The sequence below is a fragment of the Solanum dulcamara genome, chromosome 3 (assembly GCF_947179165.1).
Source record: "Solanum dulcamara chromosome 3, daSolDulc1.2, whole genome shotgun sequence".
Lineage (NCBI taxonomy): Eukaryota > Viridiplantae > Streptophyta > Magnoliopsida > Solanales > Solanaceae > Solanum > Solanum dulcamara.
The window spans coordinates 11,954,140-12,026,228 of record NC_077239.1 but is presented as its reverse complement, the minus strand read 5'-3'; the positions used below and the strand labels follow the sequence as shown (position 1 = coordinate 12,026,228).

General features: G+C 34.4%; 3 protein-coding genes across 8 annotated transcripts; 1 reads left to right on the top strand and 2 right to left on the bottom strand.

Annotated features, from left to right (window-relative positions):
• The first annotated feature begins 21,809 nt into the window (after positions 1–21,809).
• LOC129883458 (putative disease resistance protein RGA3) lies at positions 21,810–24,599 on the top strand. The gene has a single exon (XM_055958116.1). The coding sequence runs from the start codon at positions 21,810–21,812 to the stop codon at positions 24,597–24,599; it is 2,790 nt and encodes a 929-aa protein (XP_055814091.1).
• A 575-nt stretch (positions 24,600–25,174) lies between these two features.
• LOC129882407 (mRNA cap guanine-N7 methyltransferase 1-like) lies at positions 25,175–38,854 on the bottom strand. Of its 6 annotated transcripts, none has more exons than XM_055956683.1 (15): positions 38,614–38,854; positions 37,574–37,713; positions 37,433–37,501; positions 37,238–37,309; positions 30,912–31,013; positions 30,578–30,634; positions 29,770–29,908; positions 28,780–28,844; positions 28,639–28,689; positions 27,896–28,039; positions 27,157–27,210; positions 26,950–27,012; positions 26,394–26,517; positions 26,207–26,268; positions 25,175–25,607 (listed from the first exon to the last, which is right to left on the bottom strand). In XM_055956683.1, exons 1-15 carry the CDS (start codon positions 38,690–38,692, stop codon positions 25,509–25,511), a joined length of 1,320 nt encoding a protein of 439 aa, XP_055812658.1. In that variant the 5' UTR covers positions 38,693–38,854; the 3' UTR covers positions 25,175–25,508. The 6 variants fall into 6 exon arrangements, 5 of the variants coding, with proteins under 5 accessions (XP_055812658.1, XP_055812660.1, XP_055812659.1 ...); XM_055956685.1 differs by having other exon boundaries at positions 26,243–26,268; XM_055956684.1 differs by having other exon boundaries at positions 28,780–28,841.
• Positions 38,855–54,094: 15,240 nt separating this feature from the next.
• On the bottom strand, positions 54,095–62,812 carry LOC129883456 (uncharacterized). Its single transcript, XM_055958115.1, is given in 16 exon segments — positions 54,095–54,272; positions 54,371–54,560; positions 54,563–54,905; positions 55,065–55,106; positions 55,108–55,192; positions 55,287–55,525; positions 55,583–55,794; positions 55,897–55,959; positions 56,043–56,186; positions 57,827–58,040; positions 58,122–58,283; positions 58,397–58,523; positions 59,961–60,202; positions 61,312–61,482; positions 62,056–62,117; positions 62,512–62,812. Coding segments are annotated over 16 exon segments (2,775 nt in total).
• Positions 62,813–72,089: the final 9,277 nt, after the last annotated feature.

The following is a 72,089-nucleotide window of genomic DNA, read 5'->3' as shown; positions in this document are numbered from 1 at the left end:
TGAAAGTTGGAGCCAACAATCAAAAGTTGAAGAGAAAATAGTTCAATAATTGAATATTAGAGAGAAATTCCTCCAACAATTGAATGTTTGAAGAGAAAGTGCTTCAACAAATTAGAAGATAGTGACACGTGGAGATAACATATCATATGACCACTCAACTACATGAATAGTTCTCTTATAAAGTCAATCAACTATTAATATTTTACCTAAATATACGTTCAACCAAAATTATAGAAGTAAAGTATATATTTACCAATACCCTTTTATTTTAGATGCGCTTAAACTAATATTTAACATTAGATTAACAACTCTTGATAACATTTAAGTTCTGTTGGAGCAAAATATATTTTAATATTAAAAGATAATATTAATTTGTATGCGTTAGTGATAGAATGTGTCAATACATTTCTATGAAACTCTTATAACCTTTAACTCTTTATTTTTCCATTATTCTACCTCATTATGTCTTGTAACTTATGGAACCTTCAAGGCATAATTCCTCGATTCATTTGCCCATATTATTACTCACATTCTTCCTATTCAATACAAGAAAGAATTCTTCACCTATGAATAGTGATATTTCTTGCTTTGTGAAGTGTATGCAAAAAAGATGAGAAGTGTGAAAAAATATTGTAGTGTGTTATGAGATTTGTGTAGTGAAAGAGAGAGTTGAGACAAAGAAATTATTTTAAGTGTTCAACTAATTTCGTGTACAAAAGAGAGTAATTTTATATTTAAGGAAGATATTCTTTTGATGGAATTTTGCACTCTTCAACTAATTTGGAATTGACGTTGTTGGAATATTGTATTTCGGAGGAGAAAAAATCAAGAGTATTACTGCTGGATCGGTGTAGATTATGTCGCGTGGGCTTGAATCTCCTTAAAGAGAACAAGATATCTATGCCTCAACCTAAAATATTTTCTTATTCATTTTTATCATTTTATTTTCAACTGTAATATATTGTAATTGTGGTATATATACACCAATAATTTTTAAGTAGATTCAACTTTATTACGTTTTGAAAAAAGCACGGATATCAAGTTAGGAGATCTCAACATCATTCCGCTTCAACGTCGCTAGATCTCTTCAAGAGTTAGAAGAGAAGAGATGGACGGATAAAATATTTTTCTATTTTCTCAATTCAAGCGGAGAAGAAGTAAAAAAAAATTATTTTTACCTAATATTCTCATGAATACAGTGATATACTTTTCATGAGAAAAAATGATATATAAATTCTAGAGATAGTGGGGGTACATGAATGAGAAAAAAATTCATTAAGAAAAATGAATTTTTGCATCTTTGAGTAATTCTCTAAAAAGAGAAGTACGTGCATATATTTATTTTGGAATAAATTATGTGTTCCAACATGTTATCAAAGAAATGATTAAAAAAAATATTGACTAGTCATATTGACATGAAATATTTAGGTGAGGTAAATTTCATTCTTGTAATGAGAAATATCATAAATTATAGTGATACATTTTTTCTTGACAAGTCACATTATGTCCAAAAAAATTGTGAAATACAACTTTATTGATTGTATATGCAACTCCATTTTATTCAATTGTGTGAAAATAACAAAGGAATTTCCTAGCCTAACAAAAATATGAGATATGCAATTGATAACTTGATATTTCAGTTGCAGTAAAAGTACTTGGCAGGTACCAGCAAATCAGATGAATAAATTTGGTGCTATTTGTTGAAAATGAGAAAAAACAAATAATTGTTTGCTACAGTATCATGGAGGTTTAAGTAAAAAAATAAAGCTTCAACTAATAAAAAGGTGAATTAATTTTTTATATCAAAGCATTTTATTTTTGAGAAATTAATTTTTCTAGTTTTGATAAATTGTAATAAGACCAATATGATTGATCGAGTATAAAATTATTATTATTATGGTAAATTCAGACTCATGAGGAGAAAACACAATATTGTGAGATCATATTGATTAGTGGTAAACCACTAATATTAATTGTCAAAACTTGTGATAATTTGCAGATGAACTCTGATAACTCCATTACTGTTACATTGATTCAAGCTCTTCTAGTCACACTATTCTCACCTCATTTATAGACACATGTGCACTAACAATTTCAGTACTAACTTGTGCCAGCTTAGCACATTCTAACTAACTCGACTTCACTAACTAATTAACTTATTGATTAACCATACAAGTTGCTAACTACTAACACTAGTTAACACTCCCCCTCAAGATAATGGTTGAAAGATGTTAGTCATTCTAAACTTGCTTAGTAGAAGATTATGTTGTGCCTTTCCCAGACCTTTAGTAAGTAAATCAGCTGATTGATCCTTAGTGTTTATATGCTCGGTCTTCAATATTTCTTGACAAACTCTCTCTGACAAAGTGACAATCAATGTCTATGTGCTTTGTTCTTTCATGAAAAATTGGATTGGCCATAATTTTAATGGTTGCCTTTCTATCACATATCATACTTACTAGAAAATCTACACTGACTCTCAGTTCCTTGTATAGTCCTATTAACCAAGTTATCATAGCTGCACATGTAGCCATACTTCTGAATTCAGCTTCTGCTGAGCTCCTTGACACTGCCTCTTATTTCTTAGACTTCCAAGATGAGTCCTCCTCCAAACTTTACCAAATACCCTGTAACTGATCTCCTGGTTTCCAAGCATGCTCCCCAATCAGAGTCACGGTAAGCTCTAAGTTATGTAGTATATTCTGCTGGTATTACTAGTCCTAGACCAGGAGCTTCTTTAATATATCTGACTACTCTTAGTGATGTCTCCATATCAGATTGATTGGCACAATGCATAAACTAACTTAATACTTATACTAAGAACGCAAGATCAGGTCTTGTCATGGTAAGATAAAGAAGTCTTCCTACTAGTCTATGAAATTTGTAGGATTTGCTAGTTGATCATCAACTTCAGTATCTTTCTATTAACATGCTCATCATATTTAATAGATGTAAACTTTTGATTCACCTCTAGTGGTGTGCAAGCAGATTTAGCTTCCTCTAGTCCAGATTCAGAAATCAGCTCTAATGCATACTTCCATTGTGACATTAGTATGCCCTTGCTAGACCTTGAGAACTCAATTCCTAAGAAGAATTTTAGTTCTCCTAAATTATTCATCTCGAAGTTCTTTTGAATCTCTTGTCTAGTGTTACAAATTTCCTACAGATTGCTACCAGTAAGTCATCACATAAACTAATACCACCACAGTGTCACTACCAATTGTTTGTATGAATAGTGAGCAGTCATAGTGGCTTTGTTTGAATCCCATTTGTACTAGAACTTCAAACAACTTCATATTCCATTTCCTTGGTGCTTGTTGAAGGTCATATAGGGAATTGTGTAGTTTGCAGACCATTTGAGTCTACCCTGTTTGGCAAACCCACAAGAAATCTCCATATAAACTTTTTCTAGCAAGTCTTCATTGAGAAAGGCATTGTGGGCATCCATCTGATAAATGTACCAACCCCTAGATGCAACAAGGGCCACCACAGACCTGACTATAACCATCTTTTCCACATGACTAAAAATTTCACCATAGTCAAGGGCTTTTTTTTTTACTAAAGCCCTTGGCAACTAGCCTGGCTTTGTATCTTTCTACTTCTTCTAATGCCTGGTACTTGATCTTATAAATCCACTTACACCCAATGGGATGCCAGGTGGTAAGTCTACAATACTCAATGTTTGATTACTCTTTAAGGCAGCAATTTCTAACTCTATAGCCTTGATCCAAGTAGGATCAGCAGCTTTTTTTTTGAAATATATAGGTTCACAAAGGACTGAATAAGCTTGCAGCACCTGTCTATAGGAAAGAGACAAGTGATCATAAGTGAGACTATCAGTTAAGGGATAGGCACAGGTATGACTAGTTTTCTTAGTCATAAAATCCTGCAACCAAAGAGGTGGTCTAGTAGACCTATTGGATCTTATAGAAGGTGCATCAGAAGGTAAAGGAGGTGGAGATGGCACTACAAATAAAGGTGTAGAAGACATAATAGGAACCACTGTAGGAGACTTAGGATCAAGGGAGGGAATAATAGATGTGGAGGTTGATAACATTTTATTAGCTGGTAGGGCTAAGTCAATGACTGGAAACACAAGATCAGTTGAAGCTTTCATAGTTTTGAAGGGAAATACATTCTCCTCGAAGACTACATGTCTATTCACAAAGAAAGAATAAGCATGAATATCATATAAGACATAGACCTTTTGTTTGGAAGAATACCCCATAAACACTGCAGGTATAGCTCTGGTGGAAAACTTATCCAGTATCCTAGAACAAGTAGCATAACATAGAGATTCAAATACCTTGAGATGAGATAGAGAAGGAGGATGCAAATATAGTTTCTCAAATGGACATTTGAAACCAAGACCTCTGGAGGGTAGTTTATTTATGAGATATACAGAAGTAGAGACACACTCTTCCCAGTACTTAGGAGGTATAAAAGCCTGAAACCTAAGGGACTTGGCCACTGCCAAAATAGTTCTGTGTTTTCTTTCAGCCACCCTATTTTTTTGAAAAGTGTACACACAAGTGCTTTGCTGAACAATACCAAACTGACACAATAGATCTTGCAAGGCATGAGTAAAAAATTCACATCCATTATCAGTTCTCAAGGTTTTAATACTAGTAGAAAACACATTTCTTACTTTTGTCAAGATATTTTTTAGGACTACTATAGTGTCAGCCTTAGAAGGAATATAAAACAGCTAGGTATATCTGCTAAAATCATCCACAATAGTCACAAAAAATCTTTTTCCATTATGAGTAGGAAATCTGTAAGGCCCCCAAATATCACAATGCAACAATTCAAACATATTCTTTGACACATGTGTGCTGACAGTGAATGAAAGTTTTGTATGCTTGGCTAGAGGGCACACAGTACAATAGGAATGATCTTTACTTCTTAGAAAACTAAGAAAGTCATGTCTTCTTATTATATCTATAGGAGCATAACCTAGTCTTTTGTGCCAAAGATCAGCTGACTCTAAGGTAGAAATAGAATTACCAGAAATAGACTGAACATGACTACTACTATTGACCTGCTTTTTTGGAGCTTGTTCTGGTCCTCATTTGAGTATGTAGAGCCCAAGTTCTTTTTTATGTGGAAAAGACCCCGATTTTCTCAAAGATTAGAAATGTCACTTACCAATCCCTCTCACCTGACTAGTGTAGAGATCCTGAAAAATATAAAAGTCAGGAAAGAATCCTACCATGCACTGTAATTCTTTAGTGATCTTTGAAACTGATAGTAAGTTAATTTTGAAGTCAAGTAAGTATAAAACATTAGAGATATTTTGATTTCCCAGCACACAAGTACTACCAATATGAGATACTGAGACTGTTTTACCATTTGGTAAATACACCTTACTTCTTGCATTATCAGATGTTTCCTTGGCTTTATCTAGTATTTCAAACTTAGATGTAACATGATGAGTAGCACCTGTTTTTACCATTCACTCACCACCTTCATATTTACACAGAAAAGCTCTGAGAGAACTATTTGCACAACAACTACCTTTGCTGAAGGTTCTGATTCATTCACACCACTAGCTTTGGACAGCAACTGAAGAATTTGTTAGTACTTATCTTGAGTGAAGAAGGCTCCAGGATGTGGACTGGATGTTGATTTTCCTTGGATCTTATCCACCCTAAGTTCTTGTCCCATGCTTTGTGGAAGTTCAACATGATTTGCAAAGGTTCCTTGTATCCACAGTGTTCACATTGCAGGAATGACTTTCTAGCTTTGTAGTTTCCCCCAAAAGTGTTTGCATTGCCTCCATAATTTCCACTAGAACTTCTATGTTTACTAGAGCTACCACCTGAGTAGGAGCCAGTAAAATGACCTTTGGATGTAATTGCTCCATTGTTATAGTGAGTACTCTTGTGACTATACATTGTTGTACCTTTAATTACCTCTGAGCTAGAGGAACTAGCTAGATTTCTCTGACTTTTCTCTGACTCTCTTAATCAATTAAGAGAGCATAGACTTTGTTCAATGTAGGAATGGGACTCACCATGAGGATTTGACTTCTAGGAGAAGAATAGGACTCATTCAATTCCATTAAGAATTATAGTAATCTCTGATACTCAGAATGTTCACTGAACTTCTTCGACTTAGGATATAGACATCCAAGAAAAGGCATTAGTGCATCATATTCATCCCATAGGTCTCTTAGCCTAGAGAAATAGTTAGGAATTGACATTGTATCCTGAGTAAGAGAGTGAAATTCTCTATGTAGATGAAATATTTTGGATTCATTTATAGTATCGAACCTTTCCCTCAGATCGATTCAAACCTTACGTGCATCAGATGCATATACAATAGAGCTAAAAAGTCCAGGTTTAACTGTATTCATAATCTAAGACAACACCACTGCATTATATTTCTCCCATTGATCATGTAATTCTGATTCAAATTTTGACTTAGGAAACTTGTCATCTATGAACCCTAGATTAATTTGACCTATAAGTCCAATTCTAAAGGATTTACTCCATATAGCATAGTTCTCTAAACCTATTAATTACAAAGAGATTAAGGAGCTACCTGGAGTGTCTTTGGACTGTAGGAAAAGTGGATGATTGTGATCAATCACTGAAAATGCAGTTGTGTGCGTAGTGCCATTGCTGTTACCAGCTTCTTCAGTTGTAGTACTATTTGCCATTACATCGAGCTTACTTTTATTACACCTTAACTTGTGATGCTTCCTTGCAATTCACCTTTAACACTGAGTGAATCTGAGCATCTAGTAGTTTTTTTTATGAGAAATTACCTACGATCGTAGGCTCTGATACCATTATAACTCATTATTGTTATATTGACTCAAGCTCTTCTAGTCACACTATTCTCACCTCTTTTATATACACATGTGCACTAACAACTTTAGTAACTAACTTGTGCTAGCTCAACACATTCTAACTAACTCGACTTCACTAACTAATTAACTGATTGATTAACCATACAGCTTGCTAACTACTAACACTAGTTAACAAACTCATCAAAGCCTTGGCAAGATAAAGGTATGAAACACATCGAAGGAGATGAGATTGAACCTCATCAATACGAAGTCATATATGAGAAAATTCAATATGGGGACTAGAGATTCTATAACCAGGTTCAATGAAAAAAATAAATCATATGATGACTTGTTGTAAGATGCACAATTATATTATTCTCTTTCTATAATGTAAGTGCATTTATCTTGTAATAATTTGTGGAAGTTGAGTTTATAAACTCTTAATGAAAGTATGTATCTCGTATGAGTGGGGTGTCAAAATTATAGGAGCACCCTTGACAGATTTTACATATGTGAGTGTGAAAGTAGGTCATTTTCTATGAGAATGAGCTTGTTCTAAAGAACACTCGTGAAAATCAGGATATCACAAGACCGTAATGTGATGGCTATTAAACATTATGTTAACACCTTGATTATTGTGTGTAAACAGTGATACTTTATTTTTCCAAAGCAATCATAGTTTAAGTTTGAAATCACTACTGACTCTGGAGTAAATATTTCTATTTTACTAAGTGGAGATTCAATGCAGAGCACACCTTCATTATGCATAATAGTCTAGCTTTAATTAAATTAGTGAAGTGCTCTCTTATTTCAATATTAAAGTGAATGGGAAAATATTGGAGCAAAAACATTTTAGTATTAAAAAATAATATTAATTTGTATGGATTTGGTATAATGTGGCAATAAGTTCCTATAAAACTCATATAACCTCTAACCCTTTATTTTCTCATTATTCTACCTCATTATGCGTTGTAACTCACGTAATCTCCAAGTCATAATTTCTCCATTCATTTTTCGACATTATTACTCACATTCTTTTTATTCAATACACAAGAAAGAATTTCTCGCCTATAAATAGTGGTATTTCTTTCTTTGTGAAATGTATGCAAAAAAATAATAATGAGAAGTGTGGGAAAATATCATAGTGTGTAGTGAAATTAGTATAGTGAAAGAGGGAGTTGAGACAAAAAAATTATTCTAAGTCTTGAACTAATTCACTATACAAAAAATAGTAATTTTATATTGAAGAAAATTGTTCTTTTAGTGAAGCTTTGAACTTCTCAACTAATCCGGAGTTGTTTGAGTTGTACAACGTTGTTGGGCTATTGTATTCTGGAGGGGACAAGTTAAGAGTATTATTGTTGGATCGATATAGATTATGCCGCAGTGATATTGAATCTCCTTAAAAAGAGCAAAATATCCACGCCTCAACCTGGAATATTTTCTAATTCATTTTTATCATTTTATTTTCAACTGTAATTGTTGGATATTTTGTAATATATAGAGGTCTTAAATTGAACAAACGCATTTGTTCATAAAGGAACATAACTATTATGAAAGGTCATTTGTTCATTAAAGAAAATGACTTTTATGAAAATTAATCTCTTAAGTTCTATAAATATGAAGACTTTCTAGAAGTAGCCTAAGAAAAATCTGTAGATATAAACAAAGGGCTTTGTTGTATCCTGAAGGGATTTGTTCGTATTTTTCCTAATATGTATAGGGTAATATCTCTTTAAAGAAAGTAATTCTTCACGCCACAAAGCCATCTTCTTCTTCAATTGTACTTACTATTTTTTGTCTAACAATTTTAAAGAGATATAGTTATTTTGAAGAAGACTTTGCACGTTTTGAACTGCGAATTCAGGTAATCACTTATGATTGACATTGACTTTATTCAACTGCCAGATCTGATTCTTTTGGATCATGCAGATGCCATAACTTTTCACCAATGTTCTCTGCCACTTCATTAGAAAGTGGGTGATCTGAATTGAGGTGGAATTGTTGTTTCACTAATCCTGTGAACATGGAAAAAAAATGGTTACATAATTGATGGTTGTTCTTTCAAGTTTGGGCGACTTCGGACTGGTAGATAGTACATAATCTCAGTGCTTAAAGTATGAAAGGCAAATGCAATGGGATCATGAAGGGAAAAAAAGAAATCGGATTCTATTTTCTCAACTTAGTTTATTATTTAATTATAAATTTTATCCTTTGAAGTTTTTGAGAAATTATTTTTCATAAATGCTAGAATGAATAATTCAATTGTGATGATCTTAGAATGCATTTTAAACAAGTTTAGTAATAACATATCTGATATGGTTATTATAAACTTTTTTTTTTGCACCAAAGAAAATTATTATGGCATAATTATTTGCATAAAGATCATATGAATTTTACTTTCAAGTTATGAGATGATAAATATGAATTCCTTTATTTTGATGGACAACATCTATACTTGAAAGTTATTAGAATAATTTGAAATTAAGAGAAATGATAATTTTTATTAGATCATTTTGCGTTCATTAAATATTGAAGACTTTGTCTTCTTATTAAATGCTCATGTGTTATAGTATTGAAACGCAATAAACTTGACAATAAGATGACCTACTGATTTTAATTATATGTCCACATGAGTCACAAAATGGACACTTGAAACATTCAAAGTGTGGTTTACTTGTATTATGATTAATAGTCAATAATATTTGGAGAAGTTTAAGATGTAAATTATTTTTTTAGCATCCACAAGATATATCTTTGATGTATTTGACATGATAGTTATATTTACAACTTGACAACTTTAGCGATAATTAGTTGATTAAACTGCTAATTAATGTGATGATTAGGCTATAAGCCTCTGTAGAATATTGTGTAATTCGTGAAGTAGTGTCACTTAAAATGTTGTGACTTTTCATGAAAAGAAATATTTATTATAAAATAATTTTTGTATAGACATGACCATTCATTCATAGATGAATTGGTACGTTGGTTTATAAATTGATGCAACCATTCTAAGTTACTGAGATAATGATGCTATTTTAACGGTAGCTAATAATTGGATATGCAATAGAAAGTCTAGGCATGTGTCTGTGATATGCCTATGTAAAATTTAGTTTCAAAAGATGCAGTATAATAAACGTGTAAGGAATAAGGCTAAAATCCTTAAACTAAACACAAGTAATGGAAACCCAACTTTGAGCTAGTATACACTCTAACAATACAAGTTCAACGGGCAATAATAGTTACTTTATGTTGCTAAAGTACAAGTCTTCTCTTTTAGAGCCTTGATTCAAGTGTACTGCATACTGTTATGTGAGAAGTTGAGGAGTTGTTAAATGCTTGAAATAACAGGGGCATAATGATAAACTCCATAGTGCAGACTGTTACATGAAGGTTGAACTAATTCTTAATGAAATTAGTAAATGTCTACAGTAACAGGGACATAGTAGCTAATTTCACCTATATGTATATTGAAGTGGTATTGTTTCAAGCAAGATCTAAAGGGTTGATCTTGTAAATATTCATGAAATTAGGATGAGCACATGACCATAAATGTACTAAAGCAAATACTGAGTATTCTAAGCTACAAATAATATTATGTGTGTGATATTTTTAATTTTGGCAAATGGAGTTGTGGTTCAAATCTTTTAAGATACCAATAATTTCTTCAGAACTTTAAAGTACTTGCATGAACGAAAAGTTCAAATCTATTATAAGATACTCTCTAGTATGCATGATACTATGAGAAATATTATAAACTAGTGGGGATTGTTGGATATTTTGTAATATATAGGGGTCTTGAATTGAACAGACTCATTTGTTTAAAATAACATAACTATTATGAAAAGTCATTTGTTCATGAAAAAATATGACTTTTTATGAAAAATCATCTCTTAAGTTTTATAAATATAAAGACTCTTTAGAAGTAGCCTAAAAAAATCTACGAGTATAAACAAAGGATTTTGTTGTATCCTGAAGGGATTTGTTTGTATTTTTCCCAATATGCATACGGACAATATTTCTTTAAAAAGTGATTCTCCAAGCCTCAAAGCCATCTTCTTCTTCTTCAATTGTACTTTCTATTTTTTTGTAACAGTAATTATTGTAATTGTAGTATATACACCAACAAGTTCTCTTGTAATTTCTCCCAGCCTTGCATCAAAGGACTTTCTGGACCATGTTTTTCCAAGAGAAACAACTCATATGCAGTCTGCACAGATAATTTATGCTTTGGAGAAAAAAAAAAGAAATGTTAGATTCTCATCACCATGTTATATTTCAGAGAGGAAATTAGAAGTATGGCAAATCCGTGGTGAGAAGGCGCTTATTCATGTCATGGGCGACTTAAATATATCCGTGGCTTAAAGTCAGATTTGAATGGATGCCTTCATTTTTTTTTATGAAGTTTATTATAAATCAATCCATTTTTATTTTTTTTGAGATATTATAATATTCTAAATTTATCAAACTTCTAATAATTCTTTCCTCTTATATAAGAAGTTAGATTTTCTACAAATAATACTAGAAAAAATACTTAGGGATCGTTTGGTAGAGTGTATTAGCAAAATTAATACATGCATTAATTAGATGTATTAGTAATATCTTGTTTGGTACAGTTTTAGTGGGGTGCATCATGAATAAAATGGGTTAAGTGAACACCTTTTATTTCTTAAATTTTAGGTAAAAATAAAAATTTCATGTCAATAAAATTTTAATGAAAAATTATTTGGATTGATTGGGTATTTTTTTTAGGTGAAAATTAATAATTAAGTGGTTTTTGGATTATAAAACACAATTGAGTGACTTTCCTAAAAAAATACCTTTAGTTGAATAACTTTTAGGTTATAAAATAAAATCGAGTGATTTTTTAAAAGAACTACTTATAGTTGAGTGATCATATGAGATATTATCACATCAACAATTAAATATATAACTTTGAATTACGAAAGAAAATGTTAGAGCAACAATTTAAAGTTGGAGTACAAAACCAAATTAATTAGAATATAATATTTTAATTCATGTCTAAATAATATTTATAATCGGAATTATATAAAAATAATTATTTTTGTTTTGAGTGAAAGTACATTTCATATTATTCTTACGAAAAAATATTCAAATATGCCATCGAACTTTGAAAAAAGGGTCATCTATGTCATCCGTTAAAAGTTTGGTTCATTTATGTCATTTTCGTCTGAGAAAAGGCTCATCTATACCATTATTTGTAAACTAAAAATATTTTTCACTTTGCAAAAATATTTTGTACACGTGACAATTATGATTCGGCCACGTCATTAGCTAAATTATTATTTAAAATGAAAAAGGTTCAAATATGCTATAGAACTTTGAAAAAAGGCTTATATATGTCATCCGTTAAAAGTTTAGTTCATCTATGCCATTTTATTTAACAAATAATGCATAAATGAGCTTTTTCTCAAACAAAAATGATATAAATAAATCAAATTTTTAACGAATAACATAAATAAGTCTTTTCTCAAAGTTTGTTGACATATTTGAGTCTTCTCTCTTATTCTTAATAGAGATCTTGTTGGCTATTTTTTATAACTGTGGAAAATCTTGAAAAATATTTGGGAGCACATAAATTGATGATCCAAAATGTCACGCCAAAGTAAATTAACTTCTTTTTGAATTTTGACATCTGATTCCCTAAAGCGACAAGTGTCTTTTTCTTTTTTCTTTTTCTTTTTCTTTTTCTTTTTCTTTTTGGATATAATTAAAGCACAGCATAACTTTGGACATATAAAGTATTCCTTTTTAATTAAATAATTTTTTTATGATATGGGTGTCTTCAAGTAGCCCCTTAAAGTGGGCAAGTTGCCCAATTGAATTTTTCTTTTACTTACTTTTATCGCTATAAATATAGCATTCTTATGCAATGTAAGAGCAATACACAGATACATACACGGTTTTCTCTTGTTCTCCTTTTTTTTTACTTTTTTATTTTATTTTATCAAGTTAATTTATTTTATAACACGTTATCAATACGAGCCTCCATCGCTTTGAGCTATATTTTTAAGAAGGTAACAAAAGGGATAAGAATTTTATTTTCTTAAAATGTTTAATATTTCTAAACTTGAATTTGTTGCTCTTGACACATCTGAAAAAGGCTACTCATCATTGGCACTAGATGTCGAAATACATCTAGAATCGATGGGTCTGACAGACACCATCAAAAATGACAATACGACATCTAGTCAAGACCGTGCCAAAACCATGATATTTCTCCGCCACCATCTTGAAGAGGGATTAAAATTATAGTACCTTACATTAAAGGATTTCCTTAAATTGTGGAAGAATCTAAAAGAAAAATATGACCATCTGAAGTTGGTCATCCTTCCACAGGCACGTCATGATTGGCTAAATCTGAAATTAATGGATTTTAAAAATATAACTAAATATAATTCTTTCTTGTTTAGAATTATAGCTCAGTTAAATTTATGCGAAAAAGAAATCAGTGAGCAAGATAAACTTGAAAAAACATACTCTACATTTCCACCCGCGAATATGCTCCTACAGTAGCAATATCGCGAAAATGGGTTTAAAAAATATTCTGAATTACTTTCTCACCTTCTGATTTCTGAACGCCACAACGAACTACTAATGAAAAATCATGATAGTCGGCCCGTTGGTTCTTTTCCACTCCCTGAAGTGAATCAAGTAAATTATAACCAACGAGAAAGAGGTTGTGGTCCTAGTCGTGGTAGTGGTTGTAGTCATGGTCGAAGAAAAAATTATAATCATGATGCTCGACTGGCACCGAGAAATGATCAGCAGTACAAAAAGAAGAGTAAAAAGCCAGAAGCTTTATCAAAGAAAAATTCAGAAAGTATATGTAATAGATGTAGAGGTATGGACACTGGTCACGGACTTGCCAGTCATCAAAATGTCTGGTTCAACTATATCAAGTATTCTTGAAAAGGGCAGAAAATAATTCAGAGATAAACTTTATCTCTGAAGATAATATTGAGTCTATGCATCTGGATGTAGCTGATTTCTTCAATTTCCTTGAAGAAAATATGAATATCGATAACCCTGATAATATTTAAATAATTTTTTTTGTATGTACTAAATAATATGTTTGTATTTTTCTAATCCATATAAATAAATAAAATTTATGTAATAAGCCATGTTTTAATTATAATATTTACTTTATTTCTTTTTGAAAAAAATATGGATATGCCTCAAATTTTATTTGGATCAATGATCAATCACGAGGATATTTGTGTAATTGATAGTGGAACAACTCATGTCATTTTTAAAGACAAAAAATATTTTACCAACTTGCTTAGAAGAAAAGCAAATATTACTATAATTTCTGGTAATTAAAAAATGATTGAAGGCTCCGGAAGAGCTACTATATTTCTGCCTTAGGGGCCAAAGATTGTTATAGACGATGCACTATTCTCTTCTAAATTCCCAAGAAACTTGTTAAGTTTTAAAGATATCCGCAAAAATAGCTATCATGTTGAGACACTAAATGAAATGAATACTGAATATCTTGGTATAACCAAAAGTGTCTCAGGCCAGAAATATATTTTGAAAAAATTATCAATTTTGTCGTCTGGCTTATATTATGCAAAAATTAGTGCAATTGAAGCACATATGTTCGTAAACCAGAAGTTTATTGATCTAAATATATTTGTGCTATGGCATGATCGAATCGGTCATCCTGGATCAATAATGATGAGACGAATTCTTAAAAATTCAACTAGACATCAGTTAAAGAACCAGAAGATTCTTACGAATGATGAATTTTCATGCATTGTTTGTTATCAAGGCAAATTAATTGCCAAACCATAGACCCTGAAGGTTGGCATCAAATCTCCTAACTTTTTAGAGCATATACATGGAGATATATGTGGACATATTCATCCACCTAGTGGATTGTTTAAATATTTTATAGTCCTAATAGATGCATCATCTAGATGGTCTTATGTGTGCCTTTTATCATCTCGCAACCTGGCATTTGTGATGATGTTAGCACAAATAATAAGATTAAGGACGCAATTTTCAGATTATCCAATTAAGAGTATTCGCCTTGATAATGCTGGAGAATTTACATCCCAAGTTTTTAATGATTATTGCTTATCAATTGGGATAAAAATTGAACATATGTTGCTCTTGTTCATACTCAAAATGGCCTTGTAGAGTCATTTATTAAGCACCTACAATTGATAGCCATACCTCTACTAATGAAAATAAAATTGTCAATTACTGTTTGGAGTCATGCTATCTTACATGCAGTAGCACTTGTACATCACAAACTGACATATTATAATAAATACTCTCTGTCACAACTAGTGTTTGGTCATGAGCGAAATATAGCCCATCTATGAATTTTTGGTTGTGCGGTATACGTTTCTGTAACACCATCACAACGTAAAAAGATGGGCCCTCAACGAAGGTTGGGCATATATGTTGGGTTTGACTCACCCTCCATAATTCCTACCTTGAACCGTTGATATGAGACTTATTTACTGCTCGATTTGCAGATTGTCGGTTTGATGAAAAACAATTCCGCCATAAGGGAGAGAGAAAAAGGACCCCATAAGAGAAATTGCGTGGAAGGTTTCATCACTATCTCATTTTGATCCACATACCCTCCTATGTGAGCATGAGGTCCAGAAGATCATCCACTTACAAAACATAGCAAATCAAATGCCAGATGCATTTATTGATTTGAAACGGATAACTAAGTCACATATCCCTTTAGTGAATGTGCCTATCCAGATTGATGTCCCAAAAGAATCATCTACTAGTATCATAGCTTCTGAATTTCAAACACGCCTGAACCGTGGTAGACCATTGAGTTCAAAGGATAAAAATCCTAGAAAGAGAAGCGTAAGGAATAACAAAAATGATACTACAAAAGAACCCCCGAAGAAGGTCAAGATTTGAGTAATCCTGATATTCCTGAAGAAATCAGTGAACCCGAGATTCAAGTGAATGAAGAACTTTCAATAAGTTCTATCGGTGATGAAATAAATTTAGATCAATCAAAAATTATGGTGAATAATGTTTTTGCATATAATGTTGCAAGTAACCTCATACATGATAGTGAAAGTCTTGACTCTAATTCCGTCGAAGAATGTCGACATAGATATGATTAGCTAGAATGAAAAAAAGGCAATTCAATCAGAATTAGACTCACTTGCTAAATCTGAAGTTTTTGGATCTGTAATCCAAACCCGTGAAGGTGTAAAACTAGTTGGCTATAAATAGGTTTTTGTGCGAAAATGAAATGAGAAAAATGAAATTGTAAGATACAAGACACGCCTTGTTGCACAAAGATTCTCTCAAAGACCCGGGGTCAACCATGAAGAAACATATTCACCTGTTATGGATGGAATAAATTTTTGATATCTCATCAGTTTAGCTATACATAAAAATTTTGAAATACATCTAATTGATATAGCTACAGCTTACCTTTATAGTTCACTTGATAATGAAATTTACATGAAAATCTCAAAAGGATTAAAATTGCCTGAAGCATGTACTAAGTCTCGAAAGATGTACTTAATAAAACTACAAAGATCATTATATGATCTGAAATAATCAGGGCGTATTTGGTATAATCGCCTTAGTGAGTACTTGATAAATGAAGGTTATATAAATGATGTCATTTGTCCATGTGTTTTTATTAAGAAAACGAAATTAGAATTTGTTATACTCGCCATTTATATTGATGACATAAATCTCATTGGAACCCCTGAAGAGGTCCAAAAGGCGATTGAATATATAAAGAAAGAATTTGAGATGAAAAACCTTGGAAAGACAAAAATTTGTCTATGTCTGCAAATTGAACATTTAGCAGACATAGTCTTTGTCCACCAATCTGCCTACACTGAGAAAATCTTAAAACAATTTTACATAGACAAAGCACATCCATTAAGTACTCTAATGGTTGTTCGATCACTTGAAGTGGAAAAAGATCTATTTTGACCTGTAGAAGAGGATGAAGAACTTTTTGATCCTGAAGTACCATATCTCAGTGTTATTGGTGCACTTATGTACCTTGCTAACGCAACCAGGCCTGATATAACATTTTTTGTTAATTTGCTGGCAAGGTATAGTTTATCCCCAATGCGAAGACATTGAAATGATATCAAACATATTTTGCGATACCTAAAAGGTACCGTTGATATGGGTTTGTTTTATACTAACAAAGATTGTGCAGACCTTATTGGTTATGTAGATGCAGGTTATTTATCATACCCACATAAGGCTCGATCTCAAACAGGCTATCTATTTACACACGGAGGAATTGCTATATCATGACGATTTACAAAGCAGACTATTGTTGCTACTTCTTCAAATCATGCTGAAATAATAATAATTCATGAAGCAAGTAGAGAATGTGTGTGGTTGAGATCGATGATACAGTTCATTAAAGAAAGATGTGGCTTGAAAAATGATGTCAAAGTACCCACAATTATATTTAAAGATAATGTCGCGTGCATAGCTCAATTGAAAGATGACTTCATAAAAGGAGATAGAAAGAAACATATTTCACCAAAATTATTCTTCACACATGATCTCCAAAAGAATGGTGATATTGATGTACAACAAGTTCGTTCTACTGATAATCTTGCAGATTTATTCACAAATGCATTACCAACATCAACTTTTGAGAAGCTAAGATATAAGATTGGAATGCGTCATCTCCAAAATATCAGATGAAGTTTTCATCAGGGGGAGTAGAATACGCGTTGTACTCTTTTTCCCTTAACCAATATTTTGTCCCACTAGATTTTCCTGGTAAGGTTTTTAATGAGGCAGCACTCAAGGCGTATTATCAGATGTGTGTACTTTTTTTCCTTCACTAGCCTTTTTCCCACTGGATTTTTCCTAGTAAGGTTTTAACAAGACACAACATCTATGGATATTGAAAATAACTAATTATATGTACTTTCACTAAAATTTTTTTTTATATAGACATCCAAGGGGAGTTTTATGATATGGATGTCTTTTTCAAGTAGGCCCCCCTAAAGTGGGCAAGTTGCCCACTTGAATTTTTCTTTCACTTGCTTTTATGGCTATAAATATAGCCTTCTTCTGCAATGTAAAGGCAATACATAGATACATACACGGCTTTCTTTCTTCTGTTCTCCTCTTCTTTTTTTTTTACTTTCTCCTTCTTATTTTGCCAAGTTAATTTATTTTATAACAATTTTTTTTTAATATGAAGCTAAAAGTTAAAGGCTAAAAATGTATTGCAAAAGAATCATGAGTTCCTGTTCCATAACTACTTTAATTATTTTATCTTTATATTACATGTTTTTATCAAACTTAATTTATATTACTTGCTACAATAACATATGTACTTCCTTCCACGTTTCATTACTCGCAACCTTCATAAAATAAAAAAATTTTGGTTGATTTTTTATCTAATGTTAAATACTTGTATTGAAGCCTAATTAATTTAGATTCGCACCATGTAGAATTTATTTGGGGGAAACATTCTAAATCAAGAATTTTTTCGTACGTTTTTTGAGTGTCTTATCCATAATTAGCGCACGGAAAGGATTGTTGGCAGGTTTAGAAAGCTTTATTATACAGATATTCTTCTCTACATTATTTTTTTTCCAGCTGCTTCATTAGGATAAAGAAATCTTTTGATGGTCACAAAATACAACTTCCGCACCTTTAACTAGGGGTGTTCACGGATTGGTTTGAATCAGTAATTGTTCAAGCAAAAGTTGAGGAGTTTGTGAACCTCAAGCAGGAGAGCATGACTGTAAAAGAGTATAGTTTGAAGTTTATTTAGTTGTCTAAATATGCCCCATAAATGATTCCTCACATGAGGTTCAAGATGAGGAAGTTTGTCTCTGGCCTAGGCAAACATGTAAAGAGAGAATGTAAGGCAATGCTAATGATTTCTGACATGAATTTTTCTAGACCGATGGTGTATGCTCAGCAGGTTGAGTATGACAAGAAAAAGGACCGAGAGGAACACTTAAACAAGAAGGCTAAGTCTGTTGGGCATGAGAACGAGCAGAAGCAAAGAAAGGGTAACAAGTCCTTCTTTTAGAAGGGGTCTTCTAATTATGCACCCTCTTCAACAAGTGCTTTTACACCTAATCAGAGGTTGCTGAGTCACCAGAACTTTCGAGCTCAAGGTTCTCAGCCCCAATTAAGTGTGGCTCAAGGTTCTAGAGGAAAGTCATCGTGTGCTAGATGTGGGAAGCTCCATTTGAGAGAGTGTCTTGTGGGCACCAATGCTTGCTACGGATGTGGGAAGACAGGTCACTTCCAAAATGAGTGTCCTTTAAAGAGACAGAGAGATGAAAGTAGTAAAGGTCAATTTTCTTATATAGCTCCGCAGAATAGAGGTAATCAGAGAGGTGCAGCTTTAAGTGCGGGCGGGGGAACAAACCGTCTATATGCTATGGGTAGTCTCCAAGACCAAGAGAATGCCCCCGATGTTGTTATTGGTATGCTCCGAGTCCTTTATTTTGATGTGTATGCATTACTTGATCCGGGTGTTACATTATCTTTTGTGACTCCTTACTTGACTAGTAAATTTGAGATCCTTCCTGATTGTCTTCTTGAGTCTTTTAGCGTGTCTACTCTTGTTGGTGAGTCTATCTTAGCTGAGAGGGTCTATAGAAATTGTACTATGTCAATCTATCACAGGGATACCATTGTTGACTTAGTTGAGTTGGACGTGGTTGATTTTGATGTGATTCTTAGCATGGACTGACTTTATGCTTGTTATGCCTCAGCTGATTGTAGGACCCGAATTGTCAAGTTTCAATTTCCTAATGAAGAGTGGAAGGAGAGTTCTGTATGCCTAGGGATAAATTTATTTTCTACTTTAAGGCCAGAAAGTTAATCTCTATGGGATGCATATATCATATAGTCCGAGTAAAAAATATTAATGTCTAATAATATTTATAATCGAAATTATATATAAAAAAATTTTGTTTTGAGTGAAAGTACATTTCATATTATTCTGAGGGAAAAAAGTTCAAATATGTCATCGAACTTTGAGAAAAGGGTCATCTATGTTATCCGTTAAAAGTTTGGTTTATTTATGTCATTTTCGTTTGAGAAAAGGCTCATCTATGCCATTATTTGTAAACTAAAAATATTTTTCATTTTGCAAAAATATTTTGTCCACGTGGTCAATTATGATTCGACCACGTCATTAATGAAATTAGTATTTAAAATGGAAAAGGTTCAGATATGCTATCGAACTTTGAGAAAAGGCTTATTTATGCCATCTGTTAAAAGTTTGGCTTATCTATGCCATTTTAGTTAACAAATAATGGCATGAATGAGTTTTTTCTCAAACGAAAATGACAGAAATGGGCCAATTTTTTAACGAATGATATAAATAAGTCTTTTCTCAAAGTTTGATGACATATTTGAGTCTTTTCCATTAGGATAAGGAAATCTTTGATGGTCATAAAATACAACTTCCGCACCCTTAACTAGGGGTGTTCACGGATTGGTTTGGATCAATAATTGTTCAAAATCAAAATCAAACCAATTTAATTGGGTTTTAAATTATTAAAATCAAACCAACCCAAATAAAATATACATCCATCGGTTTGGTTCTTATCAATTTTGATTTGGTTTAGTTCAGTTATTCGGTTATTAACCATACACAAAAATAAAAGAAACGACTCATTCAAAAAAGAAAAAAAGACAAAAATTCATTCAAAAATAAATAAATTGTCTTCGTGTCATTTTAGATCTTATAATTCTTATACCTGAACTTCAATTATGTTTAATTCATTTATTTTAAGAATACTTTTATAATGCTGAAAAGTCTTTTCATATTTCTTAATCTTATTTATTCTTATACCAGAATTTCAATTATGGATTGAAAGTCGAGTTGGATTCCACATCAGGTGTCGGAGTCGGATCTCGAGTCAATTACTAAGGTTGATTTTCATGTCAGAAATTATTTTCCTAAAAAATATTTTCATTCACTAACCAAACAATAGAAAATATTTTTCGAAAAATATTTACCACTCACCAACCAAACATGAGAAAATAAGTTAAAAATTAACTTATTTTCTTCCAAAACATTTTCCTTCCAAAACATTTTCCTTCATACCAAACACACCCTTCATTAAACTACATCTCATTAAATGTAAACTTAACTAACAACACCCTTCATTAAACTACATCTCATTAAATGTAAACTCAACTAACAAATGGAGAAAGAAGAAAAATCAAATAAACACATTATTATCATCTGTCTCAGAGTGGACCTGCCATTTGTACCCTACGCGTTGATGAAATAAACACATTATAATATCTGTCGTCTTTAGTGACTCACAAGTCACCACATATTCCTTTCATCTCAATTTTAGTGGACTATTTTTTTTAGTCCAATAAAGAATTTTCAAAACGTGATTAATAATACTCATCTTTTTCCAATAAAAAAGTCAATTTAATAAATCATATCTTATAGAACTTACTTACGTGCTAAGCTTAAAAAATGAGCCAGATGGAATAACAGAGAAATTTGTCGGCGAAATTTGACTAATTCAATTTGACTTTTTATAACGTTCATATACTTTTTTTATATTATATATAAAAGAATAAAAAATATCCGCAAAATTGAATAAAAAATATCATCAATTAATAATTTGATCTAAAAATATGTGTGTCATCAATAGTTTGATCGAGAATACTTATTCCTTTTTTCCGATAAATAATATACTCATTTAAAAAAAAGGTATTTTGATTCATTAAGTAATAAAAAAAAGTTATTTTAAAATGAATTACTAACAACAAATACATTTTAAGACCAAATTATTAAATCAATTTTATATAATTTAAGAATATTTTTAATACTTTTTGGTATACCTGTTCTATAATATAGCAGATGAATAGATCAATTATATTGATATGACTTATAAGACAAGATCATTTATGCTATATATCCACAGACTTGGTTATTTCCAGAAATCTTATTCTTTTTCAAAATTTTTTTTGTTTCAAGAAAGAAACCAAAGCAATCAAGAAATTAACAACCATGGTTGAAGTGCTTGTCTCCATTGTGCTTGAACAATTGGGCACATTCATTGTGGAGCAAGTTAAGGGACAAGTAGATGAACTAAGAATGGCTATTGGGATCAAGAAAGAGATCCAAAGTTTATCTTTGAAGTTGAAAAATATAAGAGAAGCATTGGATGATGCAGAGAGAAAAAGGGTCAAAGACAAAAATGTTAAGCATTGGTTACAAGTTCTTGAAAATTTTTCCTATGATGCAGACAATGTGTTAGATGAATGGCGCACAAGAATACTCCAGCAACAAATTGTAAGAGATGAATCTGCTGTTGTTGTTGATGATGCTGTTTCAATTCCTAAGAAGAAAGTAAGATGCTTTATTCTGCCTTCTTGTTTTACTTTCAAGAAACTTGAGGTAAATCGTGATATTGCTCGTAAAATAAAGGAATTGGATGGGAAGTTAGGAGAGATTGTTAAAGAAAAAGATCAGTTTAATTTTGTAGTTAATGCAACTGGTGTTGTTTCTGATCAAGATGTGTTTAGGAGAGTTATGACTACAGGTATTGTTGATGAATCAGAAGTACATGGTAGGGATTCTGATAAAGATGTTGTAATAAGGAAGTTGCTTGAGAGTAGTGATCAAGAAAATGTTCCATTAGTTGTTTCTGTTGTTGGTACAGGTGGAATTGGAAAAACAACACTTGCCCAACTAGCTTATGTTGATGAGGAATTGAAGGGTCATTTTGATGAAAGAATTTGGATTTGTGTATCCCATCCTTTCGATGAAGTCAAAATTGCAAAAGCTATTCTTGAAGGGCTAACTAAAAGCTCTCCGAATTTGTCTCAGTTTCATATGTTGTTAGAAAGAATTCAAGAATGTGTGTCTAAGAAAAGGTTTTTTCTTGTGCTAGACGATGTGTGGTCTGAAGATTATTCTAAATGGGAACCGTTGAAGAATTCCCTCAAGAACGGAGCTCCTGGAAGTAGAATCTTGGTTACATCCCGGAGTGAGAGGGTTGTGGGGATGATGGGCAGTTCTTATATGCATAGGTTGGGACAGATATCAGATTCAGATAGCTGGGCATTGTTTAGTCGGATATCATTTTCAGGAAGGACTAACGATGATCGTGAGAATTTAGAAGATATTGGAAGGAGAATTGTTCGAAAGTGCAAAGGATTGCCACTTGCTGCAAAGACTATGGGAAGTCTCCTACGTTTTAAGGTTACAGAACAAGAGTGGCAAACTGTTTTAGACAGTCAAATATGGGAACTGGAAGAAGTGGCAATAGACCTTTTTCCTCATTTGTACTTGAGCTACAACGACTTGTCCCCAATCTTGAAGCGTTGTTTCTCATATTGTGCCCTTTTTCCTAAAGATACTGTCATAAATGTAGACAAGTTGGTCAGAATTTGGATGGCGCAAGGTTATCTCAGCACAGTTGAAAATAACCAGCAGGAAGTGAAAGGACGCGAGTATTTCATGAACTTAGCTATGCGTTCTTTCTTTCACGAGTTGGAGACAGATGGTAAAAATACAAGTGTTATAATATCTTGCAAAATGCATGATGTAGTGCATGATTTTGCTCAGTTTCTTTCAAAAAATGACTGCTATAGCATCACAGGAACCGAAAACACAGAAAAAGTTCTTAGTGTTCGTCATTTATGCTGGGAGAGAACTGATAGTACAGTAACTCCTGTTTCTGTCTGTGATGTTGGAAAGATTCGCAGTCTTTTTGCCGAACACTTTTTTGCAAAAGAGCTTACTCATGATCTTCTCAAAGGACTTAAATGTCTAAGAGTTCTAAATTTACATGGCTGTGGAATGCAAGAACTCCCTCAAGAAATCGGAAATCTGTTTCATCTGAGGTACATTGATTTAAGCAGCAGCCGAGTGCAGAACTTGCCTGAAGCCATTTGTCGGTTGTGTAATCTGCAAACCTTAGATCTTCAAGGATGTAAGCGTCTTTCAAGACTTCCACAACATATAGGAAAACTGATAAACTTGAGACACCTCATTACAACTGACACACCCAAGTTGGAATCTTTTCCTCAAGATATTGGAAATCTAACTCAACTCAGGACTTTGAGTGACTTTGTAGTTGGGAAAGGATCAAGCAAGCTAGGATATATTGGAAAATTGAACCAGCTTCAAGGGTATGTATCTATCCATGTGATCAACAATTTGAACGCTGCAGAAGACGTAGTTGAAGCACAAAATGCAGCATTAAGAATGAAGTCATACATTAAAGAACTACGTTTGAATTTCTATTGGGCAAGTGAGGTAAGAATGGATGTGATGGAAGCTCTAATACCACCTCCAAAACTTACATTCTTGACAATCAACGGATACAGAGGCACTCAATTCCCAACATGGATTACACTGTCCCTTAATAATCTTAGAGTTCTTACACTAAGTGAGTGCTTTAATTGCACCTTTTTGCCACCTTTAGGTAAGTTGCCATTTCTTGAAATTCTTTGGGTAAGGCTTATGGATGAACTGAAAAATGTGGGAAATGAATTCTTGGGGTTGCCAGGAACCATTAGAGCATTTCCAAAGTTGAAGAAATTGAGATTTTCATATTGTTTAGAGTGGGAAGAATGGACAGACTTACAACCACAAGTTGGTTCTTCAGTAATGCCTTGCCTTAAGGAGTTAGAATTAAATTGTTGTGAAAAGCTTAAGAGCCTTCCGTATCGTCTCCTGCAAAGAGTGTCGTCACTAGAGTCTTTGAAGATCAAAATGTGCCCTTGTCTTGAACTTGATTGGACTGAGATAACTCATATTCAGAATATAGAAACTGATAATGGGATGTGAGGAATGTTGAAGCCAGAATCACTAGTAATCATCGGCCATCGATGAAGTGGTGAATTCGTTCCCAGGCCTTGTACACACCCTTTGTCACACTATGGGAGTTGGCCATGCACAAAGTCGTTACCTTAATCACAGGGGCTGTATGATAATAAACTTCTAAACTTTATCATGTTTCTTCCATTTCTTCGTCTTTTGTTCTTGTTTTCTAATTTACTAAATATAGATATTCTTATAAATTATTGAGAGATTTGTTTGAATCCAAACCGACATGAATTGTCCCTATCTAGAGTATGAACTCGTATCTATGTTTTGATATCATATACATCAAGATTTTTGAACTAAGAAAGTTGCCTACTGCCATACTTTCCCATCGTTTTTGTCTTGATATATAAATCTTGTATTGTTCAAAGTAAATTAGTGAATCTCAAAAAATCAATCAATAAGTTGGTTCCATTGGAGTTGATGCAAGTACTTTGAAATGGAATACCAAAATGTGTGATGACAACGTAAATAATCAAACAACATATATTTAATCTTGACATCAGTGTTCAATTGTCTCTAAAACATTTTTATCTTGATATTCCAGATATCTTTTTGGGGCTATTTTTTCTCTTTAAATTTGTAATGGTACAGAGAATTACATGGCAAGTTGAAAGTTAACAAACATTGCACTGGTGACTAGTATCATTAGAGCCAGCCACCTCAGCCCACATCAACTTTTTATGCTGGAGTATAATACCAAATTGAAGTTGTAACAATGATTAGGCGAAAACTAGTCTTTATTCTGCAAAATTGATTAGCAACTCGATTTATCGACTTGAAAGGGGCACACTGTGTTGATTGTTCCCCTTCCTTCCAGAAACTTCCTCATGTCCCATAAGTCTTTTCAGTTTCAAAGGTTGGAGCAAAGCACTACACTGCACCGTTAACATTCTCAATATCGTCTTTTGTCAACTGCATCTTGCCTTTGTCTCGTCTAGGGTTTCTTTGTGTTTGATCTGGTTGCCCTCGCTGCAAAAAAAAACAAGATTTTACCAAGATCAAAATCACAAGAATCAATGCCATTGTCCATGCAAAGGCCTCCTTTATAGGCAAGATTCACAATATAAAGTAATTAATTTTAGGGCATAATATATAAATGTGCCATTTAACTTAGCCTTATTTTACATTTATGCTTTTCAACTTTGGATGTGCAGAAGTAGACCTTTAAACTTGTATAAAATTGAACAAGTAAACACATGAGTCCTACATGGCATAATACGCGTAGGACTCAAATTGCCATGTAGGATGTCATGTCGGATGTTTGTGTCTATTTGTTCAATTTTATACAAGTTTAAGTGTCTACTTATGCACATTTAAAGTTGGAGGGCATACATGTGAGCTGAGGCCAAGTTAAAAGGCATATTTGTGTAATATGCCTAATTTTATTGTGGTTGTTGTGTTGACCTATATTGGTGTCTAATATGGTACCTAGATGTGACAAGGTTAAGGGATAAGCGTTCAATCAACAAAGAATATGCTAGTCATGCCCCAGTCTCTAAAGTTTGGGTCGCGGATTACTGTTTAACAAACAATGGTAATATAAAAACATGAATGAGGTACGTTTGTACCTTCCTTAGAACAAATGCCAAATAAAGGTAGGCTACCTCCCATTCGTCTGGTGATAGAGTACCTGTTATTAACAAAATGTCATAACACAAGTTTTGGTTAGGCATATGTAACAAGCATCAAATATCAAAAATACTTTGCTGAAAGAGCACAGCACTAATATTCAGCATTTAAGATAACTAAACTTACTTTGGTCTTGGTTTCCATCACCTAATGCGCCGAGCCTCCTCATTAGCTCAATGAACTCTGGTTTCTTCATGTATTCATCCACAAATTCATGGTTGTTCTTCACAAAGACTAGCTCGAAGTCATACTACATTGACAAATAGATAACGCTGTCAGAACAAACGAGAAGGCAAGAAACAATTGCATTATATTCTTGAATGCTGATTATTTTGTCTTCCGCAGTGCAATCCTTTTAACTATCAGTAATTATGCCTCGTGTACCATACACAAACTGTCTTTAACTAACTATAAGGATTTTGTGCAATGTCTAACATACTCCCTCATTTTGTCTCATACCTAACACAGGGAGTGCTCTCAATGAAGAAACTGCCTTCTCAATATAAAAGAGAACCTACCATGGTCTTGATTTAAAACAGAAAATAATATAAGATCAAAAAAGGGCACACATACATCTACAATTTCTCGTATTCTTATCAAAGGAATAAAAGTCAAGAAAACAAATGACCTGTAGTACAGAACATATCCAACAACTAAAAGTAGGAGGCACACATGCTAATACCTCTTCTGCCATTGCCTTGAAGACAGGGAAAGGAACAATCCACTCAGGACAGTCAACAGCATCCTACAATCCAAATATTGACTGTTAATTTGTTGAAAAGCAGTTGACTCAAATATATTCACACATATATGCAACAACAACAACAACATACCCAGTGGAATCCCACAAAGTGGGGTCTGGGAAGGGTAAAGTGTATGCAGATCTTACCACTACCTCGAGGAGGTAGAGATGCTGTTTCCGAAAGACCGTCGGCTCAAGTGCCTCAATTCACACATATATGCAATCAAAGGAATTTCATTATCAGGAACGCAACTTGGTTTTCAGGATTTAATAGGAGGATAATCCTATGTTGGTTTTCAGGATTTAATAAGAGGATAAGCCTATGTTGGTTTTCAGGATGTAATAGGAGGATGATAACAGTCCAAGCATATAATACATATAATCTTTTGTAAATCGGTTTTAAGATGGGAATTCTCCACCTGTTGATATATGTACTTAAACTATTGTCTGATCAAAAATTAATAAATGAGTTGAGAGCCCCAAAATAGTGTTTGGTTTCATTCATAGCACATGCAAATCCATACATAGCAGAGTAAGAACAATTATTTATAGGGCTGGGCATAAATACCGAAATACCGGACCGAACCGAATTTTTTCGGCTTTTCGGTTTCAGTTTTTTGGTTTCCGGTCCATATTTTTTATAACTTCGGTTTTCGGTAGCACATTTTGTTGTATTTCGGTATTTTGGTTAACTGAAATTAATACATACTATATTAATATGCTATATTAGATATTTAATTATTAAATACTTTTTATAATTATTTCCTATTTTCCTTTTCTACCCTTAGCCTAAGTTTACTTTTCACTTTTCAGTTCATTTTAATTTTCATTTTTCAGTCTCCTCCTTAGCCTTCATCGAGATTTCTCAGAAACTCAGAAGTCAGACCATTGACCTTCGACCATCGACGACGACCAGACGTGAGACGAGTGACGACCATCGACCAGTCAGCAAACAGCAGCTCCAGCTCGTCCGCTCGTCTGCTCCAAATCTCCTCACCGCGCCAGCGCTCCAGATTCGCCTCAATCTTTCCTACACCGCACCAAGTCCACAGATCACCCCAATGCCAACTTCACTGGATTCATTCTGTAACCATGAGTTAAGGACCTTCACTCGAGACTCTAATCCAACTGTGTATGAAGGTACACTAACTATTATTATTAATGTTGATTATTCATGGAAATTAAAGTAGTGACCAAATGAATTTAATAAATCGAACCGAACCGAATTAAAAAAAACTGAACCGAATTGGTTCGGTTTGGTATTCGGTACAACAATTACACAAACTGAAAACCGAAATAAAAAAACCGAAACCGAACTGAATAACCGAATGTCCAGCCCTAGTTATTTAGTCTTCTAGATCTTGCAAATCATCGAGGCTAAATCAAAAAGACAAATACATATCCTTCAATGTGCATGATTCTAAACATGTAAAGCAAAAACTGAAAATCATACATGTATAAACTAGCTATAAAACAAATAAATAAAAAGCATAAAATCGATTCAAATGGAAGCTGAGCTTTGTGCTTTGAAACTAAAATCGACAAAGGAACGAGTACACACTTTAGTCAATAGCAATAAGCTTAAAGGATGCAGCTAAGATTTATAGGAAGGCATAAAGGTGTACACACCTCCAGATGGAACTTGTACTTGATGCCAAAAGGATTTGAAGATTTAAATTTCTGCAACAATAGAAGATCTTAATATACGGATACTTATAGTAGGAAAAAACAGAAATTAAAAAATTACTAGAAAATGACAACACAATTTACCTTCGCTGAAAATTCTTCATCAAAACGTATCCAATAGACACTATTACCAAAGGCTAGCCCCTCTGCTGCACTTCCAAAGACAAACAGGAACTATATATCAATAGATCTTTAATCTGGACTTGTATAAAAAACGACTACATAACACATTTCAAAAAATTGCAATGACACCATCACTCCACTAGTCTCGAGTGATGGACACACGGTCATAAAAAATTGGACAATATTAGAAATAAGCACAGAGGCTTCAAATAAAACACAGAGAAGATAAAATGAGAAAAGGTAAAACTAACAAGGTTTGGCTATATCCTACATAGACCTCTATATGCACCATGCTTGTAGGTGTGATACTTTTATGAATTAAAAAAAGGAACGATGTAGACCCACGTGGAGGAAAGTTGTCTCAAATGACTTAAAAGCTCAAAATCAGTGCATGCTTAACAAAGTAAAGAAAACAATAGAAGAAAAAGACCTATATGTACCAACAAGTTAGGATTAAAGTTTTGTTGCAGATGTAACTTGCATAAGACCTAATGTTTGTTAGAAGTCTTTTTGTGTAGTTGGATACTCGTATGTAAGGGTAGGAAAAAGAGAACTTCTAGTTCTGAAGGAATCTTTATGTGCCTTACAAGCAATTATTTGTCAATACTGGAAGGAAATAGACCCAAGCAGAGGATATAAAGGATTCACATAGCCAACCCAACTAATTTAAATTTGATGCATTGTCGAATGATTGATTGAATCAGGCAACAATCTAAGCATTTGAGCACCACTCCCTCCAACCCCCCCCCCCCCCAAACCCCCACCCACTCCCCCCAAATAAAAAAGGAGAATAAATAAATAAATGAAGAACAATTTTCTAGTTGCACTTCAGCTCCTTGACCTTTTAACTGAAAAGCTAGTGATGAAAGGATATATCAAAAAGACATCAGAATCATCACAATTATAGATTCAACAGGGATACGCAGGGGCAGAATTGAGAAAAAGTTAAACCTTCTCTATACTTCTTGACGATGACATTGGCATCTGGCATTGTTCCAATAAATATTCCTCCAGGTCGGAGTAAAGCTGAGATATTGGCCAGCGCACGCCGTGCACGTGCCTCAGTAGACCACGAATAATGCATAGCAAACTGCAAATTTCAAGTTTTCTAAGTTTAGAATCTTTAAGAGGCCACCCAAGACGAACATTTCCGGATGAAGGGCTTCACATCTCCAGATACTATGCAGAAGCATCCAATTATGGAGGACACTGTAGAACCATCTTTCCTCAACCTCTAGTTCATTAAAGTTTTTTCCTTCTCAGATTTAAGAAAGATGTGGATTGTACACCTTTTTCAGTGAGCTAGTTTGGAAAAGTTTTCGAACACACTAATGAATTTTCAAGTTTCCTTGGTAAAATAGAAAGTAAAGATGGACAAAAACCAAAAGAGGACAAAAGGAAACATTTAACATAGCCAGGAACTAAAAATAGGAAAGCTTGAAAAGAGATATTTACGAGGGCATCAACATATCCAAAACACCTCACAATGCTCGTAGAAAGAGAAGTAGTTTAACAAAGTAATTCAACCTATAGAAGCATGTACCTCTATTGGCCAAGGCACAACAGAAAAGTAGGTCAATTATGCCATAAATTAACTACTCCGGGAGTAGTTATTTTATGGCTTAATTGAACTACTTTTCTGATTGGTACGAAATATTTTTGAAGGAGAATGATCAAATATTCATTGAGAACAAAGTCTCAGACTACGTTTTTCACCTAACTCCCTTGAGAACAATTGAAATGCAGGAGACTGACATACCTGACAGCTACAAACATCAAAAGGTGCATCATCTGCTAAAACCCTATCCAAGCGAACCTGAAATTCACCACACAATATATCAGTAGAGTCATCCGCTTTGATGTTTCAATAAAAGCACAAAGCTGTTTGAAATATCATTGGTTTTAAGCAAATATTGATCATCACTACACATTCAGCTACTGACATGATATCTAAGGTCATCCTATGTCTAGGAAATGATTCATCATACATTCCTAATAATCCATACAACAAGAAAGAAAGCAATAAAAATATAAGAATTTTCAGCTCCATCTGAAACGAGGAGAAAACTTGATCATGCTGTCAGCTGATTTACCTCATAACAATCTCCACACAGAAGTCTGGCAGGAAATGAGAACTTTTTCCGCCTCTGATGGTGATCTGCCTCACCATTGTAACGGGTACGACAGTCTTCTATCTTTACATAGTTCAAAAATAATATCAAAAGTCAGACTAGCACTCAGATACAGTAGAAAATAAAAACATAGATCTCAAAAGCTAAAATTAAACATAAATATATATATATAGAGGAATATAATTACTTTACTTTGTCAAAAGAACTATAGAGGAACATAACATTCTTTGAGATGGATTTTCATTCCCGTAAATAAAGGAAGAAACCTAGCATGTAAATCTACTAAATGGAGGACTCAATTAAGAAATGCCAGCATCTCCTATGCCTGAATCATTTAGGACTGATGTCAACAGGTTAGAATTTAAACAAGCTTTTGTGGCCTTCGCTTTAACAAAAAACTAAAATTTGATCAACATTTCCCTCAAGTTAAAATAGCAACCCAATAATGTTTCCCTTATTTTCATGTTTATTACTCAATTCAAAAACAGATCTTTGGAAATAGTTCTGCCAGAGACAAAAGATCAACCGTTGTATTCGGATAAACAAATATCACAAGGCAATAATTCAATAGTCCACGGATTGCTCATCCAAGGCAGCGTACCTCATGCTCAAGTCCATTTTCATTTTAAATTATCCATGGCGATGCATGCACACACATGGTTCAAATCAGTGTTTCCAAAGGCATTTTCGGGGCGAGTCCCAGCGCGGGGCGTTCCAAAAATGTTTCAGGGTGGCGTAGATCCACAGGGCGTAAGTCCTAGGCGTAAAAATGTATTCCTTGGCTTTAATTTTGATTTTTATTGTTTATAAAGTATTTTTTCTATAAATCATATTTTTTATTATTGGTTTAATGATATTTATACTTTATGCTATCATATTTTTCAGCTTGTAGTAATTTTTTCTTAAATATATAAATAAATAAAGCAACTCTCGCAGAAAATGACACTGCCATAAATAATTTTTTAGATAATCGTGCCTGAAACTGATAGGATAGATATTTCATACCACTATATTTATCCATTTTTTGTCATTACTCTTACACTTTTTATTCCTTCCTTCTTTGAAATATATAAACAATATTCAATGCAAATATTAGCTGAGGATAGGAAAGACTAGTAGATGTGGAGATGGATGATGATTTTATTTTTAAGATTATCTCAATTTTTATCATTTTTTGTATGGTTACCTTGCTCAAATAATAATTATAATACTTTTTTCTATATTATTGGTGATTTATTTAAATTTATTTGCAGAATTATTGAAGGTTTTACTGTTGTTTAATTTCTTAGCAATAAAATTTTAAATTGAAGATACTTGAGATATATATACGCCCCATAAATCCATGAGACTTACACCCTGTGTCTCGGGGCTAACGCCTCACCCCGTGCTGCGTAAAATGCCCTGCCTCACGCCCCCGCCTTTTAAAACACTAGTTCAAATAGAACCTGGACACAAGAAATTGATTTTCCATTTCAATCCTACTGGTCAATGCTCTATAAGCAATCTTGCTGGTCAATTCTTCTAGTCAGCCACTAGTTATTTAAATTTGATCAGCTAGTATTGGGGATTATGCTAGCAAAAATTACAGGATAACATTTTGATCACATGCATGGCACCCCCACAAATTTCAACCTTTATGGTTGTTCCTAAGGGTTGGCCCCAGCCAGATTTCTCGCTCCAACATAAAAAAGAAAAAGAAAGATGCACGGCACCCTCGCCCTAAGCAAAAGCTGTCTAAGATAACCCTTTTGTTTTGGTAAGGTAAGGTTTTAATATGTCTACGATAATTTAAAGCACAAAATAGAGATACCCAATGTTTTTGCCACTTCTTATCAACAAACTTGAGTTGTTCAACATTGTTCATGCAAAGAATGTTTCAAAATTGGATTGGATTGAATAGATGATGCCCAGCACAGTGGATGAGGCGTCGCATAGTTGGGCCTTTAGGAGGAGGAAAGAGAAGACCAAGCATGGGCTCCATCAGCCCATTATGCGAGTTCTATGGAAAGAGAAACATGAGAGATTTTGAAGATGTTGATATTGATTTTATTAAACTGCAACACAGTCTTTTGTTTCTAGTTTCTTTTTGGTGTACCAATGGCAACGAGGTTTCTTTGTGTATAGATGGATAAATAAGATGATTGGTTTTCTATCATAGAGAAATCATATTTTGGTGTAGGTTCTCTATCTTTTGGTATACAACTTATACACAGGGTTTCCCCGTCATTAATAACATCATTTACCTCATAAAAGAGAACAACAACAACAACAACAACATACCCAATAAAATCCCACAAGTGGGGTCTGGGAAGGGTAGGATGTACGCAGACCTTACCACTACCTCATTGAGATAGAGAGGTTGTTTCCGAAAGACCCTCGGCTCAAAAGTATCAGCCCATTATATATAGCATAATGGCTAAGACGAAATACGATGCAAATTTTACAAGACAAGAACAATAGCAGTAGCAAAGTAATGTGATAATCGAAAGGCAATAGCATCAAAACTAAAAAGACAGGTCTAGACCTAATACCAACCCTAAATCGTCACAAGGCAAGACAACATTCTACCCCTACTAGCCTTCTACTCTAATCTGCGACCTCCACTTCTTTCTATCTAAGGTTATGTCCTCGGTGACATGGAGTTACGCCATATCTTGTCTAATTACCTCTCCCCAATACTTTATCAGTCTGCCCCTACCCCTCCGCATTACCCCCAAATCCAACCGCTCGCACCTCCTAACTGGAGCATCGACCCCCCTCCTCTGCATATGCCCAAACCATCTCAGTCTTGCTTCTCTCATATTGTTTGCCACAGAGGCCACTCCCACCTTCTTCCGAATAACCTCATTCTTAATCTTATCATTCCTAGTATGTCCACACATCCATCTCAACATCCTCATCTCTGCAACATGCATTTTCTGAACATAAGAGTTCTTGTCTGGCCAGCACTCCACTCCATATAACGACGGTCTAACCACCATTCTATAGAACTTACCTTTAAGTTTAGCTGTTATCTTCTTAGCACACAAGACTCCAGAGGCAAGCTTCCATTTCATCCATGCTGCCCCAATGCGATGCGTGACATCATCATCGATGTCCCCACTACTCTGGATGATGGATCCAAGGTATTTAAAACTTCCTTTCTTGGGGATAGGTTGAGAGCCTCACTTCCATACCCTCTTTATCCCTCGCAATACTAAATTTGCACTCCAAGTATTCTATTTTAGTCCTGCTCAATTTGAACCCTTTGGACTCCAGAATTTGTCTCCAAACCTCCAACCTATCATTAACTTTGTTCCGAGTCTCATCAATCAAAACTATGTCATCTGCAAATAGCATACACCATGGAACCTCCTCCTACATAGACCGTGTCAGCTCATCCATCAAAAAAGCAAAAAGAAAATGACTCAGCACCAATCCCTGATGTAGTCCCATCTCAACAGGAAAATGATCAAAGTCACCTCCCGCTGTCCTAACCCGAGTCTTGGCTCCAGCATACATGTCCTTTATCGCCCTAATATACACCATCAGGACACCTTTAGCCTCCAAACACTTCCATAGTACATCCCTTGAAACTTTGTCATAAGTCTTTTCAAGATCAATGAACACCATTTGAAGATCCTTCTTTCTTTTTCTAAATTTCTCCACCAGTCTCCTCATAAGATGGATTGCTTCAGTAGTCGACCGTCCCGACATGAATCCGAACTGATTTTCTGAAATTGACACTCTTCTCCTCACCCTCATCTCCAGCACTCTCTCATATCTTCATAGTGTGGCTTATCAATTTGATACCCTTGTAGTTATTACTGTTTTGGATATCACCCTTGTTCTTGTACAATGGAACCATAGTACTCCACCTCCATTCATCAGGCATCTTAGTTGTCTTCAAAATAACATTAAACAACCTAGTCAACCACTCCAAACTTGCTTTGTCAGTGCTCTTCTAAAAGTCCACCAAAATCTCATCGGGGCCGATCGCTCTCCCCTCCTCATGCTGCTAATAGCACGTCTAACCTCCTCAACCCTAAAACACCTGCAGTACCCAAAGTCCCGAAGATTATAAGAGTGCGCCAAATCACCCAGTACAATGTCTCCGTCACCTTTTTCATTTAAGAGTCTGTGGAAGTAAGCTTGCCATCTTTGCTTTATAGAGATCTCATCCACTAATACTTCACATTGCTTGTCCTTGATGCACTTTACTAGATCCAAGTCGTGAGCTTTTCTCTCTCGTTTTGGCGAACCTATGCAATCTCTTATCCCCATCTTTTTCCCCTAACTCGACATATAAGCGTTCAAAAGTTGCCATCTTAGCACTGGTGACCGCCAATTTTGTTGCCGTCTTTGTCTTTTTATAGATATTTTTAAGCCTACACTTCTCATCCTCATCTCCGCATTCCAACCACTCCGTATAGGCAGCCTTCTTAGCTTTTACTTTGCCTTGAACTTCTCCATTCCACCACCAATCTCCTTGACGACCACCAAAGCTTCCTCTCGATACCCCTAGGACCTCAGTAGCTGCTTTTTTAATGCAGCCAGCAGTCATGTCCCACATGTTATTCACATCCCCGCTACTACTCCAGGCGACCCCCAAACTAATCAACTTCTCCCCCATCTCCCGATAAATGGTGGGAGTTAGGCCCCCCATCTAATCCTTGATCAATCAATCATAAAGAGTCTTCTTTCTCCTATCCCTTTTAATCTCCAAGTCCATTACCAAAAGTCTATATTGGGTAGTAATGTTTTTACTCGGAATAACCTTGCAATCCTTAAAAAGGCCTCTATCACACTTTCGGAGGAGTAAGTAGTCAATCTGAGTCCTAGCTACTGTGCTACTAAAGGTAACCAATTGGTTTTCTCTCTTCAGAAAACACGAGCTAGCAATAACCAACTCAAAGGCTTTAGCAAACTCCAGGAGAGATGTCACGCACCATTCCTTTGCCCAAAACCTCCATGGGCATCATCAAAACCACTAGGAGTTGTACCGATATGACCATTGAAATCTCCACCAATGAAAATCTTTTCAATGCTCGGTATACCTCTGACTATCTCATCCAAATCCTCCCAAAAGTGTCTTTTGACTTCCTCATCCATGCCTACATGGGTGCGTACGCAGTAACAATGTTCACAATAAGCCTTCCTATAACTAACTTAATCGTCATCATTCTATCATTTATCCTCTTAACCTCCACCACACACTCCCTAAGATCCGTGTCAACTAAAATACCTACTCCATTCTTATCTCTTGAGCCTCCTGAGTACCATAATTTAAATCCGTCCACATCCCGAGCTTTGATACCTACCCATCTAGTCTCCTGAACACAAGCTATATTAATCTTTCTCCTCTTACGACATTTGACTAGCTTTATGGACTTTCCATGTAAGTGACCCTATGTTCCACGACCCTACTCTCAACGTAAGAAAACCCGTCCCCCTCTTACCACTATTTCCCACCTCATAAAAGAGAAGAATATTTCAAAAGTTTAACCAAATTAGAGAGTAATTCCTATATTAAAGATCAACTGCGTATAACTAATTTTAAGCAAAAAAGGCAGATACTTTTTGGTACTTAAAGCCTGTTTGGGATTGGCTTTTGACTATTTCTTACTTATGACTTTTGGCTTATTTTTATCATTTTAGCTTAAAACCAATTGCTTATAAGCACATTTTTAATTTACCCAAACACTTCAAAAGTGCTTAAAAGAACTTAAAATAAGTCAATGCAAACAGGCTCTTAAGCAATTAGGCTGCAGGCTAAAAAGTTTAGGAAATGTTGGATCTTAAAAAATATAACATGCAGAGTGCTACTGACAATAAACAGAAACATAAACCTACATAATGACTGAAATCTGACTGAATACATGCCAATTTAGTGGCACCAAACTACAACGGAACCACAAATTGGAATGAAAAAAGGTCTTTCTCCTTTATTTCTCTTTCTTGAACCACTTTGTGAATTAAGATACCCTGGTGACCAAGTGGGATGCAAAGTCCCACCACATGGCTTAGAATATCCTCATTATATTATACTTCACTGCAAGCACCACTCTAACTGCTAATAGAATAGTAAACCTTCAGATGTTCAACTAATAATATTTAATAATGTTGAACTGCAAAACATCTAAGTACTAGTAAAAAAAATCTTTATAAGTCATCAAATAACAGCTAGCATATCTTCTAGAAAGTCATACAAAACATTAAATTTGTCAATAGCTTCCTGAAAGTGAGCTCTGACTTGCAGTGGCAAACACTAAAAGACCAAAAGAAATGTTCATCCAGCAGGAACTTACTGAACCATCGGCAATATCAATACCAACGTAATATCCAATCTTTGCTTTATCCCATTTGATGAGATCACCACCCTGGTTTAAACAGAAAGTGAAAATCAGATGCATGACTACTTGGTTAATTACTAATTTACTACCTAGAAATTTTAACAGGTTGTTGCTGCCAGATAATTGAGGTGTACAATACGGAAAAAGTACCTTCCCACAAGCAAGATCAAGAACTGCATCCCCTCTTTTTGTATAAAGTTGAATCAAGACACTCTTGATCTAACATGACAGAAAACCTCATTAGCAATGAACTATGCAGAATAACCCCGCCTACGAATAAAAAGGACATACCCAATTGTTAAGTTTCTTTAAATGGATGATAGGACTTGCTTCACGCTCTTCAAGAGTTTGGTTGGTCCTGGCACTGTAATGATCAGCCACCTTCCTGGCAAAGATTTTTGTACTCTCATCTTCCAGAAAATGAGTGTCGCCTGACACCAGTTCAAACTTTAAATCAAACCGCAATAGAAAACCAACTTCTGGCTTCTATATCCAAAAGGGTTACAACTTCCTAAAGTTTAGCATCAGAAGTTCAAATATTTAGGGCATAATACATCGCCCCTAGGAGTAAAACAACTACCCTGCATGGTAAATAAAATTCAGACATTACAATAATTGTAGCAAAATACTTTAGCAACTAAAATAACAGTATCCTTCTTATTACTAACTAAACTATAAACAAATATGTTATATCTATGTCTATACAGCCACAGATAATGAAAATCAAATGTGGTTACTGTTGAAGAAAAACATGAAAAGAATTCTCTTCTAGGTTATGCTTTTAAGAAAGCAGTAATTCTCTAACTTTATGGGCATCCAAGGATGTGGCCTAGTGGTTAATTAAGTGGACGGAAAACCATGAAGTCTCCACCCTCATTAGAGATAAAAAGCACTTGTTAGGTGTTGCTGGTGAGAGGTGGCATGTATCATGCGAAATTAGTCAAAGTGCGGGCAAGCTAACTGAGACATCAAGGTTATCAAAAAAATACAACAATGAAAACATCTATACAAACAATTGTGAATAATCAAGTGAGATTTGTCTTGAAAGAAAATTACCTTCTGGGTTGTGCTTATGCAAACGTAAAGTTTGTAACTTTATGAGTAGTAATGCAACAAACAAACGAATATACTGTTAACCATCAATACCAAGATAGGTAAGTCAGTCGTCAGAAAAAGAAAAATAGGAGAAAAATTACCATCTGGGTTGAGCTAAAACAAGAGTATAAAGTCTCTAATTTCATTAATATTTCTGTTTTACAATGAATCAAAATGCCGTATCCATATAATAATTTCAAGAAAAGTTCATAAAAAGAAAGAGGATGATAAAATACCTTCTGGGTTGTGCTTAAATTTGGATTGAGGAGGTCCATAAGAACTCGAAGATGGAGATTCTGAGTACCCTCTCTTCATGATTTTAGTGTTAACAACACTATGATTTAAGACAAATCTTGAAAACTAATCTATGAAACAGTGAGAGAAGGACAAGGAATTAATGAAGGGAAAGCATTTGATTTGTCACCAGACACCTTTCTTCATCGCCCTTAACCCTTTCGGAGTCGTTTACAAGGGGTCGCACACTTTAATGTTTACTCAATTTTGTACTCCTGCCTAACTTTTAACAGAAATGTTTAAGGAGAAAAATTAAATATTATTTTTTATATTTTTAAAATTATTTTAAAAAAATATATAAAGTAATTAAGAATCTCATTAAAAGAATGATAAATATGAAAAAATATCAACTATTTTCTTAAATTTTAAAAAGCTATTTATTTTAAACTAGGAAAAAAGTCTTATCAATTTATTTAACATGGACTGGAGGAAGTAATTTGCAGCTTATTTTAATTCTTTTACTGGTTTAAATCTTGTTATGAAATATATTATGTGAAAATGTCCATTAAATGTAATATCTTGATTACTCTTCATCATGATGATTGATGTGAAGTAATACCCAATATTTTGACTAACTCCTTATTTATCTTTCATGCGCCTTGATTTTTTTTAAATTTTCAAGAATTAATGTCAAATTTATAACTATTTTTTTATATGTCTTTATGTCACACTATAAATAAAGGTTTTTGAGGATCATGTTATTTTTATTACTTTAATTTTAGGGAAAAGAACATTTGTATCCCAAAAAGGAAAATTATTTAGAAGCAACTGCCTCCTTGCTTTCATACCTCAATTTTTAACTGTTAATTCACGTTTTCTGTTTGATACCATCGGAGTATATGTTGTAGCACATTTATTCATTTTTTACTCTTATTATTGATATCGCATAATAGTTGCGTTAATTATCATTATTACTCCATTTCATTATCATCTTAATATAATTAGTATTGTTATCGTTATTTGCTTTAATTACAACGATTATCATTAGTTTTATTATTAAAATTATTACTTCACTAATATTTAAATTTACATAAATGTATTACATTAAGAAAATATTTATCATTTATAGCAATAATATTTTTTTTCACTGAACACTTATAATACAATTTTAATACATATTAGCGAGAATAATTTATAAAACTCATATAATACAAGTTTTATTCATGGATAATATATTTATCACATATTTAATACACTTATAATACATTGTGTCAATTTCTTACCAAACAAGTATAATATATTTTAAAACACTTATAATACATTTATATTGCATGCATAATTCACTTTTAATACATGACAGATATATCTTAATATTACTATATATTTTTATATTGTAAGGCTGCGTACAATAGACCCTTGTGGTCAGGCCCTTCCCCAGACTCTGCACATAGAGGGAGCTTAAGTGTACCGAGCTGCCCTTTTATTGCTATAAATGATAACAAATAAAAAGTATCGCTAAAATCAGTAATTATTTATTAAAAAATATTTTTTCTAGTAATTTTTTCAATTTTATATGCATATTTTTCAATTTAACATGAGGAAGCCCAAATAAATTATTTTGAGGCAGGAAAAGGCCACCCTCTTCGCAACCCAAATCTTCGACAAGCCTACCAAATAAGCCCAAAACATTACAATCCATGTATATATGCATACTCTACAGCTTTCTCAAACAACAAAAGTACCAAAATACCCCTCATTTAATTCGGCCAATCAAAAGACAAATCCAAAGCTATTTTTGTCCATTTTTTTCACTTGACTTTTGACTAAAATCAAAAGAAACTTGAGAAGATTGAACAAAAGGCGTATTTTAAGTGTTGGTTTTGTTTTTGATGATTTTGACTTGGTCAAATTAGATTAAATGAAAAGTAGATTTGATTAGAGTAATTAAAAATTTTGGGATGTTGTCACGACCCAACTCACCAGACCGAGCGGGCATCTACTCTAACACCTAGATAGGAGAACCCTTACCCCCTACATGGAATTAACATGCGAAGTTTAATAGAAAACAATAATAAGTCAAAAGAGTTATAAAATCACTCTATATTAATTTACAATTTCAAAATTTTACAGGAAACCATCTTACACCCCCAAAGATACTAGCCTAAACAGGTACACGAGCATCTACAGATACAGAGTATAAATAAGGTAATGACACAGCTCCTACCATAAGGAAGAAAGGGTAGAGGCTATTGTAGAATCATCTTCGTCTTCACTTAAGAAACATCACTGACCCTGCAATCAGACTATGTCAGGTGGCATAGCAAGAGTAGTATCAGTACAAACAACACGTACTGGTGGGCAACATTGGTCAACTCGATACCCACCACATAATATATAGGAAACAACAGGAGGAAACATAAACAATAAAAAAATACACCACCGGCAACTATTAACCCACAACTGTCTTATCTCACAATATTCTAGTAGTTTTACACTCACCTATTCCTTATTGGTCCGTTGCCAAATTCGATTTACGAACCCAAGCTAGCCTTTCTATAACATAAAGAAGTCCTTCAAAATCACACTACCACTAAGTCTACCGTGCTAGCCTCACACACTCACAAGGCCATACCACATCACACTGTCAATAATCTGTTCCCACTAGTCAACAAGGCTTTACCAATCATTCTAGACCGGCTACTTCCTTTCAATTCAGAACCCAGCCACCCTATAATTACACTGTCTAGTTAGTCCTGACCCTCACTTGCGAAATACAACAACTATTAGCATATGGTTGAACTCTAAGTAACCGAACCCCAACCTAACAACACAACCTTTATTCGTATGCCCGAACTTCATAGAATATCACAGACACTACAATATAGTCAGACAAAGTTATATAATCGTACCCACAGATAGCACTATACTTACTCCTAGTCCTCAACTCTAATCAATCACCAAACCTATGGGATTATTCACAGTAATATCAAACCCTCAGTTTCTATACATGTAATCACACTACTCACAAAATGACAAATACCATCTCGTCCTCTTATGGGACCCATTCTCAGACTAATAATGTGCCAAAATATGACACCCAATTTAATTATGTGTCAGAACATGACACTCGATCCAGTAATATGTCAGAACATGACACCCAATTCCAACAAGCATAATTAATTCCTCTAATAGGATTTACAATGAGCAGTCACAAATAATTATAAATACCCAAAACAAATTCATTGCATATAAAGTAACATTAACGATTATGACATATGGTTCATTTTATGCCTTCCCATCTTCGTACCAATATGCATACAAATAAAGCAGTTATAAGCACATAACACACTACATGAAGACAAAACCCTTCACCTACCCTTAATTCATCAGTCAGATCTTTCTCACCCAGTTCACATCAAATTTAACCGCTAAGAACACATATTTTCCTGCCCATACTCTCCTTTCTGCCATGCTTTCCGTTGGTCAACAACCAACTAAATCTAGACTTCTTCACTACTCGTACAGGCTTGACGGTGCCCATACTCCGTGTTTGAGGGCCTAACCATAAACCCTCCCATTAATTTCCCTTATACTAAATAATGGGTTAAGATCTAAGCTACTTAGATAAGAAAACTTAGCCTACTTGGGCGCCAAGCAGTTGTGGAGAGATATCTTAGCTCCAATCCTAGCTTTTAGACGACAGTCGGGTGAAGGTAGGCCTGAATTCCGCCGATTGGAACCTTTCTTGTGCTGAAATGTCCTTCTCCCTTCTTTCAAAGCCTAGAGTAGCCTTCTGAGGATTCCTCAAGTAACCCTCGCCTATTTTTGGCACTTAGGGAAAAGAGGGGAAAAAATAGAATTCCCGACTTTGATTTCTGTCCTAAAAATTCCTGCTTTGGCTGGATGAATCCCTCTGGAACGGCGCCACCGTGGCAGAAACTGCCCCACTCTGGTTGGATGATAGGGCCCGGTTGACTTAATTTTTCTATGAATATCTTTTTCCTAATTAATGATGGTTTGGGTAGTTATAATAAATACCAATTTACCCCTCATTCATCCCCGAACGATAAGTGGAAAGAGGCACGAGTTGATTGGAGTATGTTTGAAATGAACGGTTAACTTGTCATGTCATAATGAAGGTTCGCGTACTCCGTAACTAAGGCATGGAAGCGCCTTGGGGAAGAAGCTTAACTAGGGAATGAGGAAATCAACCCAGAACAAAAGTCCCAACCATTTCCCGCCTAATCCCACTATATCGGCCTACTTCTAGTTGGATCTGGGCTGTGGGAGCGGGACTCTCCCTCTCTAGTTGGATGTCATGGAACAAATTAAGGGGAGAAGAATGGTTTCTCCCCCATTCATCTCACACTCACCCCTCAACTTCCCAAAACTCTCTCAATCGCTTAGCTCCAATATCAAATCTAAGGTAAAGATCTCACTCCCTCCTCTAATTACTTCATTACTTACGTAACAACAATTGTATGCTAAGAATTGATTGACTGGAAAGGGCCTTGGGGTACTTTTTATATAAAAAAATCAATGGCTACTTGGTTTGATAAGATAAACGTAGCATGAACAGTTCCCCTATGTTCAGAATGTCCTCACGACTTTCTAAGCGTAAGGTTCATGACGAATTTTGCCCGAATTTTTTTTGGAAGGGGCTGGGAAGTTGAATAGTATTCTTGGCCAAGAACTTAGATTTGGCCACCATTTAGGAGTTAATACGCAAAAATCTTTGCCTATTTAGTACTAAGATACTTTACGAACACTGATCTAACAAAAATTTGATGAAAAATGACCTTTTGGGGCGAAGGAGCGCCATGATCGTGCCCTTGAATTCTTCCCAGATGGAGGCCGCCCATCCTGCTCTGGTAGGGCCGTTGTGGCAGGATCCTGCCGCTTTGGCTGGATTTTTCCAAATAGTGACCTCGTGCCACTGAAATTTTTCACCACATCCCTTTTCTAACCCGGCTTTATATATTCCTACATATTTCTAACTATGCACTCATGATGGAATTGCAGGTTATCCCATTATGGCTCAATTCAACAAAGAAAACCTTTCCTTTGTCCAATTTCACGATGCTGCCAGCCGGGAGAGGCACCACGACTACTGAAATAATAAGTTCATGTACGAGAAAGGTTTTTACATACTGGGCGTGATAGAGAAGGCACCCACTTTCCACGATCGACTGGAGGAGTTTGGGTGGGCCACTATTTGATACTCCCCCTGCCACACGCTCAGGAGGGTGAGGGAGTTCTACACCCTGCTCTCCACTGTGCGCTAGGAAGACCCTTATTCCACCATATGTATCAAAGGAGTGGATGTCCCTATGAGCATCCATTTCATAAATGTCGTGTTTGAAGTGCCCGATGACTCCAATGCCGAGTACAAGACCAAGTTGAGGAAGATGGACTTAGAGTGGCTGCAGGACACCCTGGTTGCAGTAGAGCATCAGGATCAGGTTTACTGGGCTAGTACCAAGGGCATTACCAGTACCTACTAGTCATCAGATGCCAAGAGGTGGATGCACCTGATATCTATTAGGGTCCTCAGTCGAGCAATCACGCCAACGTGACCTTCCCTCAGGATCTGGTGGTAGCTTGCGAAGTGTAGGGAAATTTCTTGAACGAAGGGTCACAAATAGTGTTTGAGTGGAAGATGTTTTACCAAGGAAATAAGAAGGCATTTTTCTTGTCGGGGCTGGTGACCGCGATGTGCAAGGTGGCGGAGGTGCCACTCCTAGACTCTGACGAGGTAATTGCCATGGATCCTCCCTTCCACCCTTTGTAGATTAGACAGGATTTCTCCAGAGGGCAAAAGAAGATGAGGATGGGTGGTGTTGAGAGAAGCACGGTAGCGGCAGAGGCGGATGACGAGAAGGACAAAGAGGGCCCTCCCATTCAGTCTCAACCACCACTTTCAATCTCGTACGTGGAGGAGGACTTAACTGCAGAACAGAGCAGGTTAAGAGGCTCTTTCACCAGCACCTCAGTTCCAATACCACCTTCCTTTACCTCGGAAGTCGATATGCTCCACCGCCATCTGCGATGGGAGAGGAGGAAGAACACAGAGAGGGACTGCATGATGTCCCGGATGTGGAAGATCATCAAGGTAATCTTTTATTGTGTCGCTCCCCAGGCTTGATCTGGTAGATTATGCTGAATTCCCCTTTCTAAATGAGGCCTAGATAGGAGAGCGCCCTCTGAAGGATCTTGACTCTGATACAGACACTCCCCCTTCCTCTGGTTAGGACTTTGTTATTTTGGGTTTGCACTGTTTGGGCATGTAGCAGACAATTTCTCTATTTCTTTACTGCTATTTCTTTTAAATTTTTGAAGTATGTATAAATATTAGTCTATTCATAAATTGTTCTTCTACTAATGGGTGATGCTTAGAGTAAAAGAATTAGTCAATTTATGCTTCAGAGTCAAATGAAAAAATAGGGTAAAACAGGAGAGATAGGGTTGAGATTCTGTTTTGCCCTGTCCCGCTCTAGCGGGAGGATTCTTGCTATGGCGGACCTACCTTGGAGGGATGATCTCGCTATAGCGGTGATCATAGAGACATTTTCCTAGGAAGACTTTTTCCTGGGAGTATTCCCTATTCTAAATCCCTTTATTAACTCCCAGGGTCATGACTTAGTCCAACTTGACTCCCTAGTGGAAATTCGGTGAGGACTATCTCAAAGTCGAACCCAACACTACACACTCGAAAAGCTTTCCCCCGTTATCTTGGAGCAACAAAAGGTATACTTCAAACATAATATGCCTATGACCATTGGGAAAAACAATTCATAACATGTTTAAGGAAATCATTTATAACAATAGTTTTTCTATCAGGTACACAATCAACTTTGCCTCCCATGATTTCCCAACATGTCCTTACTGTCCTGAAATTAGAGCTTCTCTACAGTCCCAAATCATTCTTGTCCCCTTGCCATCCTCACGATCGGTAATTCCATAACAATAAGAAAGGCATTCCCTCATGTAGGTGCATCATTTAACATGTCAGGAATTGCTCATTAATTACATGGCAGTTTATCATTAGGCTATTACATGTAACCAAGTTATGACTCTCTTCCTAGCCATAAATTTACAGAATCCCAAGCAATTATGTCCCACATAATTTCAAGCATTCGGCAAGCATACTTCACACACCAACAGTAATTCAGGCAATACTATGCATATAATCTCATCATATCATTCAGACAAGTACATTATGCACTTAGACACAATTTTAACCTACATCACATAAGCAAGCGAAAATCATTAAGTTAGTTCGTTTTATGGATGACCATTAGTTGATCATCCATGAGCCTACACAACCTCTATGGCCAAATACCAATTGGAACCTTTTCGGTTCCAAATTCTCTTATTTGTGTCCCTTTAGCTGCGACCACGACATCAGATTTGGTTCGTCAAGATACCAACAGGAATTCAGAGATACCAATTGGACTCTACCCATACAACAAGCGACAATTGCACGAAAAGAGAGAAGAAATGGAACGGCTTTCTAGAATACTTTATAGGTTCCCGAAGATCAGGTGTGGATGTCAACACACCAATCCACGGAAGTCTATTCAACACTTGCTCTTATATTGGGAGACCGGTAACCTGAGCTCTGATTTCAATTTGTCAAAACCCAATGGGTCATGTGGGTACCTACTCTAACACCTAAGTAGAAGAACCCTTAACCCCCTAAACGAAATTAACATGCGGAAGTTTAACATAAAATAATAATAATCCAAAAGAGTTATAAAATCACTTTATATTAATTTACAATTTCAAAGTTTATTACAAGAACCATCTAACACCCCCAAGGATACTAGTCTAAGTAGGTACAAGAGCATCTACATATACAGAGTATAAACAAGGTAATGACACAACTCCCATCATAAGGAAGGAAGGGTGGAAATTATTGGAGAATCATCTTCGTGTTCACCTAAGAAACATCACTAACCCTACAACCAGACTATGCCAAGTGGTATAACAAGAGTAGTATCAGTCAAACAACACGTACTGGTAGGAACCATTGGCCAACACGATACCCACCGCATAATATATAAAAAATAACAAGAGGAAACATAAATAATAAAAAAATACACCGCCAACAACTATTAACCCACAACTGCCTTATCTCACAATATTTTGGTAGTTTTACACTCACCTATTCCTTATTGGTCCGTTTCTAACTCCGGTTTACAAAACCCAAGCGAGCCTTTTTATAACATAGAGAAGTCCTTTAAAACCACACTACCACCAAGTCTACCATGCTAGCCTCACACACTCATAAAGCCATTCGACATCACACTATCCTTAACCTATTCCCGCTAGTCAACAAGGCTTTACCAACCATTCTAGACCGGCTATTTCCTTTCAATTCAGAACACAGTCACCCCACAATTACACCTTCCAGCTAGTCCTGACCCTTACTTACTAAATATAACAACTACTTCAACTTGGTTGAACTCTATGTAACCGAACCCCAACCTAACAACCCAATCTCTATTCATATGACCGAACTCCATGGAATATCACAGACACTACAATATGGTCTCACAAAATTACACACTCGCAACCATAAATGGTACTATACTTACTCCTAGTCCTCAGCTTGAATCAATCACCAAACCAGTGGGATTATTCATAGTAATATCAACCCTTCGATCTCTATATATGTAATCACACTACTCACAGAATGACAAATACCATCTCGTCCTCTCATGGGACTACCAATACATAATTGGCCCTTTTATGGAACCATTCTCAGACTAATAGTGTGTCGAAATGTGAACCTAGTCTAATCATATATCAGAATGTGATACCTGATTCAGTAATATGTCAGAACGTGAAATTCAATTCAATAATGTGTCGGAATGTGACATTCAATCCCAACAAGCATAATTAATTCATCTAATAGCATTTACAATGAGCAGTCACGAACAGCTACATATACCAGAATAGAATCATTGCATATAAAGTAATATTAGTGATCATGTCAGATGGTTCATTTCATGCCTTCCCATCTCTGTACCAATATGCATATAAATGAAGCAGTTACAAGCACATACGACACAATACAGGAAGACAAAACCTTCACCTACCCTTAATTCATCAGTCATATCTTCCTTACTCATGTCTCATCAAATTTAATATCTAAGAACACACATTTTCCTGCCCATGATTCGTGCCTGAGGGCCTAACCACAAGCCCTTCCATTAATTTTCCTTATACTAAACAATAGGTAAAGATTTAAGCTACTTAGATAAGAAACCCTAGCCTATCTGGGTGCCAAGTAATTGTGGAGAGATATTGTGGCTCCAACCCCAGCATTTAGACGACGTACAAGTGAAGGTAGGCCTAAATTCTGCCGATTGGAACCTTTCCTATGCTGAAATCTCCTTCTACCTCCTTTCTAAGCCTAGAGCAGCCTTCTAAGGGTTTCTTAGCCTTCTACCTTTGTTTGTCCCCGGATGATAAATGGAAAGAGGCACGAGTTGATCGTAGTATTTTTGAAATGAACGATTTACTTGAAAAGCCTTCCCTCTAAATTAATATTTTGATAATTTTGAAAAATCTTCCCTCTCTTTTTAAATTTGAAATTTTGAAATTTTTCCTTCATTTTCTTTTTAATCTTCCTTTCTCTATCCTTCTTTCTCTTTTCAGATTTTTCTCTCCCTCAACTTCTTCTTTTTTGTTTCTTTCTCTTTTCTTCTTCTTTTTCTTCTTTATAGTATTTGTTGTCGCCATCGCCACCGACTTTTGTCATTTTTATCGCGTTCTTAATCTTTTTCTCTTTTTGGTCCTTATTTTTACAACTTGTTTCCACATATTAGCAATATATTGCAACAAGTTATTTATTAAAACAAGTTAGCAATATATTGTAATAGGTTAATAATGTGTTTTAACACATCTCCTATATGTAGCAATAGATATTCTATCTATTACAAAATGTTATATATTGCAATAGATAGGAACAGATCCATATCTTTTGCAATAAATCCGTCATCTATTACAATAAATCACTAACCTGCTGCAATAAATGACTTACTTGTTGCAACAAATTCAACAGTTATAAGGTAAAGGAGAGGTGGTTATGGAGGCAAATAAGGTGTTGATATTGGTGGTAATAATGAAGGTGGAGGTGGTGGTGGTTGTGGCAGCAACGGTGGAGGAGAAGGAGGTGGAAACGGTGGTGGTGGGAGTTAGAAGTGAAGGAAGTGGTGGTGATGAAGGAAGAAGAGAAAGAATTGGTGGTGGTGGAGGTAGTGACGACGACTGAAGGGGATGGAATGGCAGCGACAAAAGGGTAGGGTGAGAAGGGGGAGGGGGATGGGTGAGATGATAAAGATAAGAATTTTGTGTGAATCATAATATTTGAGGGCTTTGAAATGTGTCATTAGCACTAATCTTAAAATTATCACATCTACTAAATAATTAAGACTTGAGTCACTTTTTCTTAATTTTAAAACTCTTTTGTCACCCTTAATTAAAATTCTCACTAGGTTAGGGAGTGAACCAAATAAATAAATAGGACAGGGTGCAAATCACAAAAAAATATACACGTTAGGGTGGAAATCACGAAATAATGCGTATGTTAGGTGGCAAATTGGAATGGACCCTCTTGGTAACTTGACCAATTAAGTGTGTTCACATTTGAAAAGAATTGTGAGAGAGTCTAATATATTACCTACATTCTACAAACCATAAATAAATATTGACCAACTGTCTAAATATTGTGAATGATATTATTTTTCTTCTAAAGGAGAAGATACATATCGGATCCTATTAATCACTTCCTCATATATCTTCAAAAATACTTTCTCTCTTCTCAATTTAATTATCTATATATACTCCTCAATATTTCATCTCTTAAATCACATTGCTTCTCAATTACCATTCTTGACTTTTTCTTTTGATAAATTTTGTTTCTTTTGTATTAATTTATACAGATACTCTAATCTCCATCTTTATTTATACATGGATTGTTCATATGAAATGAACATATTCCGAGACATAGTCCCTTAATTGTTACTGATTCCAACAATTAGTAGTACTCAAATTGAGATATGTTGCCTTCTAACTATGCCGATTAGATTTATCTTAGTTAGAAGGCAATATACTTTAATTTGAGTACTATTAATTATTGAAATTGATGGAAAATAAGGGACTCTGTCTCGACAAGTGTTTATTTCATATGAACAATCCATATATAAATAAAGATGGAGATTAGAGTATCTTGATAAAACGATACAAAAGAAACAAAATTCATCAATGGAAAATTTCAAGAGTGATAGTTGAGAACAAATGTGGTTTAAGTGATGAAATATTGAGGTGTATATATAGATAATTAAATTGAGAAGAGAGAAAATATTATTTGAGGATGTAATTAATAGGATCATATATGCTTCTTCTCTTTTAGAAGAAAAATAACATCATTCACCATATTTAGACAGTTGGTCAATATTTATTTATGGTTTGTAGAGTATAGATAATATATTAGACTCTAACAATTCTTTTCAAGTGTGAACACAATTAATTGGTCAAGTTACCATGAGAGTCCATTCTATTTTTCCTGTTAACATACGCATTATTCCGTGATTTTCACCCTAACGTGTATATTCTTTTGTGATTTGTACCTTGTCTTATTTATTTCTTTGATTCACCCCCTAACCTATTGAGAATTTTAATTAAAGGTGACAAAAGAGTTTCAAAATTAAGAAGAAGTGACTCAAGTCTTAATTATTGAGTAGATATGACAATTTTAAGATTAATGCTAATGACACTAATTTCAAAACCCTCAAATATTATTAGAGTATCATTAATCATATTTGAACATTTACTCAATATTTATTAATGGTTTGTAGAATATAGCTATATATTATATTTTGTCATAATTATTTTCCAATGTGAACAAACTTACTGAAAGCGTCTATCCAAGATCACTAGACTTGGAACCTCTATCGATTCCACCTAGGAATTCATTATATCCACCGGAATACAACTCTACAGAGAAGAACAAAAAAATTAGAGAAAAATGAGGAACAAATTATGAGCAAAACAAAGAATACCAGTAAGTACTTCTGCGATGTGAGAAGGAATATGTGTTTCTATTTTTCTTATTTGTTTATCGAGAATATACTACTTTTTTGGTCAAAGTAACAACGACAACAACATAGCTAAATAAAACACTGGTTTAATTTTCAAATCGGCATTTTCATTGGCATCTTCAAAAAAATATGTAGGAGAAAAACATGGCTAATCTGGTTGTGCTACTTTACTTCAATGGCCGATGGGATTCTAGCAACAAGTATATTAATTACTTGGCAGATGGTGTGTTGATAAATACTGATTCAATATTTGCTAGCCTCGTTTCTGTGATTGCTGCTCAATTATCAATAGATACATCAACAAGTAAAGTTGAAATCAGATATAAGATTGATGAAAGGTCTCCTCCAATTCAAATTCATAATGATATGAGAGTAAAAGTGTATATTGAAACAAAAAAGGAACATAGAGATATGTCAAAATATCTTTTATGTGTCACAACTACTGAATCGGTCAACTTGGAGAGTGATTCCACCTTAATTCCACTATTATGTTCAGACACTTCAGAAGACATGAGGATTACACATAATTCATACTTTTCTAATGCATTTAGTGGTATCGGTGATGCGCTAGAGTTAATTGGCTTTGGATCATGTGAGGAAGTTGATGAGCAAGAAGAAATACAACCAGTCATCATTATTAACCCCAATCAATCTTTTTTTGAGAAAGATCAAGTTTACAAAAATAAATATGTCCTTACCAGTGCACTAAAGAGATATTCCATTCTTAAACACTTTGAATTCAAGACATTGAGATCAAGCTCAACATGGTAAGACTCAAATTCAAGTTAGTTTATACTATTGATTGTCTATTAATAAATTTTTTTCAACAGCTATTCAATACAATGACTCAGAGAAAACTGTAGTTGGAATTTACGCGCTTCAAGCATGAATAAAACTCAAATGTTCGCTATTAGAGATTTTGAAAGCGAACACACGTGTCTGTTGCTACATAATTCATTATCGAAAAGACAAGCAACAAAGACAGTTGTTGGGAGTATTATTGTTGCCAAATGTATTGATCCAGATGCCAACTACACACCAAGAGATATACAAAATGACATGTTATGGGATTATGGTGTGCGGCTCACATATATGTAAGCTTGGAGAGATAAAGAAAAAGCTCTTAAATTAGTCCGAGGTGATCCATCTCAATCATATGCAAAGTTGCCAAGTTACTTTCATATACTAGAAGCAACTTACCCTGGTTATTATATAAGATTGCACAAATCAAAGGATGATCATTTCTTATATGCATTTGTAGCTCTGTTTACATCGATAAAAGGATGAGAGTATTATAGTCTAATTGTAGTTGTTGATGGAACGTTTCTAAAAGGAGCATACAAAGGGACAATGCTAACAGCTAATACCTTAGATGCAGCAGGTGAGACTTTTTGAATACAATACTAATGCTTCTATAAATGAAATTCTAATTTGTATTAAAAGTCTGCACAATGTATTAAAAGTGTATTACACATGAAACAAAAATATATTAAAAATGTATTAAACATTATACCTGATGCAGGGAGTATACTATCTCTTACTTATGCCATTGTTGATTCAGAGAATGATGCATCTTGGAGGTAGTTTTTAAAACAATTCAGAGAGGTATTTGGTTAAAGATCAGAGATGTGTATCATTTCAGATAGGCATGCATGCATTATTAAGGCAACTTCAACTGTCTATGATGAAATACCTCATTTCGCATGTATATGACACTTGTTGCAAAATATAATGAAAAATTTCAGAAAGAGTCAGCAAAAGGTAACAGAATTGTTCTAATCTATGGCAAAAACATACACCACGATAGAGTTTAATCAACATATGGAAATTGTTGAGAAGATAGACAAGAGGATTAAAGACCACTTGCTGAACATTGGATACAACAAATGGTCACGTGTTCATGCTCAGGTAAATAGGACTTGGATGATGACATCAAACATTGCAGAATCAATAAATTCAAGAACAAGACATGCCAAAGTTCTTACAGTCTTGCACCTCCTAGAATTCATGAGACAACTTGTTCAAAAATGGAATAATAATAACAAGGCAAAGGCAATATTTTCAAGATTTTACCTTGGAAAAAAGTATGAAAAATTCTACAACATAACAAAACTGCATCGGAGAAATTAAGGGTATAGTATCTGTAAATTTCTTTTTGCTAATATTTTTTCTTTTGATTCACATGTAACATCTCTCTTGCTTATATTTCTTCTTATTTTTCATAGGTTAGGGAGACAAATGAATATGTGTATACAATACTTGATGGCATTACACGATTCACGGTATGTCTTCAGCAACGTACATGCACATGTGGGAGATTTCAATTGGATGAGATGCCATGTCCACATGCTTTGGCTGTTTTAACAACAAAACACACTGGTTATGAAAAATATTGCTCTGATTACTACACAAGAGGGAATTTATTGTTGACATACCAATTTCACTTGAATTCCCTCCTAGATGAAAGCACCTGAAATATACCAACACACGTTCTTGAAGAGGTTGTACTTCCACCACTTGGAAAGAGACCTCCTGGGAGGCCAAAATATAAAAGACACAAACAATTGAGAGAAGATGGATTCAAAAAATCAAAAATAACATGCAGCTATTGTGGACAACAAGGTCACAATAGAAAGACTTGCGAGAATGTTAGGCCTTTGGATTAAGAATAAAGAATGACATTTGAAATAAAGAATAAACTCTGTTTGTTTTAGGGCAGTAGTTTGCTACAAGAATTCATTTTTTAGTTCAAGTTTAATTCATTTTTTGTGGTCTATAGATCACTGGAGGCTTTTTCATTAGCTACAATTTTCATTCGTATCTAATTCTCTTCTAATTCAACTTTAGTGTGTATGTAATTCATTTTTAGTTCAAGTCTAATTTATTTTTGTGGTCTATGGATTAGTGGAGGCTTTTTCAATAGCTACATTTTTCATTCTCTTTTAATTCAACTTTAGTATGTATGTAATTCATTTTTGTGTTTTTATAAATCACTGAAGGCTTTTTTTATTAGCCACACTTTTCATTCGTGTCTAATTTTATTCTAATTCAACTTTAATATGTATGTAATTTATTTTTTATTCAAGTTTAATTCATTTTTCATTCAAGTTTAATTCATAATGCAGATTTCAGTTTGATAACACTACCAAAATACTTTAACATTAACATAGCTATGTATTGCATTATAAAAGAAGAAAAAGATATATTTTACATGAATAAAAAACTATATTAAAAGTGTATTTTACCTGTACAAAATTCATCTTAAAAAAGATAGCACAAAACAATCTTCAAAACCTAACTAATACATCAGCTATAAACTGTTTTTAGACAACATAGTTTTCATAGACATTTTAATTAATTTAACTACATTTATTTATTTATGTGGTCTTTCGTCTTCACTTTGAAGGTTACTCTTTTGCTTCTTCACTGCATATTTCCATAGTAGAGCCCCAAACCTCTTTCGGAGACTGTCTACACTTAGTTGCTGATTTGCAATATTCTGGCCATTGCTCACTAACTCTGCAAATATAGCCATAAAAACTCCACAGTTCCTACAAAATTTAAAATATAAAATTATTATAAAAATACTATTGAGTTTAATAAGACCAATACAAAAGATAGTATTTATTTGATAAATAATTAAACTTACAATGGATCTTCTTGTTGTCTTGGAATCCCTTCAGTTATGAACTTACATTCAATGAGCTCAAACTCATTTTTTCCATTGTAAATAGGTAATTTCTTCAATTCAGGATGCTTATCATAGAACTTGACCACACTCAAGTAGTATGGTAAAATCGATGAAATCATGCCAACAGCGTTTTGAGTCAGAAAATTCACCCCCCTCTAGCCGGAAATGAATCATACACCTTCAAACACCTTTCAATAATACCAAACACAACAAAAATCCAATGATAACCCTCTTTAATATTTACTGAAAAGAGAACATAATCCACTTTGTCCCATGGGGTGCTTGCCAACAAATGGCGTCCGCATATATACTCAGCAATAGCATCTGAAGTTTTGATTCCAAATTTCTTCTTATTTTCATGAGCTTCATAAAGTTGAAAATAAGATTGAGCAATCTTTGTCTTGAATAGACAATCAATAGTTGTAAATCGAATATTATTGTTGGTTTCATACTTGTCCTTCTTTCTAATATAATAAAAAATGACGTCAAGATGCTGTAAAAGATTTAAAATAATGTCAAGTGTCAGATAATACTTCAAATCTGTAGCAAGTGTCAGTCAATTCAGTGAGCTCATTAAAACTTGTCTAGAAAAATGGGAGAAGAAGTTGATTCAGAAAAATGAGAGTGTTCAACTGGAGTTTACATAACTAACCTCATCATTCCATGCTTGACCAGAATGTGCCAATTTAAAAAAACCATTCTTTTGCTTGTACATTGCAAACACCTAATTCAAATGCTGGTTTGAGGACATTAACAGCATCTGAATACGGTTTCTTTCCCCTTTAAAGCATAAAAAAATAAAATTTTCAGTCAGTTAACTCATTTAAACTAAAATAATTTTTGACATATAAAACAACAAACATAAATAAATTACCTCTTTTTTGTACCCGTATAAAGCCACAAAGTGAATGAATCTATCAAATCAGATTCATCATCTACTCCGATTACAAGTGAAAAGGGATGTTTTATCTCAAATATTTGACGTGTTACACATAAAGTCCCTCCAGATTCAAAATGCTGTATATAAGGAGATTTAATTGACTTTCCTGGAATTTTTTTCCTTGCACGCTTCCTCGGTGTCGCTTTCTTTTTATTTTCATCAACAACTGTTTTCTTTTTCTTTTTGTTTTCCTCAATAGTGGCTGTCTTTTTCTTTTTGTTTTCCTCCACAGTGGCTTTCTTTCTTAGATATGATGATTCAGCCTTACGGATCTGAGAAAGATCTTCAGCACACAACATGAAGTCATCAAGCGTTTGAGGAGTTTTTTGACAATTCTTTGTCGCATCGACATTAGTAGACGCACCACAATCTAGTTCACCTTTGTTAACTTCACTACTATTAAGTTGCGCCTCAACTAAATTAAGATCACCAGTCTCTTCTCCTATATACAAAATAAATCTTTTAGTAATGCATTAAGGGAGGAGCAGGTAGAGTAATTAGAGATCAAAGGGGTTTATTTGAACTTTTAAAATAAAACTAATACCATTTATATCAACAACAACCTCAAATAAAACTTGTTCAATAGCAATTCCTACAACATCTTCATCTGTACATAACATGAACAATTTAAACAAAGTTGAATGAAAGTATATGAAATATGTATTATATTTCTATTAAACCCTTCATTACCAATTTTGCTTTCAGAATTCCCAACAGTAGCAAATTTAACGGAAGCTTTAAACACTTGAGATTTTTCATGCTGAGCTGATTCTACAACTTGAGTGTCATGCCCTCTTGACACATGTATTGATGCATCAACACAAGGAGAAAATGTTGTGTGTAATTAAAATATATTACAAGAAAAACATGTGAATAAAAGTTTGGGAAAAGTGGGAAACTAATCAATTTTGATAGATAATGTTCTATGTTGCTCGGACTTTTCAAAAATACAGTTAGATGCATGTCGGATCCTCCAAGAATAGTACATTTTTGGAAGACCCAACATGGGTGCGATAATATTTTTAGAGAGTCTAAGCAAAACAGACCATTTTTGGTTCCTTGAGGAGAGTAAGGGAGAAGGAAGATTGAAAAAACCAAATGGATAATTACCCAGCTATCCTGCTGTTATTACAATTCCCTAATTTATTTCACTACCAAACTTGGGAAATGGATGACACCTATCCACTTTTACTTCTACTCCTCTTTATCCTAAGTTACACATAGAATTCGATAAGTATAAGCATTTCCATTATCATGGGAACAGAGAATTTTTAACATATTAAAAATCTCCAACTTCAAACAACAAGTTCAGTTACAATGAAAAATCTTCTCCATCTCATTTACATCCAATTTCTCTATTCAAGATACTTTAACCAAATTTATGGAGTGAAACGAAAGACGATTAACTATAAACTACATTAGAGTATGGAAATCACTAAAGTTAAACTATATATGACAGTGCTAGTCAATGTCACTTGAAAACTATAGCACACAAATAATTTTAGTTTGGTAAAAGAACTCATCCACATTAGCACAGAGAATACAAGCACGCAATCCACTATTCAGCTCTGCAATGCCTATGATTATGAATAGTAACACTAGCAGCTAAACCATATATAACAACAACATACCCTGTGTATGGGAAAGGTAGAGTCTTCGCAGACCTTACCCCTACTTTGGGAGGTAGAGTCAACTTTAGTGTGTATGTAGTTTATTTTTGTGTTTCTATAGATCACTGAAAGCTTTTTCATTAGCTACAATTTTCATTCGTGTCTAATTCTATTCTAATTCAACTTTAATATATATGTAATTTATTTTTCATTCAAGTTTAATTCATAATGCAGGTTTCAATTTGATAACACTATTGAAACACATCACTGAATATTTTTTTATTAGCTATAATTTTTATTCGTGTCTAATTCATAAAAATATAACTCCTCTACATTAGCACAGAGAATACAAGCACACAGTCCACTATTCAGTTCTAAGGTCTGTGATTATGAATAGTAACACTAGAAGCTAAAACCATGTAGCAAATTATATTCATAATCAAAGTTCACCATTCTTCTAAGTGAAAACATGTGAAAAAACAATCTTTACCTCAATTGTGAAGCAAATACAAAACCCATCAAATAAAAGGCAAAAAAAGAGCAAATACTCACGAGCTACCACCAGCAAAAATGAAGCTAACCCAATTCAAGAACTCCTCTACATTAGCACAAAGAATACAAGCACACAATTCACTATTCAGTTCCAAGGTCTATGATTATGAATAGTAACACTAGCAGCTAAAATCATGCAACAAATTATATTCATAGTCAAAGTTCACCATTCTTCTAAGTGAAAACATGTGAATAAAAAATTCAAGCTTAAACTACAACTTAGATAAGTAAAAACTATAAAGAGTAAATAAACTTAAGTCCCCGCCAGCAAGCAAAACAAGATAATATAGATGTATTTAAACATAAAAGAACCTCCATTGAAGTCTAATCCACCCGAAAATATCTCGCCAGCCTTTTTGTTAGATGATTCCCTGGTTTTTTGAGTAAAAGAACTGTTGATGTCTCTCTTAGCAAACAACAAAGAAATATCCTTCAATAATTATTTATTGGAATTCATCACAAATTCTTTCATTTGAATAGATTGTAAGTCTATCTTCTCTTCAAGAGCTTTGTGATTTTCATTCGCCTAGTATATAATCAAATATAACACAAATATTATAATAACAGTTTTGAAAAAGATAAAGCCTAAAGAGAAGTTAGCTTATACCTTTACAAGTTCTTTTCTCAACTCTATAACCTCCCTGGTCAACATATCTAGACTATGATTTGATCTTTTCGGCTCCAATTTCAAGATTTCAGAATGGTAATCACAAGGTTCAGGAAGCCTTAATTTAGATACCTCATCTTCACTCGCCACTATATTCTCAAACTGAAATTAAAATACAGAAACAAATAGATGTATTAACTTAAGTTGAAATAATATATATATATATATATATATATATGTGTGTGTCATAAATTATATTAACTTTGTATAGATACTTTGCATTTCATAGGCATGAAGATGTCATTTTCAATATGCTTTTGCCAAGGACTTTCAGCAACAGTTTTCCACCTCAAAATTCTTGGAATAGAATCAGAAATTTGAATAGCTAAATCTTCATCGACTCTATAACAATACTCAAATATTCAAATTTGAAGGGCAAGAGGCAATCCACCTAATCTATAGTACTGATTGGTTGAATTAAGCTTGTGCCTCACATTATCAAGCAACTTCTTGTAGACATCTAAACCCCACGGGTAAGAATTGAATTGTCCACTTTTCACAAGGTAGAAATCTCTATTACTAATCATCTATGAATTGTTTTGATAAAAACAACTCACGTAGATGATTCTTTTGAACAGTAATTTATTCAGAGAAATAATTGCTCAACAACCGACAAAGAGAATCTAGAACATTAACAGAGCAACCATCACTAACACAATTTAAGTCTGTAATTAACCCAAATTCTCTAAGACCAAAAAACAGCATCTTCTCATTTAATTCAACAACAAACACATCATCTGATGTGTGTTTTAACTCCCTGTTCATAAGGCAATTAATAAGTTGGAGTTGTGTGGTCACTTTTGGAAGGTCAAGAAAGTAACCAAAACAAGTATTCCTAAACAACTCGAGCTGTTTTTCAGATAAAGAAAGTTTTATTTTCTCAATCACGTCATGATTAGTATATGACGATCACCTACTTGAAGAATACAAAACATCTGAATGTCTCCAGAATTTATGATCTTGCATATAAATAATATCAATCTATCACTATAGATAATTATATCTTAACATGAACCCTCAAATAAGACTTAAAAGATATGTGAGATTTCAAGGAAAGAAGAGTAGCTTATCAGTGCTAATATTAGCTAGTGAAGAAGAATGGTAATGAAGCATAATAAAAACTACAAGAGAAAACAGAAGATTGCAAATTCTATCCATGACTGTTTTTATATTAGAATGTCTTTTATATGACAATAATTGATAATACAAAGCAATGATCTTAGAAGATCTATTTATTGATATAAAATCTGCCTTTGATCTTAAGCTCAACAATAAGATAAGATAAATACAAAAGATTAAGGGATTATGAATCTAACGTAAGAAGTGATTTCAAAATAAGAAACTGCACTCAACAATAAATTAGAATTTTATCAAACTACACTTGATTTAAAGTGAACATACAGAGATACTGTAGAGTGTAGATATATAAAAAGGAGCTAGTCATGTAATAGTTATACATCTAAAGATTTCTTCAACAATCAAGAAAAAAAGAAAAGAAACAGACATGGCTCCGATGTAAAATAAAAGCAAATCAAATATTTCATTTAAAAATGAACTACTGCCAATGTGTACTCCTCAAGTTTCAAGGAAAACACATCATCACAAACATACTAAACTTTAATGATTGCTTTGCTTTTTGCAAAAAAAGGAATATTACTGTTTTATTTTCACTCCTCTTTTAATAATGAAAGACTAAGCTTTTTAGTCAACAAGTACGGAAGACTTTTCTTGGTCATCCTCGCGTAAAAGTGATCAGAATTCGAACACGCCGCATTTTACTGGGAAGGATCGAACCATGGGAACGAATCTATAGGGCTATCACCTTCTTTGGCAACTTCCATAACGTTGACGTGATTCGGTTTGAGCAATGGATCCTGACGTGATACATCCTCGTAATGAAAATAGAGTGGAAACGCAGCATATTTCTCGAGCGCAAGATGATGTGGACCTCTATTTGATTGAGTTCTTTTCTCTCGATCATCGGAGAGAACTGGCTGCTCAGTTGAAATGATGAAACAAGTCTGCGGTAGTTCAAAAGACTCTTGAAAGCAGTCTTAGCTTAGATTCAATTATTCTCATTGAAAAACTAATAGTTGTGAAGGATAATAGGCTTGAAGAATCATATGGTAAAGAAATCTGCTTTGGATTCATTTTTGCCTACAGTTTTTGCTGGTCTACATGTAGCTAGTTCTAAAAACATTAGATTTATGGAAGGATGATGAATGAGATTATTGATTGTTCCAATAAGTAGGAAGATGCTAACATAGGTTGCATATTAGAATTAAAGATTACCGTCTCTAATTCTATTCTAATTCAACTTTAATATATGTGTAATACACATTTTAGTTCAAAGTTTAATTCATTTTTGTGGTGTACAAATCACTGAAAACATTTTTCATTAGCTATATGTTTCATTCGTCTCTATTTTCCTTCTAATTCAACTTTAATGTGTATAATACATATTTTCATTTAAGTTTAATTCATTTTTGTGGTTTACAGATAACTGAAAACTTTTTTCAATTAACTACAGATTTCATTCATCTCTTATTCTCTTCTAATTCAATTTTAATGTATGTGTAATACATTTTAGTTCAAAGTTTAATTCATTTATATTTATTTATTTAAAAAAATAAACAAATTGCAACACAAAAGATCTAACAATTCATGGCAAAACTCCCAACAATCGCTGATATAATAAACTTGAGCAAATAAATTTAGACTATAATAAAAGTATCAAATATACAAATTTTTCTTCAACATCTAGCACACAAGTTCAAAACAACAAGAAACTAAGAAAATACACATAAACAGATTGAAAATGCTATCAGTTAAATAATGTGTTGGTAGAATGACATACCAGATATAAACTCTCCGGTAGAATCGTATTTTTGCACAATTGATTTTGAATTTTTGGATTCTTCTCCTGAGCAAATGTAGGTTTCACTTTCTTTGACTAAAATTGAGGAGGTAAATCCTCAAAATCATCATCACTGTCAACAAATTTCTTAGATGTCGATGCAACATCAACTCGTTTTCTTTTTGATTTAGATTTAAAACTCAATTAATTGTTTTTTTTCTTACTTCTACCACCCTTTTTCTTCACATGCAATGCTTCGAAATTTTGATTAACCTCACCACCAGCTTCTTCTGGAGGTTGATTTGCAGAAATTCCCAAACTAAAAGTTGGACCGACATTTACTTCACCACTGCCGGTTGAATCAACAATTCGAATTTGTGGGCTTCTTCTAGGAGATTTCTGACCTTTCATTACAATTGTGCACCTAGTACCTATAAGTTCCGTCTGAAATAAACAAGAAGATGAAGGAATAAGGGAAGAATGAAGAAAAGATAAAGTAATAAGAGAGAGACGCAGAAACTGAAGAAAAACCTTAGAGAGAAAAATAACGCCCTTTCCTCTTCCTCAAATAAAAAAAGTATATAATGTCTTCTTTAATTAAAATATTGTTATTGATTGTTAAAAATAATAATAAAATAAAAGTATATTTAAAAATGATAAATATTTTTTAAAACACATTCAATTAAGTAATTTTTCCATAAAAATTCACGACCCAATCGATAAGCCCAGTCCAATAACTACCACTCCTCCACAAAATAGGATTTCACAAAGCGACGTGAAAACTCTAGATTCTGTATCTTTGGATATATGTTGCACGCTGGAAGGTGCCACGCAACTACCACCTATCCATTCCTCCAATAAGATGATAACACATTACAGGGAAGCTACAACACCTACACCTACTCTATTAGCTGGTCCGTTGTTAGAACAACCAGGCCCAAAGGAAAACCCCACTACAACAATTCCTAATTTATCAGGCCCATCACAAGTCCAAACCCAAGACAAGTTACCTCAGACTCCATCAAATCCACCGCCAATTTCCACCACTACAAATTCTGAAAATCCAAATCCATCATTACCTATATTATCATCACAGCAAAATTTTGAAACAAAATCTTCACCAAAAAGTACGTACACTGATGTATCGACCACTCTATCATCGTCCTCTTTTCCATCCAAGTCCTGTGACTAAAACTCAAACTCCACCATCAAACATCATGAATCCTTTTCCAAATCAGTATCCTCTGATTTACAACTCCCAAACACCACCCTTTTCCAAATCAGTATCCTCTGATTTACAACTTCCAAACACCACCTAATCAAATTCCACCTCAGTCTTAGATGGAAGTTTCTCTGCAGAACCATGCTCTTATCTGTACAATGGTGGTGAACGACCAAGAAATTCTGATAAAAATTCAGAATCCGTTGCACATTGCTCAAATAGTCACAGAGGGGATGAGCATCACAATGAACCTTTACAATCAGAATTTATGGATGACTTCTCAATTCCGCTTGATGAACTCGATAACAATGTCCAACCAACAATTCCAGCCACCTCTGATGGCGCATACCTATCCGGAGATTCCCTTCTATCCTCCATACATATCAACAACCCCTTGGATACACCCGGATTGGAACATGCAAGGACCAACTCACCATGTGGAACCACCAAATCCACCAAACGCACCAGTAGGTCCTTTGGAACCACTGACCCCCTCCTCCCCTTCCACAAACAACAACCCTCCCTGGCTCCCAGTCCAAACGAACAAGACATGTTCTCTCCCAACGAAATAGCGGTTAAGATGGCTCAAATGAGAGAAACATGCACGAAATTGCTGTGGTTGGGGAATTGTCATATCTGCATCCTCAAAGAGGAGTATGAAAAAAAAACTACTTTTAAGCTATCCCACGGAGTTGATAAAATACTTAATCAAGCTGAGGCCAACAATCAATCGGGAGGAAGGGAAATTTGCGATGATCATAACTCGAACTCTTCGAGCAGCTGCTTAGGGCCCTCAGGGGAATCAGGTTAATTCTGCCACTTCTAATACTAGTGACACTATGAATTTTGTAATCTGGAATTGTAGGGGCTATCAATCACCTGACTTTAGAAGGATTTTTTGCAATATGCATAAATACTATAAACCAACTCTTGTGATACTAGTGGCAACTCACTTAACTGATCCCGCACCTCTTCGAGATGATTCTGAATTTACCAATCTGGTTGAATCGGAGGGTGAAGGGAACTCGGGAGGTATGGTGATAATTAGGAAAAATGACTTTTGTTCTTAATTATTTCAATATTTCGGAAGGACATAAGTTTGGAAAATACCTTGGATTTCCCATTTTGACATCAACTCCTACTAGACAGGACTTCCAATTCATCTTGGATAACTTTAAGAATAGATTGGCCGGTTGGAAAACTAATTTCCTAAACATCGCGGGGAGATCTACTCTTATTCGATCTACCTTAAATACTATCCCTAACCATATCATGCAAATCATGAAGATTCCAAAAAGTATCATCCATCATTTAGAGCGTTATCAACGTCATTTTCTTTGGGGGTCTACAATTACCAAACGCAAAATTCACTTAATAAACTGGAACCAAGTGACAAGTCCACTCCAACAAGGTGGTCTTGGCATTCAAAAACTATGCCAAAAAATCATGCTCTTCTTGCAAGCACTGCTTGGCACCTATTCAAAAATCCCAACACACTTCGGGCATCTCTTCTTTTACAAAAAAATATGCCTTTGTTTTGGGGACCAAAGATACCTCGTTCAACGATTTGGAAACATCTTTTTCTAGGGTGAAATTCTTGTCAATCTGGTAGAGTTTGGAAAATTTATAATGGCTAGCATATCAATCTCTGGAACCAACCTTGGATGGCACCGAATATTCTTCTTCGACAACTCATCCAGGGCCCTCTCAACAGAGGAGAGGAAGAAAGTATGATCTCCTCAATTCTAACTAATAACTCTTGGTCCTTTTCACCTTTATCTTTTGTACTTCCGAGCTATATTCGTAGACAAATTATTGCAACTTACTTACCTCTTTATCTGAAGGATCATGATCGATTAACCTGGGGTCTTACTTCTAATGGTAAGTTCACTGTTAAATCATGCTACTCTTCATTGGAGGAGAAGCAACTGACAAATCTCAATTTCAACTGGATCTGGCAGTTAAGCATTCCTCCTAAAATCAAGACTTTTCTTTGATTGTGTGCACACAATAGACTTCCCACAAATCAATATCTACATCAAATTCAAATTCTTCCTTCAAATACATGTAAAGTGTGCATATTAGGTGAGCCTGAATCCATTCATCATCTTTTTTTCCGTTGTTCGAATGCTGTTAATTGCTGGACTGATTTGAAAATAAACCACAATCTCTCACATACTGATTTCGATATCAATGATCCCCATATTTTCCTCAAACATCTCTTCACTAAGAGTGCTCACACACATTACAATGATATGCCTACATCACTCATAATTTGTTTTACTCTATGGCATATTTGGAAATCTTGAAATGATAACCTTTTTTCTCACAGACATTCCCAACCAACACCTCTGTAATTCATAACTTGGCATTAGAATACTACCATCTAGGACCAACTGCTACAACAAAACTACTCCTATGACTATCACTCTGGCTTGGATTCCTCCACCAATAGGTTTCGTTAAGCTAAACACTGATGGTGCTTTCAATCCTAAGAACCAAACTCAAGGAATTGGTGGTGTCATTTGTGATGTTGCAGGAAATTGGATAATAGGCTTTGCAGGTGAAGTGAATGCAAATACACCACTGGAAACAGAAGTAGTGGCACTGCTACGTGGACTAGAACTCGCAATAGCTCATAATTTCACTTCACTACAAATAAATATAGATGCACAACAGCTTCTTCAACTTATTCAAACCACTTCTAACACCCACATGTCGATTCTTAATGATTGCAGGCACCTCCTCAGCCACCTGAATGATCCACTACTTACTCATGTGTACAGGGAGCAAAATGCAGTGGCTGACAAATTGGCACATTTTGGTTCTTTAATGAATGGTAGCAGCATCAGGATATTTCAACCTCCTATTTTTGTAATGGATCTCCTAGAAGCAGATCAAGGAGGGGTTAAAAAATCAAGAACTATAGCCCAAGCTGCATCCTACACAAACAATGAAGTTTCACTGTTCAGTTCACAAGTTTTTTGCTTTGAAAGTTTTTGTAATGTCAGTCATCTAAGTACAACTAATGCTCATCATCCTTCTAGCTCTAAGGATAGAATAGATACTACAGATACTAGTACTCACTCTCTGTATCCCACTGTTGGGAATACTAGCTCCCATGTACTTGTTCTTTGATCTAATATAAGTTAATTTACGTTACCAAAAAAAAAAAGAAACCATATTCTATTTATCATATAACTTAAATATTTTAAACGCTAAATAATATTATTCAGCTTTCAATCTTTAAACACTACTTTATAAAATAAGTTACTAGCAATTCATTGCTAGACAGATTCACCTCAAAGTTGTCAGCTAAACTTTTGCTTGCAGTCAAATAATAATGTATTAATATATATATATATATATATATATATATATATATATATATTTTGATATGTTGGTATAATCCAATTTCGACAATTAGAAATTTATCTTTTTTAAAGTACTAAGATAGATATTTTTTTTATACCAGTGGTGATTAGACTGTTCCCCCTTCTTGAAGTTAGGTCTAAAGGTGTCAACTGGGCCGGGTCGATCGATTTTTTGTTCAGCTAGATCGGTCCATATTCTATTAATACGTCTAACATTTCATTATTATTTTTTACAACAATCATCCAATTTCCTCTCAATTTCTCAATTCTCTCTTAAAGTGATAACAATCTTTTATTATTTTTTGCAATTAACAACATCAAGTGGATGTTCTCAACTTTCAAGTGTTCAACATTTCATCAATTTTACGATTCTTTCTTTGATTCTGGCAATTTGGTATAATCATTCCTTATCTTGCTTTTATTTAGTATATTTGTTCTTGAATATTTAAATATTTTATTTTTTTGGGTTTATAATTTTTATTATTTTGATTTGCATAACGGGTAGATTAAAAAAAGTAGGTCAAAGTGTTAAAAATTTGTATCCCGGAGATAGTAGTGGTAGTAAGAAAAAAATATTCCAGTAGAGGTAGTACAAGTAGATTTTATTCTTATATGCCTGAAGCACCACCTAGTGAAATTGGAGAAATAGGTGTAGGTGCACATGATATGAATGAATATGAATATTAAGAAACTTACTTTGTAGAATAACTAAATGAAGTTGAAGTAAAAGTAGAACAAAATAATTATGAAAATGATGGTAATGATACACCTAGTTTAGTATAACAGTATTTTGAACTAATAATCTTCCTCCACAGCCTGTAAAAGAAAAAACCTAGTTTAGTATAACATTATTTTGAACGAATAGCCGGAACAACTAAAGTTCAATGTAAAGTTTGTCAAACAATTTTTGAGTATAAGACCGGGGGTAATAAAGGTGGGATAAGTCAATTGATTAGACATCTAGATAATGAGCATATTGGTTGGAGAGAACGAATACAACAACCTGGGTGTTACTGGATCAATTCAAGGTAGATTAAATCCACAGATCGGAAAATTAATTGGGATGTATAATAAAATGAGGGATCATGAAGAATTAGTAAAAATGATAGTTTTGGGTTGTCTACCTTTTTCATTTGCTTCTTCTGATGCTTTTATTCATTATATGCAATCAGTTTATAATCCCATGTTTAAAGGTATTTCTAGAAGTACTTGTCGATTAGATATTTTTAGACTTCATGAACAATATGCATATTATTTACGTTGGTTATTAACAAATCTTCCATGTAGAGTTTTTCTTACTTCCGATCTTGGTCGTACTATAAATAAAAATGATTATTTAACTATTACTTATCATTGGATAGATAGTGATTTTGTCATGTAAAAACGTATTTTAGCATTTCTATATGATGAAGACAATAGACATATTGCACATTTATTTTTGATTCTATATTAATGGTTGTAAAATTTTATGGTCTTGAACACAAAATTTTATATATTTCTTTTGATAATGCATCTAACAACACCGCTGCTATTAATTGTTTAAAAACTGAGCTATTTTTCCCTTTAGCGGATATTTTTCATATATATAATTTAATTGTAAAAGATAGTCTTTATTTTTTTGAGCCAATAATTGAAAAACTTAGGAATGCAGTTGGCTTTATTCAAAAAAATAAGAGAAAGACTAGACTTAGAGAATTTACAATAAAATGTGAAGAAAATAATCTTAGACCAAGATTAATGCTTGGAGAAATTGAAACTAGGTGGAATTCTACTTATAATTTTTTAAAGACTTGCAATATTTATAGAGCCCCTATAACTACAACTTTTAATCAATATACATATAAATTTTCCGAAATCATGTTGCAAGAATCTGATTGAATTAAAATTAATGATGTTGTTATTTTCTTAGAAATTTTTTATGCGGCTACTGTTGAGTTTTTCGGTGCTTACTATCCTACTTTTTGTAATATTTTAGCTTATATAGCCGATCTTTCTCTATTGCTTATGAAATATAAACTTAAAGAAGATTACAACGAAGCTGAAACTGAAATGATTGAAATTTTAAAAAAGTAGTTTTTTTCTTATTTCTCCTATTTATTTGATTGGTGCTATATCCAATCCGCATATGAAATTTGCTACTATGTCTGAATTTGTTTGCATTATATATAATTATTTAGAAATTAAAAATGAAGAAAAACCTAGTATGTTTAAGACAATGAGTGATACAAATGATCATATTCAAGCATTATATAATCATTATGTCACTTTACTTGATAATGTTACCCCTGCTCATACTATTCCTCTATCTCATCCTTCTGATGAACCATCATCTTCTAAAAGACATGCACAAGGTATGTCTGCCCATTGTGTTACTAATTTATCTATTTAGAATATAATACAACCTACATCACAAAAGAAGCATAAATCTAGACGAGCTTAACTATTATTTGAAACAGGGCCCAGAGTCCTATCAAAATAATGTTAGCACACTAGAATGGTGGAAGAACAACCAAAAATAATATTCAGTACTATCAACCATTGCTAGGGATATGCTAAATATTTCAATGTCAACTGTTGCATCAGAGATCGTATTTAGTCAAGGAAGACAACAGATCGAAGATAATCGACACTCATTAGGGAGAAATGTCATAAATGTTTTAGTTTGCCTCAGAGATTGAATTAGATTAGAGCGACGAAATAAAGGAAGACCAAAATATTCGGAAGAAGAAGAAGAACTTGAAGAAATAATGTCAATTGGAGATCCTTCGACACAAGCTAGTCCAAATTACGGATTAGTTAATTTTAAAAATTATGAGTCAATTCCTGTTAATGTTAATATAGATGAATTGGAGAAAATTACTTAAAATATGTAGAAATTACAATATATTATAGACAACTAATTGTAAGTTGGTAACTTTGTATGTTTTGAATTTTATCAATTTATTAATAAAGTCAAAGACTCATTGGGTCTTTGTATTTCTTAATTATTATTTTTAATAAATTTTGTATGATTCAATTAAATAATTTTATTTACTTTACATAATCATATGTTGAAAATTTAATTTGTAGTCACTATAATAATTCAATACTTGAAAAAAATATCATTATAATAGATAATATATTTGGTATACATTATAAGTATATATAATATAATGTAAGTATATCATTATAATTGATAGTATATTGTGAATATATTTGGTATACATGGTAAGTATATATAACTTAATGTAAGTATATCATTATAATAGATAATATATCGTGAGTATATTTGATATATAATGTAAGTATATATAATATAATATAAGTATATCATTATAATAGATATTATGTTGTGAGTATATTTGCTATATAGTGTAAGTATATATGTAATATAATGTAAGTATATCATTGCATATTTTGAGTATATAAATTATTATAATTACTTCTAAATTAAATAGATACGATATTAAATAGACAACGATACACTGTATTGATAATTGACTCAAACTTTCGAATACATAAACATCAATAAAAAAAACCAATCAGCCCAACGAATAGGCCCGGTCACTGTACCCTTAATGGATCATGGGCTGAGCCATCCAATATTTTTTATTGTTGGGCCCAAATTGGAACAACCCAGTAAAGGCAAAATTGGCCCAGCCAGATTCGACAAGCCAGTGGACATTACCTCTAGCGGATCGATCTGACCCAACCCGACCCACTTAACAATCTTTATAACACCTAGTCAAAAAGCTGTAGATGCAATATATGTACTGATGATATGACATTATGTACCTTTTTTTTTTTTTTTTTTTTTTTTTTTGGGAACAGACCCTACACGAGGCTCCCACCTCTCGTGCACAGTCAGGGGTTGAGCAACACCCCCAAGCCTTAACATAAATAATCAAAATAAAATACAAGGAGGGGGACATAAACCGTACCTCCGATCCTATAGTGGTTCATAAGTCGGCTAACCTATTAAGGTCGGCTAACTCATCCCCGATACAAAAAAGAGACTAACTATAACTAAAAAACATTAAACCTGTGAGAGGACTCCTCTCGGTACAAATCAACTAAGAAAGCTTAAATGAGGGAGACTCTCCCCTTCCATGAGAATACAAGAAAGTAGCCTACACTAGTCCTATTCAATTATGCTACGACTCAGGCATAGCTACATTGAGAAAGAACAAGTATACGAACCTTCTATCTCGCATGGGTTGGGGAAATTCTTTTCATCTTTGCTCTTTTTAGACATGTCGTACCAAGTAGGTCCAAGGAAAGTTGCAGCAACAACAATCGTAGCTAAGGGGGATGAAATGATAGGAAGTAAATGTAGCCATAGCAGCCAGCTTGCTTGGGATTGTAGTTAAGGAAGCTGAGGGACAGAATAGGTGTAATATGCATTTTGTATGTGGTGCAGCCCTGACTTGAACAACTGGTTGGATGGTTCCAGTGTTGTCTACTGATCCGGGGGTACCTGCATATCCACAAATAAGCCAAGCAAGAGTTCTAATGCAGCCTTGGCTTAGATGTTTGACTGAAGGTGCCTTGGACTTTGGAAGGGGCCATTGTTGCTGTTCAATGTGCCTGCATAGCAGCAAGTAAACAAACAGAGAGTTGTGTTTGTTGGAGCTCCATCTTCTTGTCTTCTCATCAATGAGAGCAGTCAAGGAGTCCCAAAGGACTTGGATGAAAGGGGGCTGCTGCAGGTGTTGGATGAATACAGCAGGTATGCATGGATAGTTGGTGGGATTAGGAAAGGCCCTTGCAGTAGTGGCTGTTATATCCCTTTGTCTGTGACTTTGTTTACCTGCATAGACAAGCAAACAAAGAACCAAACAAGTGTGATAGTAGTGGGGGTTGTTGCAAACCTATAGGCTGCTTCTTGTTGCCTCCAATGGAGAGATGAGCAGCTCCTTTGAAGGTATCTTATGTGCCTGCACATAACAATTAAGAAAGCAAGGAGATTCAAGAATTTTGGGATGCAATGGGGCTGCTGCAGGTGTTGCAGGGATGGAATATGTGGGTGTAGGGCTGGTGTGTTGGTGAGGTCCTCTCTTGGAATGCTGTAGTCTCTATGTTGATGCATTTCATTTGCCCAGGTTCCCCAGCAGTTGTTGTACCTGCACAAAAAACATCACAGAAAGACAAATATCCAACCAGATAGGGGCCTTGTGCAGGGGGGTTTCTATTTGATTTGATGGTTGTATCTGTGTTGTCTTTTCTGTAGTTGTTGTTAGTGTATGTTGATGAGTCAATCCAGCAACCTGCAACAATACAACAAACAACCAAAGGCAAAAAGGAACTTGCACCAGTTGGCAAATAGGAAAGGACCTCTAAGAGAGCTTTGGGTTTCAACGTCGCTCGACTAACGTCTCCAATTATCCGATTGAGTTGAAACTTCTTGGGGTATACACAAACAACCCTTTGTTTAGTTCTGCAGGATTTGGAAGCTTTTTGCACAAGTTGGAAAAAAGGCACCCTCTTTAGGCCTAAGGCAGCTGACTTTTTCAAGGTCGCTCGCCTAACGTCTCCAATTGTCCGTTTGTGTTGAAACTTCTTGGACCTTGTCAAAATAATATATACTGCACTCCTACAAAGTTTGGATGCCTTGGTGTAGGTCCTCAGGTTGCAAAACACCCTGCACATCTGACCCTGCTGTATTTTGGTCATAGTCTGCTGTAGGTTCTTGGTTATCACCATGTTCTGTTGTATATTGCTGTAGGGGATGTAGTTCTGGTGTTTAAGAGATGGTGCCTTGCAGTTTGGAATGTTCCATTGCTGATGTATTATGTGCCTGCACACCAAGAAATAACCACACAAGGAATTCCAAATATCTTGGATATAATTGGGCTGATGCAAGTAATAAAGGGTGGAATCTGGCATGTTTGAATTGTTGTTGGGGGATGGTGAGTCTCTTGCATGTCTAGCATTTGTCTCCCTTTGTTTGGATATCTGTGGACCTGTACAAACAAGTAGCCAAAGACCCACACAAATGTGGGGGAAGTATAGGTTGCTGCAAACCTGTAGCCAGCTAGTGGAATTGTTCAGTTGTATGTTGTTGCAAGCTATCTTCAGGAGGAGATCATTACTCATGATCAGCTCCTTAGGGTACATGCACCTACATACAAAAACAAAGACAAAGCAAAGAAAAGAAAAGACCTCAAACAGTTCTTTGGAGCTAGTTAGCTTTAAATCGGTTAATTTTTTCAAAGTCGCTCGACTAACGTCTCCAATTATCCGATTGAGGTGAAAATTCTTAGGCTTTGCAATTACTATATTTTCTGTGTTCCTGCAATATTTGGAGGTCTTTTGGACAAGATAGAAGCTCCAAATTGTGAAGTGCACCATTGGGAGGCTTAAGTCGACTAACATTTTCAAGGTCGCTCGACTAACGTCTCCAATTATCCGTTGGAGATGAAACTTCTTTGGTTGTGAAAATATAGTATTTTCTGTATCCCTGCAAAGTTTGGAGG

Excerpts from the sequence above, each read along its gene's own strand:
- LOC129883458 (XM_055958116.1), top strand. The coding sequence starts at position 21,810 with ATGGTTGAAGTGCTTGTCTCCATTGTGCTTGAACAATTGGGCACATTC.
- LOC129882407 (XM_055956683.1), bottom strand. The coding sequence starts at position 38,692 with ATGAAGAGAGGGTACTCAGAATCTCCATCTTCGAGTTCTTATGGACCT. Across the intron at positions 31,014-37,237 it reads TTGATATTGCCGATGGTTCA|ATAGAAGACTGTCGTACCCG; the intron begins GTAAGTTCCTGC and ends AACTATGTAAAG. Across the intron at positions 25,608-26,206 it reads TGGCATTTGTTCTAAGGAAG|CGAGGGCAACCAGATCAAAC; the intron begins GTACAAACGTAC and ends TTTTTTTTGCAG.